This window comes from Salmo salar, chromosome ssa02 (assembly GCF_905237065.1).
Source record: "Salmo salar chromosome ssa02, Ssal_v3.1, whole genome shotgun sequence".
Lineage (NCBI taxonomy): Eukaryota > Metazoa > Chordata > Actinopteri > Salmoniformes > Salmonidae > Salmo > Salmo salar.
Window position 1 is genome coordinate 30,592,089 of NC_059443.1, and position 57,500 is coordinate 30,649,588.

The 57,500-nt window shown below is 44.1% G+C and overlaps 4 protein-coding genes across 22 annotated transcripts in view; 2 read left to right on the plus strand and 2 right to left on the minus strand.

Annotated features, from left to right (window-relative positions):
• The window catches only part of LOC106579570 (regulating synaptic membrane exocytosis protein 2), a 225,281-nt gene extending 208,005 nt beyond the window's left edge, over nucleotides 1–17,276 (minus strand). For all 14 annotated transcript variants that reach the window (XM_045701986.1, XM_045701962.1, XM_045701952.1 and 11 more), the window contains exons 1-2: nucleotides 17,025–17,276; nucleotides 16,207–16,385 (exon numbers count right to left, since the gene is read on the minus strand). In XM_045701986.1, the coding sequence (XP_045557942.1) occupies nucleotides 16,207–16,370 (164 nt within the window). In that variant the 5' untranslated portion in view covers nucleotides 16,371–16,385; nucleotides 17,025–17,276. The remainder of the gene's footprint in view (nucleotides 1–16,206; nucleotides 16,386–17,024) is intronic.
• Nucleotides 17,277–20,232: 2,956 nt separating this feature from the next.
• On the minus strand, nucleotides 20,233–33,562 carry LOC106579564 (DDB1- and CUL4-associated factor 13). Its single transcript, XM_014159598.2, has 11 exons — nucleotides 33,259–33,562; nucleotides 32,933–33,132; nucleotides 32,646–32,753; nucleotides 32,080–32,169; nucleotides 30,189–30,344; nucleotides 29,294–29,371; nucleotides 27,908–27,990; nucleotides 27,430–27,594; nucleotides 27,093–27,228; nucleotides 22,099–22,262; nucleotides 20,233–21,299 (listed from the first exon to the last, which is right to left on the minus strand). Exons 1-11 carry the CDS (start codon nucleotides 33,326–33,328, stop codon nucleotides 21,212–21,214), a joined length of 1,338 nt encoding a protein of 445 aa, XP_014015073.1. The 5' UTR covers nucleotides 33,329–33,562; the 3' UTR covers nucleotides 20,233–21,211.
• A 208-nt stretch (nucleotides 33,563–33,770) lies between these two features.
• LOC106579530 (zinc finger protein 384) lies at nucleotides 33,771–40,317 on the plus strand. 5 transcript variants are annotated; one of them, XM_014159545.2, is made up of 11 exons: nucleotides 33,771–33,950; nucleotides 34,694–34,758; nucleotides 34,888–35,080; nucleotides 35,167–35,286; nucleotides 35,400–35,566; nucleotides 35,755–35,849; nucleotides 36,708–36,932; nucleotides 37,431–37,598; nucleotides 38,224–38,302; nucleotides 38,433–38,591; nucleotides 38,767–40,317. In XM_014159545.2, exons 2-11 carry the CDS (start codon nucleotides 34,696–34,698, stop codon nucleotides 39,151–39,153), a joined length of 1,656 nt encoding a protein of 551 aa, XP_014015020.1. In that variant the 5' UTR covers nucleotides 33,771–33,950; nucleotides 34,694–34,695; the 3' UTR covers nucleotides 39,154–40,317. The 5 variants fall into 5 exon arrangements, with proteins under 5 accessions (XP_014015020.1, XP_014015034.1, XP_045558036.1 ...); XM_014159559.2 differs by having other exon boundaries at nucleotides 33,787–33,950; nucleotides 35,773–35,849; XM_014159554.2 differs by lacking the exon at nucleotides 33,771–33,950 and adding an exon at nucleotides 34,098–34,338.
• Nucleotides 40,244–48,421, plus strand: LOC106579516 (guanine nucleotide-binding protein-like 1). 2 transcript variants are annotated; one of them, XM_014159489.2, is made up of 13 exons: nucleotides 40,244–40,371; nucleotides 40,664–40,780; nucleotides 41,693–41,846; nucleotides 42,325–42,461; nucleotides 42,744–42,895; nucleotides 43,227–43,298; nucleotides 43,591–43,783; nucleotides 43,930–44,034; nucleotides 44,367–44,549; nucleotides 44,741–44,919; nucleotides 45,326–45,527; nucleotides 45,745–45,885; nucleotides 46,314–48,421. In XM_014159489.2, the coding sequence occupies exons 2-13, from the start codon at nucleotides 40,708–40,710 to the stop codon at nucleotides 46,580–46,582; spliced, it is 1,860 nt and encodes a 619-aa protein (XP_014014964.1). In that variant the 5' UTR covers nucleotides 40,244–40,371; nucleotides 40,664–40,707; the 3' UTR covers nucleotides 46,583–48,421. The 2 variants fall into 2 exon arrangements, with proteins under 2 accessions (XP_014014964.1, XP_014014982.1); XM_014159507.2 differs by lacking the exons at nucleotides 40,244–40,371; nucleotides 40,664–40,780 and adding an exon at nucleotides 41,143–41,388.
• The last annotated feature ends 9,079 nt before the right edge of the window (nucleotides 48,422–57,500 follow it).

Sequence of the window (57,500 nt, forward strand, 5' to 3'; positions counted from 1 at the left end):
CACAGCTCTATCACAGTTCTATAACAGTTCTATCACAGTTTTATCACAGCTCTATCACAGCTCTATCACAGCTCTATCACAGTTCTATAACAGTTCTATCACAGCTCTATCACAGCTCTATCACAGCTCTATAACAGTTCTATCACAGTTCTATCACAGCTCTATCACAGCTCTATCACAGTTCTATAACAGTTCTATAACAGTTCTATCACAGTTCTATCACAGCTCTATCACAGCTCTATCACAGCTCTATCACAGTTCTATCACAGTTCGATCACAGCTCTATCACAGCTCTATCACAGTTCTATCACAGCTCTATCACAGTTCTATCACAGCTCGATCAGAGTTTTATCACAGCTCTATCACAGCTCTATCACAGTTCTATAACAGTTCTATCACAGTTTTATCACAGTTTTATCACAGTTCTATCACAGCTCTATCACAGTTTTATCACAGCTCGGTCACAGCTCGATCACAGCTCTATCACAGCTCTATCACAGCTCTATCACAGTTCTATCACAGCTCTAGCACAGCTCTATCACAGTTCTATCATACACCCTTAACTCTCCTCAGGCTGGTCAAACCATTCCAAATAGGTCCCATGGTGTCAGTCCCTTCCAGTTCCATTGTATTGACATGTGATATGAAGCGTGTTAAGCCTGAGCCCAGTGGAAAGGGCCATTTGTCTGTGTCATGTTAACATGGAGATCCTAGCCTGGCCTGGTGGGTCATGTTAACATGGAGATCCTAGCCTGGCCTGGTGGGTCATGTTAACATGGAGATCCTAGCCTGGCCTGGTGGGTCATGTTAACATGGAGATCCTAGCCTGGCCTGGTGGGTCATGTTAACATGGAGATCCTAGCCTGGCCTGGTGGGTCATGTTAACATGGAGATCCTAGCCTGGCCTGGTGGGTCATGTTAACATGGAGATCCTAGCCTGGCCTGGTGGGTCATGTTAACATGGAGATCCTAGCCTGGCCTGGTGGGGCATGTTAACATGGAGATCCTAGCCTGGCCTGGTGGGTCATGTTAACATGGAGATCCTAGCCTGGCCTGGTGGGTCATGTTAACATGGAGATCCTAGCCTGGCCTGGTGGGGCATGTTAACATGGAGATCCTAGCCTGGCCTGATGGGTCATGTTAACATGGAGATCCTAGCCTGGCCTGGTGGGTCATGTTAACATGGAGATCCTAGCCTGGCCTGATGGGTCATGTTAACATGGAGATCCTAGCCTGGCCTGATGGGTCATGTTAACATCGAGACCCTAGCCTGGCCTGATGGGTCATGTTAACATGGAGATCCTAGCCTGGCCTGATGGGTCATGTTAACATGGAGATCCTAGCCTGGCCTGATGGGTCATGTTAACATGGAGACCCTAGCCTGGCCTGATGGGTCATGTTAACATGGAGATCCTAGCCTGGCCTGATGGGTCATGTTAACATGGAGATCCTAGCCTGGCCTGATGGGTCATGTTAACATGGAGATCCTAGCCTGGCCTGATGGGTCACGTTAACATGGAGACCCTAGCCTGGCCTGATGGGTCATGTTAACATGGACCCTAGCCTGGCCTGATGGGTCATGTTAACATGGAGACCCTAGTGCTTGAGGTGTCACTGCAGACCCGGGTTCGATCCCAGGCTGTGTCACAGCTGACTGTGAGACTCATGAGGCGGTGCACAATTGGCCCAGCGTCGTCCGGGTTTGGCAGGCCGGGATTTCCTTGTCCTATCGTGCTTTAGCAACTCCTTGTGGTGGGCTGGGTGCTCGCAAGCTGACTGTGGTCGCCAGCTGGGCGGTGTTTCCTCCAACACATTGGTGTGGCTGGCTTCCGGGTTAATCAAGCAGTGAGGCTTGGCAGGGTCGTGTTTCGGAGGAGGCATGGCTCTCGACATTTGCCTCTCCCGAGTCCATACGGGAGTTGCAGCAATGGGACAAGACTGTAACTACCAATTGGCTATCATTGGCTTTTTTTTAAAATGACAATCGCAGAGAAAGGGACAGGGCAACAACTCTTACAATTCCAACTATTGAATCCTGCAAGATACTGTTCTTATTTATACAACTACCAGAGATGTGGTAAAAAAAATGTGCCCGTGCTACAGACATCTATATTGGTCCGCTAATACTAGAAAAGTAAAGGCCCAGTGCTTAATATATATATAGTACCAGTCAAACGTTTGGACACACCTACTCATTCAAGGGTTTTTCTTTATTTTTATTATTTTCTACATTGTAGAATAATAGTGAAGACATCAAAACTATGAAATAACACATACGGAATCATGTAGTAACCAAAAAAGTGTTAAAGCAATCTAAATATATTTTATATTTGAGATTCTTCAAAGTAGCCAACCTTTGCCTTGATGACAGCTTTTCACACTCTTGGCATTCTCTCAACCAGCTTCATGAGGTAGTCACCTGGAATGCATTTCAATTAACAGGTGTGCCTTGTTAAAAGTGATTGGAATTTATTTCCTTCTTAATGCCTTTGAGCCAATCAGTTGTGTTGTGACAAGGTAGGGGTGGTATACAGAAGACAGCCCTATTTGGTAAAAGACCAAGTCGCTGCTGGTGCTTTGCTGAGGATGCTTAGCTGGTGATACTGTTGGTTATTTATTTAGAATTCAAGGCACACTTAACCAGCATGGCTACCACAGCATTCTGCAGAGATTCGCCATCCCATCTGGTTTGCGCTTAGTGAGACTATCGCTTGTTTTTCAACAGGATAATGTCCCGAAACACACTTCCAGGCTGTGTAAGGGCTATTTGACCAAGAAGGAGAGTGATGGAGTGCTGCATCAGATGACCTGACCTGAACCCAATTGAGATGGTTTGGGATGAGTTGGACCGCAGAGTGAAGGAAAAACAGCCAACAAGTGCTCAGCATATGTGGGAACTCCTTCAAGACTGTTGGAAAAGCATTCCAGGTGAAGCTGGTTGAGAGAATGCCAAGGGTGTGTCCAAACTTTTGACTGGTACTGTATATATTTTTTTCAAGTGGGCAACAGCAACCTCAGCACCCCTACTTTCCACAGCTATGGACCCAAGCCTGGCGTGATGGTGACCATGACTCAAACAGCTAATTCACCCCCAACCCCTCTCTTTCCCCCTCGCTCTCTGGTCTCCAACCACCTACTGAGACTCCACTAGTAGTTAATTTACCTTGGCCCGGCATGATCCTGTCTTCTATCTGTCTGACAGTCTATTTGCAGTCTCCAGAAACACATTCCCCATTAGTCTGCTATAATATAGATATGTGTTTGTACAGTTTGTCTGGGACAGTTTTTATGCCTGCCTGCCTGGGCTGCCACTGGATAGACGTGAATCTGTCCCTTCTATAGATAGTCCTGCGAACAGCATGAAGGTCCTCACTCTCTCTTTTTGTGCTATCAGCTACATGAACTTGTGCCATGTTCTACCATCAGACACCGCACCGCTTTTCAGCATCTCAGAATATACGTGTCCACACACACACACGTACACACTCACACACACACACACGTACAGACGCACACACTCACACACACTCACGCGTTTGCGTTCACACACATATGTGCACACACACACATACACACACACACACACACACACACAAACCAACTCAAGACGTCCTTGTTGTGCAGAACAGAGATGCCTTTTCCCTAACCTTTTGGAGTTCAGAAATCATAAAACGAGGCCTGAGGGAGTTTCACCACAGAGAAAAATGAAACAGGATTCTCTGACTCTGGATATCTACAATGACAGAACATTCTGGAATAATACAGGAATATCCCCACCACCTTCACACTACCTTTAAACACCATAGTTAGGAGGACCGTGGTGTATGTGGAACTGTTGATCAGAGGTGGGTGTACTGAGTAGAAGCTACAGTTCATGGCTGAAAATCCTCAAGCTCATGCTGCAGAAAAAGAACCCCCAACAAATAAATAATTGTTTGCAAGGAACTAGTGTCACCTTTGACTGAAAACTACAAGCCCAGATTAATAGGATATAGGTTCATATCCATACTTGTAGATGCTATTCCATCAAGCATATATACTGTATTCTCTCCTCAGCTGCTTGGTTCCTTTGGGTCAAAAAAGTGATGAACAGTACCTCCCTTTCTCTTTCACTCCCTCTTTCTTTCTCTTTCACTTTCTCATTTTCTTTATTTTTTCTGTCTCGTCTCCCTCTCTGTATCGTCCTCCCCTCTTTCCATCTCTCTCGCTGTCTTTTACTCTTTCTCTCTGATCTCTCTCTCTCTGTCTCCCTCTCTGTCTCTCTCTCTCTCTCTCTCTCTCTCTCTCTGGTCTCCCGCCTCTCTCTCTCTGGTTTCACCAGCCCCTCCTCGGTAGTGCTGACTGCCCGCTTTCCGGTCGCCCAGGCTGCCTTTTCCCAGCATGCTCTCTGTCAGAGGCTTATGTAACAGTGTTACGCCAGGAGCTGTGTGCTCTGCCTGGGCAGCACACTACATCCATACACTACAATAAACTATACTGCTACTACTGTTCCTACTAGGAATAGGCTCTGTTACTGTACACTGTAAATACTGTGCTCTGCCTGGGCAGCACACTACATCCCTAAACTACAATACACTATACTGCTACTACTGTTCCTACTAGGAATAGGCTCTGTTACTGTACACTGTAAATACTGTGCTCTGCAAATGCGATTAAAGCGTCTCGGTGAGAAACGTACATTTCCATCACATGTTTTCGTACTTAATCAACAAGGGCAACTCAATTGACAATCAGGAGAGAGGGGAGAATAAGTTGAAACTTGTGACTAACGCAGATCTATGTGTTTAATAAAGAACAAAGCTTTGGGAGACAATGGGCTCCTCCTGTCCCTGTCCCAGAGAAGCTAGCCGTGTGCTGTTTGAGATGAATGGGCCTGATGTCCTGTTCCTGTCATATCAGCAGCAGAACAGGCTGCAGATACCATCTCATACGTCAGTACTGAGCAGAGAGCTGCTCTCTCTCTCCCTCAGCCAGTCACTGACATTCGGCCAGCTAGCTCACAGAACGCAGGCCGTTTCACCTCTCATACAACAGAAACCACTACCAAACCACAACACAACCTCCCAACCATAGGTCTCTACTGTACACAACCACTACATAACCAATACACACCCACTATTCAACCAATGGTTTCAGCTGATACCATCTCCCACGTCAATGCTTCACTCCCTCAGCGTGCTACTGACACTAAGCAAGCTAGCAGGTAGCCTAGTGGTTAAGAGTGTTGGGCTGGTTTGAATCCCCGGGCTGACGAGGTGAAAAATCTTTTGATGTGCCCTTGAGCAAGGCACTTAACCCGAATAGCTCCTGTAAATCTCTCTGGATTAGAGCATCTGTTAAATGACTAAACGATATCATAACCACCATCGATAAAAGACAGTACTGTGCAGACGTCTTCATCAACCTGGCCAAGGCTTTCGCCTGGTTCACAAACTACTTCTCAGATAGAATTCAGTGTGTCAAATCGGAGGGCCTGTTGTCCGGACCTCTGGCAGTCTCTATGGGGGTGCCACAGGGTTCAATTCTCGGGCCGACTCTCTTCTCTGTATATATCAATAATGTCGCTCTTGCTGCGGGTGATTCTTTGATCCACCTCTACACAGACAACACCATTCTGTATACATCTGGCCCTTCTTTGGACACTGTGTTAACAAACCTCCAAATGAGCTTCAACGCCTCCAACTGCTCTTAAATGCTAGTACAACGAAATGCATGCTCTTCAACCGATCGCTGCACGCACCTGCCCGCCCGACTAGCATCTCTACTCTGGACGGTTCTGACTTAGAATATGTAGACAACTATAAATACCTAGGTGTCTGGCTAGACTGTAAACTCTCCTTCCAGACTCACATTAAGCATCTCCAATCCAAAGTTAAATCTAGAATCGGCTTCCTACTTCGCAACAAAGCATCCTTCACTCATGCTGCCAAACATACCCTCGTAAAATGGACTATTCTGCCGATTCTTGACTTCGGCGATGTCATTTACAAATTAGCTTCCAACACTCTACTCAGCAAATTGGATGCAGACTATCACGGTGCCATCTGTTTTGTCACCAAAGCCCCATATACTACCCACCACTGCAACCTGTATGCTCTCGTTGGCTGGTCCTCACTATATATTCTTCGCCAAACCCACTGGCTCCAGGTCATCTACAAGTCTTTGCTAGGTATAGCTCCGCCTTATCTCAGCTCACTGGTCCCCATAGCAACACCCACCCGTAGCACGCGCTCCAGCAGGTATATTTCACTGGTCTTCCCCAAAGCCAACACCTCCTTTGGCCGCCTTTCCTTCCAGTTCTCTGCTGCCAATGACTGGAACGAATGTTGAAGACTTATATCTCCTTCACTAACTTTAAGCATCAGCTGTCAGAGCAGCTTACCGATCGATGCAGCTGTACACAGCCCATCTGTAAATAGCCCATCCAACCAACTACCTACCTCATCCCCATATTTGTTTTTGTTTTTCTGCTCTTTTGTACACCAGAATTTCTACTTGCACATCCTCATCTGCACATATATCACTCCAGTGTAAATTGCTAAATTGTAATTACTTCGCCACAATTGGCCTATTTATTGCCTTACCTCCTTACTTAATTAGCGCATACTGTATACAGATTTTTCTATTGTGTCATTGACTGTACGTTTGTTTATCCCATGTGTAACTCTGTGTTGTTTATGTCGCACTGCTTTGCTTTATCTTAGCCAGGGCGCAGTTGTAAATGAGAACTTGTTCTCAACTGGCCTACCTGGTTAAATAAAGGTGAAATAAATTAAATAAAATGTTGCTAGTTCACGGAACAACACGGACTATAACACTTCTCAGTAGACCTTATATGTATGACATAAACTCAGCAAAAAAAGAAACATCCTCTCACTGTCAACTGTGTTTATTTTCAGCAAACTTAACATGTGTAAATATTTGTATGAACATAACAAGATTCAACAACTGAGACATAAACTGAACAAGTTCCACAGACATGTGACTAACAGAAATTGAATAATGTGTCTCTGAACAAAGGGGGGGTCAAAATCTAAAGTAACAGTCAGTATCTGGTGTGGCCACCAGTTGCATGAAGTACTGCAGTGCATCTCCTCCTCATGGACTGCACCAGATTTGCCAGTTCTTGCTGTGAGATGTTACCCCACTCTTCCACCAAGGCACCTGCAAGTTCCCGGACATTTCTGGGGGGAATGGCCCTAGCTCTCACCCTCCGATCCAACAGGTCCCAGACGTGCTCAATGGGATTGAGATCTGGGCTCTTCGCTGGCCATGGCAGAACACTGACATTCCTGTCTTGCAGGAAATCACGCAGTGTGGCTGGTGGCATTGTCATGCTGGAGGGTCATGTCAGGATGAGCCTGCAGGAAGGGTACCACATGAGGGAGAAGGATGTCTTCCCTGTAACGCACAGCGTTGAGATTGCTTGCAATGACAACAAGCTCAGTCTAATGATGCTGTGACACACCGCCCCAGACCATGACGGACCCTCCACCTCCAAATCGGTCCCGCTCCAGAGTACAGGCCTCAGTGTAACGCTCATTCCTTCGACAATAAACGCGAATCCGACCATCACCCCTGGTGAGACAAAACCGCAACTCGTCAGTGAAGAGCACTTTTTGCCAGTCCTGTCTGGTCCAGCGACGGTGGGTTTGTACCCATAGGCGACGGTGTTGCCGGTGATGTCTGGTGAGGACCTGCCTTACAACAGGCCTACAAGCCCTCAGTCCAGCCTCTCTCATCCTACTGCGGACAGTCTGAGCACTGATGGAGGGATTGTGCGTTCCTGGTGTAACTCGGGTAGTTGTTGTTGCCATCCTGTACCTGTCCCGCAGGTGTGATGTTCAGATGTACTGATCCTGTGCAGGTGTTGTTACACGTGGTCTGCCACTGCGAGGACGATCAGCTGTCCGTCCTGTCTCCCTGAGCGCTGTCTTAGGTGTCTCACAGTACGGACATTGCAATTTATTGCCCTGGCCACATCTGCAGTCCTCAAGCCTCCTTGCAGCATGCCTAAGTCACGTTTACGCAGATGAGCAGGGACCCTGCGCACCTTTCTTTTGGTGTTTTTCAGAATCAGTAGAAAGGCCTCTTTAGTGTCCTAAGTTTTAACTGTGATCTTAACTGCCTACCGTCTGTAAACTGTTAGTGTCTTAACGACCGTTCCACAGGTGCATGTTCATTAATTGTTTATGGTTCATTGAACAAGCATGGGAAACAGTGTTTAAACCCTTTACAATGAAGATCTGTGAAATTATTTGGATTTTTACGAATTATCTTTGAAAGACAGGGTACTGAAAAAGGGGTGTTTCTTTTTTTGCTGAGTTTATAAATTAACTGCATTATTCCAATAAGGACTGTATCAGATCAGGTCTAAAGAGACATGCACTGTGAATGTAACCACAAAGTTTGCTTTCAGTGTGTTAGGAAAGGTTTCAAATTCAACAGATACTCTGAAGCAAAGTGGCATTAAAGGGATGGAGAGAGACGGTGAGTGCCAAAGAGAAAGGCATTTCAGACTGAGACAGAATAAAATGTAGTGGGAGAGATAAGTGGAAATATTAACTGGTTATGACAAGCCACATTGCCATGTTTGGTCTAACTCTAACCAGACTACAGATCACAATCCTAGCCTCACAAAAACACATTGTTCCTTTAATTAACATTCTATATTCCTTTGGCGTGCATTCTGCTTTACAGAGTCAAGCACCCCTCCCCCAAATCCCCCTCTATCTATCCCCCCTCTCTCTATTTCCACCCCTTTCTCTCTCTCTCCCTCCCCTGGGGGTGTGGTGGGGGATGTGAGACTGTGCTGATGGGAGACTACTCTTCGCATGGTAAAGAGAGAGTGCGTGTCTACATTGTCCATTTGGATGCTTTGGAGTAATGCACATGCCTCTTCACCTCACAACCATATAGGTCTCTGCTGTACACAACCACTACACAACTTCTACACAACCACAACACAACCAATACACAACTATATAGGTCTCTGCTGTACACAACCACTACACAACTTCTACACAACCACAACACAACCATTACACAACCACTACACAATCACTACACAACCATAATGGTCTCTGCTGTACACAACCACTACACAACCATAGGTTTCTGCTGTCCTAAATGACTATACAACCACTACATAACCACAACACAACCACTACAACCATAGGCTTCTGCTGTACAGCAAGGGGAGGAGCCTCCTCTGGTTCCTGGAGCTGTGAGCTCATGCCCTCTGGGGACTCCATTACCCACAATGCAGCTAATGTGGCTCTCTGCCTCTATGAGATGAATGAACTGGGCTGGGGAAATCAATGACATTGCTATGCTAAAATGGTGAATGAAAAGAAAGCCAGTTCTTGGTCAAACCTCTTCCTAAGCCCTCCACCCCTCCTCACCCTCTTTACCTACCACACACACACACACACACACACACACACACACACACACACACACACACTTTGTGAGGAAGCACAGGGTTTTGCCAGCATGCTTTTTCCTAACATCGAGTTGTAACTCTGACATTACTGACCCATAGAATTGTCAGGACCTGTGTGTTGATGAGACATCTTCCTAGTAACATGAGGAGTATGTAGAGAAGCAGGAGCAAGAGAGGTAAAAGGTTGAGTCATGCAGGATGTCTAGGATAGTCTTAGAAGTCTATCATTATGGTCAACATACTGGCATTCATTAACAACTCTGGACAGACAGGGTACATGTCCCTCTGGAGTAAAGTCCCTCTGGAGTAAAATACAGTACATACATGGGGGTGGGGACCGAAGCATCCTCTATCGCCCTGCTCTTTAGACAAGATGGAGCAGAGGGTGTAGAACCCGGACAGGGCCATGGTGGCAGACGTCTTAGACCCAGAATAGCACTATCTGGGTGGGAATCCCTCACACGAGGCAGCTGCTGTAATTAGTGCTGTCAGTGGAGGCCCCTGGTGAGCACTGGGACACGCACAATGAGTCAGCCTACAAGACGAGGACCGGAGGAGGGGGGAGCGGCTGCAGAGACAGGGTCTCCTCCGCCGTGGGGGTTACCCCAACTAGGACTGCTGATCCTGGGCTGCGGATCTGTGGATCCTCCCTGTGGCCCTGGCTCTCTGCATCCCAGGGCGTTTGGGTGAGGAGGAGTCCCGGATCTGTCATTACTGTAACAGTCAGAGGTTCAGTGAAGCATGGGGAGCTGACCGGCTGCTGCAGCAGGCATACCGCTAGCTGGCTACAGTCTGTTTGATGGAGTGATCGATGCTGTGTTCATTGGAGTATGTGCACTGCCTTTAATCATTCCATATTGCGTCACATCACCTGGTATTGGTGCTGTTCGTTAACTAAACTCACAGTACATGGATGGATGTTTCTCTGAACAAATCAGAGCTCTAGAACACCTTATGGCTGCAATAGAGACTACATCTGATTGGAAACAAAAAGTGGAATAAGTCGAGCTACTGTATATTGTAAGGATAGGGATAGGCTAATATGGGGAAACAACCAATCGATATCAGAGGGACATAAAATTGACCAAGCACTAAAACCCTCAAACTCAAATCTGGACCTCAAAGCCAGTTCCACTCCAAAAATGATTTAGAACTGAGACAACAGGTGGATGCAATTAATGATCAGGTAGAACAGAAAACCAGCAGGCTCTGGACCTCGTGCGGTCAGAGTTGAATACCCTGTCACTTTAACTTGAACATTTGATTGGCTATTTAGTGTAACTGGTACATTATCTAATAATATCAAATGACGTAAGTGGATGTTTCTCTAAATTCATTTGAACACTGTTGGGATTTATAGCAGTTGTGATATGTAGTAATATATAGACAGATGAGGAACAACACACACATGCTAGTATGTAGAATTGGGAAAGACTGAATAATGACATGAGAGTCAGCAGTAGCAGCAGCAGTACTCTCCCTGCATTCCTCTGAATTGTCTGCCATTGTCTTGGTACCAGGATCAGGGACTTGGTAAACCCTACACACCTGGAGCCTTCTCTCTCTTTCTCTTTCTCTTTCTCCCTGTCTCTCCCTGTCTCTCTCTCTGTCTCTCTCTCTCCCTTTCTCTTTCTACCTGTCTCTCCCTGTCTCTCTCTGTCTCTCCCTGTCTCTCTAATTCTCTCTCTGTCTCTCTCTCTCTCTCCCTGTCTCTCTCTTACTCTCTCTCTCTCTCTCTCTCACGGTCTCACCCTGTCTCTCTAATTCTCTCATTCTCTCTCTGTCTCTCTCTCTCTCTCCCTGTCTCTCTCTTACTCTCTCTCTCTCTCTCTCTCACGGTCTCACCCTGTCTCTCTATATCTCTCGCTGTCTCTTTCTGTCACTCTCTGTTTCTCTCTCTGTCTCTATCTCAGGATTCCTTCTATTACATTACAGGTTGACTATCAAATGGCACCCTATTCCTTTTATAGTGCACTAGTTTTGGCCAAAGCCTTATTCTTTTCCCTATATAGTGCACTACTTGTGTCCATAGCAGAGCTTAGGCTCCAGTCTCATGTTAGGTGATACAGGATAAAAACACACCATGTCAAATAGCCCCTGAAACCTACATTGTTTTTAACAGGAGACATGTTTATCAAACTGAGCTGCTGTAGTCTGATACAGTGTGTTCACTCTGCTGACATCACTTGTTGACAAACAGCCCAGACTATAATACTAACATGAGTAACTGCTGTGAGGGTGACATATACCCTGTGTGCATCCCAGTTGGCACCCTTCCCTATATAGTGCACTACTTTTGATAGGAGCCCTGTGGACTATGAAGGGAATAATAGGGTGATATTTGGGACACAACCCTCCTTTATTCACCTCTGCTAATGAGAGAAGACTGGGCAACTGAGGCATTTAGAGGGAAGAGGGGGAGGAAGGAGAGGGAGAGAGAAGGGAGGGAGGAAGGGGGAGGCCACACAGGGAACATGACAGGGTGATCATACATCTGCATTTAGTCCCTTAGCTCCAGGGGCGGAAATCCCGGGGGGGGGGGACACACGACCCCCCATCCTGGGAAAAATATGATTTGTCCCCCCCCAATATATCACTGAAACATAACTATGTAATTTAAATAATATTAATAATACGCAATGAAAGCAATTGTGCTGATTATAGACACTTAATAGCTCGTTTTTAAGTTTCAAAAGATTGCGACCCCCCCACCCTTTGCCTCACAATGGTTTGATCCACTGCCAGTTCCTTAGTTGGCAAGGTAACAGAGGGGTGGTATCCACTGTCTGAAAGGCACTCAATGAACGTAACTGACGTGAGGTTAATCCAGTCAATCGCGCACACACACTAGCTGAATATGCAGAGCTAGCGGGCAAATATTAACTATTAAGCTAGCTAGTAATTATTCCATTTATGTGGCCTCGTCAAAGATGGAATCTTTGCTATCGTCAATTTATTCCAAGATCAGCATGCAGATGATGTAAGTTAGTGCTTCAAAGTCCCTGTGATAAGGTTAGCGATAAACTGAAGTCCAAACTGAACAGAACTACACTCTCTTCTACCATTGTCTTAAATAGATTTAATGGTCTCGTTGCAAAAGCTAAATTGTCGCAAGGAAACTTTTATTTATTTATTTTATTTCACCTTTATTTAACCCGGGTAGCAAAGATCATAGCAAACACCACTGAAACGGGAATTGGTGCTCGCTAGCTTTGCAAATTCAGCTATTGTTGGAAGCCAGCCAATATGAAACAAACTATTAAAATTACAAAAGGTTGCAGCAAATGTTGTGTAAATGGTGAATTCATACAGCTGTCAACTCTTGTCATTTTAATCCGTTTCACATTTGCTAGCTACCTTTTAGATCGAAGCCCAAATAGAATGATAAAAGATAAGATGATAGAAGCCCATCTCCTACTGTAAATAACCTACACACTGTGTGTGTGGTAGCAGCCAGCCAGGTAGAAAATGGCAGAAAAATAAAAGACGGACATCAGAGTATTTTTCAGTACACCAAAACGCAAAGTAAGAACCCTAGTAGCCTAATATCTCAAAGACTAGTTGATAAAATGTTCATAAGAAAGAAATGAAATTCTAATGGAAATGTTTCACAATGATGTCATTAGGCAGAGCAGGCAACAGATGGCACACAGACAGCAGAGACAGGGAGTCTCAGGTAAGTTTGTTGAGTCTTTGTTTGGCAACATTATGAAAGGTTCTCATTTTTTTTTACTTGTAAAATAGGAACATAATTGGAAAATGCCATGGATACCCCCACTCTCAACTTAAACTGGTGACTGAACTAAGATTTGTTAAAGGCAATGGTATTGCTGTTGTGATTAGTTGCGTAGTTTTGGGTACCGGTAGTTAGGAGTACAGCAAACACCTTATTTCTTTGGTTCCTCAATATACATTTACCATATTACAATGTAGGCTATGTGTTACAGCACTACTTTTGGTGTCCCCCTCAGGAATTGCTATTGAGAAAATGTAATGTAATTGTCCCCTCCAAAGTTGATATCAGATTTTCGCCCCTGCTTAGCTACACTCTTATCCAGAGGGACTTACTTACAATAAGTGCATTCACCTATTGTAGGTAAAACAACCACATATCATGATCATTTGAAGTAAAACTACTCTCTGCAAAATCAGTGCTAGTAAGACTATGGAATGCTACATACTTCTGCATTAGTCACATCCCAGCCCACCATCTCTACCTGTCGCAAGACCCACAGGTTGATGCTTATTTATAAAAAAAACCTCAGGCCTCATCCCCCCTATCTGAGATACCTACTGCAGCCCTCATCCTCAATCACATTCTGTTAAAGGTCCCCAAAGCACACACATCCCTGGGTCGCTCCTCTTTTCAGTTCACTGCATCTAGTGACTGGAACGAGCTGCAACAACCACTCAAACTGGACAGTTTTATCTCCATCTCTTCATTCAAAGACTCAATCATGGACACTCTTACTGACAGTTGTGGCTGCTTTGCGTGATGTATTGTTGTCTCTACCTTTCTTGCCCCTTTGTGCCCGATAATGTTAGTACCATGTTGTGTTGCTACCATGTTGTTGTCGTGTGGTGTTGCTACCATGTTGTTGTCATGTTGTGTTTCTACCATGCTGTGTTGTCATGTGTTGCTGCCTTGCTATGTTGTTGTCTTAGGTCTCTCTTTATGTAGTGCTGTGGTGTCTCTCTTGTGATGTGTGTTTTGTCCTATATTTTATTTTTAATTTTTAATCCCAGCCCCCATCCCAGCAGGAAGCCTTTTGCTTTTTGGTAGGTCGTCATTGGAAATAAGAATCTGTTCTTAACTGACTTGCCTAGTTAAATAAAGGTTCGTAAAACATTTTAAAAAAACACCCCAGTCTCTGTGTGTCTGAAAATAATGAACTTTAGAAACAGTGACTGAGTGACCATGCCACCTGTAAGGTAGACTAGCATCCCTGCTGCACACACTCAGTTAGTCGTGCTACGCTAGGCTCTGACATCACTGGCAGCCTGCATGGCTGTGAGGGACTAAAGCTGACAATCGCTTTACCGCCGAGAGAGAGAGAGAGAGAGACGGCAGAGAGAGGGCGAGAGATCGTGAGAGAGAGAAGACAAGAGAAAGAAAGGGAAAGAGAGACAGAAAGAGAGAAAGAGAGTGAGAGAGCGAGAGAGAGAGAGAGAGAGGAATACAAAAAGTACTCAACAATGGGAAAAACAGCCAGGGATGATTCACACGCAGGCAGCACCACAAACTGAGGTGGCCTGCCTTCCATTATCTTGGAGTCTGTGAGTCATACTTACCACAGTATTGCTCCACTAGGCGACTTCCTCCCCAGTCCCCATCAGAACAAACCCAACTGTTAATATTTACCCGATGATGGAAATCATCAGCTTTGAATGCCCCTGGAAAGCCTGACACATGACGTCACAGTCTCTGAAGGTACTTCAGACAAGCTGTGCATCACAAATGGTACTCTATTCCCTATAGAGCACACTACTTTTGAGCAGGGCCAATAGGTTAAAGTAATGCATTATAAAGGAAATAGTGTGCCATTTGGGACTAAGAAAAGGCCTGACATCTGGAATCCAAAAGGCTCTTTGGAAAAACCTGCATGTTGACCCTTGAACCACTGTGCAGATCCAAGAGGGAACTCCTCAGAACCAGCCTGTGATACAATATCTCCTCATATCTATTCAAATTCCAAAGACCTAAGGAGAGGAAAGTAGATAAAAAAAATACAGCAGTCTTAATATAATCCCAAAACCACAGTAAAATAGAGGACGTTTGAGACTTTTCCACAAAAAAATGAAGTAAGTTACAGTTTATGGAAACACAACCAGTTATGTTTCATGAGGATAATACAATATCTGCAGGAAGTGACAAGATAGCGATAACTGTGTTCAATATTTAGTATTACACTAAAAGCGTTGTCAAAAGCATGTCAATAATTTGGCACACAAAGCGTAGCCTATGAATAGCAATGAATGAGCCATCTACACGCGCGAGCGTCAGCGGCATAGGACTGTGCTGCTGCTCTATGCCTCGAACTGGACAGCGCCGTGGTGCTGAAATGCTCAGCGACATCTGATTCTGCACACACAAGAGAAGGAACGTTTCCGTTTTTAGAACACTGACAGATAGGCTAAAGTTGGAAATCATTATACAGGACATACCTAATTATTTATTCAAACGCCATTGTTTAATCATTGTTGTGTAATATGTACGTGATTGAAAAGGAAGTAGTATGATTTGACGCGAAGATGGCGCCCGTTGCTAACCCAACCCAAAGCCAACAAAGTGAGAAGGCCGCTTAATAGCCTAGGATTCAAATGCACTGCTAACTGTTGAAAGACAAAGGCTACTGAAGCATATTCAGTCGACTCAAAGATCCTTCTCCCTGCTCATATTATCCGAACATTCATTTGGAGAACAGACTAAATGCATAGCCAACATGCTGCCTTATTGTAAAAGCTATTTCTAGAGGCAATGATGTTCATAAATATATCTTCTCTCCACTCAGAACGATTAGCCCATTAGAACAGGCAACATGTGCAGGACTTAGGCTACCTAACCCTGAAATGTGACCTGCTCCAGCTCGCGACAACCAGTTACAACAGGGTTACCCCAACCCAGCACTCACTGCACGAGCACAGCTGACAGTCAGCGCGCGATGTCCCCACAATGATTCTCTCTCTCTCTCTTTCTCCACTCTCTCTCTCTCCACTCTCTCTCTCACACGTTTGAATGATAGCGAATCATAATGGCTTACTTTAGCATTGACTGTTCCTTCTCATCTTCCTTTTTCTGTCGGTCCATGACGCCCAGGATGATCTTCCTCTCATCCTCGGTGAGGTGGCTGAGGTCCGGCAGGTCGGGTAGGGCTCCAGCCGGCGGGGGAGCGTCTGGGCCCCGGGGTCCGAGTGGAGCTGACATCGCTACACACAATTGCTAAAAAAAAATAATAATAAAATATATATTTTTTAAAAGACCAACATTGAGTGATAGAATGGATAGACTTAATTTTAATAGAAAATTGCCTAATTTCAAAATCATATGGCTTCTCTCTAATATAAGGCTGAAATATTCCATTGGTGTGGTTCTTGTATTCATAATCATAACCACTAGCATAGGCTACCCTAACGCAAGACATTTCGGTTGGATTGTTCACATATATTCTGACGGATGCCGGTATATTTGGGCTTTAAGAATAAGACACAATATGTCAAATTTCCTTTTTACAAGGAATGCAGACATGCTTTCTATATAGCCTCAATTTCCACCCAATACACGAACCTTATCTGAATGGGATTCAGCGGTTCTGGTATAGCAGGCTGCTACAGCTCATAATAAATACAGAGAAATGAATCGGTGAGGAACACAAGAAACCTATCCAACAGAATTATCGCCTAATTCTCACACAAACTCCCCAATTCCAGTAGCCTATGAGACATATACTGGAGATGCTGGACAGAGGCCCTTTGGTTTTATAACCAAAATGTACGGTCTTCTGGAAACAAGAATTCCAAACACAATTATCCTATTCCATTCACGGATGGATTGTAGAGAAATATAGACTAGAGCTCTTGCCTTTTATTTTGCAATCATGTTAAATCCTGTCTAACCCATCGCGGTCATCCTTTAGAATGGGTTTGCTCGCATTTTGAAATAAAGACGTCGCCTCTTTCCTTGTTTGTTTGTTTTTCTTTCGAGTCCTTGCCCTACACTCTCTCTTTCTCGCTTTCCTCCAGGTTTATAATTCTTGGAGATTTCTTAAATGCACAAAAATGGATGCAATGAAAAAATCCTGATAGGAAGAGTAGGCGGAGCGATGGAGACGCGTAGAACAAAGCTGAGCGCGAGTGGCTTCATGAAAAAGGAAGGGGAGAGGGGCGATTGTCGACGTATTTTCGTTGACATCAGGCATTTGCAAAACACGGAATGGAAATCCTTTGCAGCTGGACCAGATTATAAAAACCATTTGCCTGATAAAGAGCATTTTCGGAAGAAAAGTGATGCGAAATGTACAGCGAAAGTTAAAATCTTCATCAGCACACAATAAAACTGGCACACTAGAAATGTGCATTTCAACACCATGTCGCTGTCCAGTTTGCTGTGTGGTGCAGCAGCATATTGTTGAGCAGCACAAATTCTCTTCCGATAGGATTGCCTCTCCAACTGGAGGTATGAATAAAGTTGTGTTATACAGCATTCCTATTCCTAATTTGGTAACACTTTAGACTACTTTTAACCATCCAGGTACAATAATAACAAATAAATAACATTTGTTCTAGAAAAAAGCTAGCACCAACACAATTCATGTCTATCATTGATTTATCAGCTGCTTCTTGTGACACTGCTTCTTAACTTTTTAGTCCCATCATGTCAAACACCTCTTATCCCCTCTCACCCCATCCCAAGGTCCAGACCTAACCCCTCACCCGAAGGCTCAGTCCCAATCCCTCATCGAGGTCCAGACCTAACCCCTCACCCGAAGGCTCAGTCCCAATCCCTCATCGAGGTCCAGACCTAACCCCTCACCTGAAGGCTCAGTCCCAATCCCTCATCGAGGTCCAGACCTAACCCCTCACCCAAAGGCTCAGTCCCAATCCCTCATTAAGGCCCAGCCCTAACCCCTCAACTGAAGGCCCAGCCCTAACCCCTCAACTGAAGGCCCAGCCCTAACCCCTCAACTGAAGGCCCAGCCCTAACCCCTCAACTGAAGGCCCAGCCCTAACCCCTCAACTGAAGGCCCAGCCCTAACCCCTCAACTGAAGGCACAGCCCTAACCCCTCAACTGAAGGCCCAGCGCTAACCCCTCAACTGAAGGCCCAGCCCTAACCCCTCAACTGAAGGCCCAGCCCTAACCCCTCAACTGAAGGCCCAGTCATAACCCCTCATCCGAAGGCCCAGTCCTAACACCCCCCCTTCCCAAACCGTGCTCATGATCCAGGTTTGATAGGATTATGAAATAAGGCATAAGCATCATAGCTAAATCCTGCCGTGATAAAGTGGATAGAACACTATACCTCAAAGACTAAGTCCATTAGCATCAATACACTGAGCCCAACACAAGCTCATCCACTTTGAGTCAGAATGCCAAGAAATCATTAAACACCAAAACACTGATAAAAGTGTGTTGAACTTGTTACCATAGCTACTGACTTAGTCCTCTTTGTATCTCGGGTGGTACATAAGGCTGCAACAATTTTCTGCCATCAGTCTCTGTCTTTGGCCACAGCTTGTGCTATCCCATTAGACCCATCACTTCAAGCTCAGCCACTACTATTCATCGCTTGGTAGTTTTTGGCCTGCCTCGCCTGCTCTTTCCAGTTGTTGTCCACCTGAAGGCAACTTTGGGGATACTTTCTAGTGGCATACTTAACACTTGTCACAGCCAACGAAACCTGCATCTATAGTAACCCCTATACAAGATCATGCACCTTGAGTCACAATGCTAAAAAATCCTTGGTAAAAAAAAATGAACCCAAAAACATTGGTAAAAGTCAGTCTAATTTTGTGTTTGACGGCCCTGCAACATACAGTTGAAGTCGGAAGTTTACATACACCTTAGCTAAAGTTATTTCAACTCAGTTTTTCACAATTCCTGACATTTAACCCTAGTAAAAATTCTGTTAGGATCACCACTTTATTTTAAGAATGTGAAATGTCAGAATAATAGTAGCGAATATGATTTATTTCAGCTTTTATTTCTTTCATCACATTCCCAGTGGGTCAGAAGTTTACATACACTCAATTAGTATTTGGTAGCATTGCCTTTAAATTGTTTAACTTGGGTCAAACGTTTCAGGTAGCCTTCCACAAGCTTCCCATAATAAGTTGGGTGAATTTTGGCCCATTCCTCCTGACAGAGCTGGTGTACCGGAGTCAGGTTTGTAGGCCTCCTTGCTCGCACACGCTTTTTCAGTTTTGCCCACAAATTAACTATAGGATTGAGGTCAGGGCTTTGTGATGGCCACTTCAATACCTTGACTTTGTTGTCCTTAAGCCATTTTGCCACAACTTTGGAAGGGTCATTGTCCATTTGGAAGACCCATTTGCGACCAAGCTTTAACTTCCTGATGTCTTGAGATGTTGCGTTCAATATATCCACATAATTTTCCTACCTATTTTGTGAAATGCGTGCTTCACAGTTGGGACGGTGTCCTTCGGCTTGCAAGCTTCCCCCTGGTGTTTATACTTGCACACTATTGTTTGTACAAATGAACTTAGCATCTTCAGGCGTTCATCCCAAGGATGAACCAGACTTGGTCTACAATTCTTTTTCTGAGGTCTAGGCTGATTTCTTTTGATTTTCCCGTGATGTCAAGCATTTTCTGGAATTTTCCAAGCTGTTTAAAGGCACAGTCAACTTAGTGTATGTAAACTTCTGACCCACTGGAATTGTGATGCAGTGAATTATCAATTAAATAATCTGACTAAACAATTGGTTGAAAAAATTACAAGCACAAAGTAGATGTGCTAACCAACTTGCCAAAACTATAGTTCGTTAACAAGAAATTTGTGGAGTGGTTGAAAAACGAGTTTTAATGACTCCAACCTAAGTGTAAGTAAACTTCCGACTTCAACTGTAGGTATATCAATTACAATACAGACCTAACAATTCAGAAATATATTACTAAAATATGCCAAACAAAACACAAATTATGCTAATCTGAGCACCTTGGATATTAATTGTATACTTATGTAATAAACAAGCGTTCAATTTATAGTTGAATCGATATGAGAATCAGTGAATTTGCCTACCAAACAATAGTATTCATATCAGACCCAAAAATATCATACCACATCTTTATTAGCAGTGTATCAATAAATACAAAAAACACTATCAATAGAACCAAACCTTAGCATCATGCAATCTTTAAGGTTACTGAATCAGTACATACAATAGCTGAAGGTATGTGGTGGTGTAGGGAGGCCAAACATTTTCAAGATAGTTTCCGAAATAAACGTTCTGGTGATATTTGACAGATGTTGTTCTTCTCGGTTACTAGTGTATTCTTATTTCAAAACAATAACATCCCAAAATTACTGTTCCAAAAATAGCATTCATGAAATCTTCATCTGGTGGTACAAAGTTTCACCATGACAGCTGGGACACTTATGTCAACAAACTTCACAATATTCACCCATATTTCTCTGTTTTAATAAGCCTTGGAGAGGTGGAATGAGTTCTTTCAGTCTTAGATAGGGTTGTGTTCAGGAGGGTTGTGTTCAGGAGGGTTGTGTTCAGGAGGGTTGTGTTCATGAGGGTTGTGTTCATGAGGGTGCAGCCTTTTGACCGTTGCACATTAGAATGTCATGAATATAACTGAAGGGATCCACAACATTGTCTGCAGGGTTGCAAAATTCTGGTATCTTTCCCAAGTGGCCAGGTTTGTCAGAAATCCCATTTGGAATATTCCTGGAACACAGGAGGCTGCTGAGGGGAGGACGGCTCATAATAATGGCCAGAACAGAGCAAATGGAATGACATCAAACGCATGGAAACTATGAATGATGCATTTGATACCATTCTGCTCCAGCTATTCCCGCGAGCCCGTCCTCCCCAATTCAGGTGCCACCAACCTCCTGTGTCCTGGAACCATGAAGGACTAAGCAGGAAATCCAAGTATCTGGAATTTCTGGAAACCAGAGAATTTTGGGAAACTTACCGACATTTTGCAACACTAGCTGTGAGTGTCTGAACGTGGCCCATGTGTGTGTAGAGGCAGAGTAGTCCTTTAGTCCTCCAACGCCACACGGTCACTGGCGTCCTATTTCACCACGGTGACCACATGTTTCTCTTTCTCCGTCACCACGGGCATGGAGCCAGGCTTGCTGTGCTTGCGTACGTTCCTCTCCCTGGGACACACAATGAGGCAGCAATGAATAACTCAAACATCAGGAACCAATTCATGAGCGTATTCACACAGAGAGAGAGAAACGTTAGAGTACACAAAGGAGTTGGTGCTAGGCAGGTGGACTGACGTCATAATGTAGAATACACTAATAATGACATCTGAAAAATACACAAAGAGCATGTAGGCTACACTGCCTTCAGTCACAGCTCCTAGGGACACGTGGATGACATATTACAATAATGTGTTACTATGTTTCAGGACCAAAAATCAACACTGACTCATATTTGATTAATCATCAACTGGTCATGATGGCACCATCACTTCCCCTTAGAGACTTTAGTGTATATGACCCAGCCACAAGGGACCATCCTGTCTTATCAGTCCTGTTACCCATTAGGGTAAGTGTGCCTTGGTAGGGCAGTCAGACCTATTCTGGCAGCCAGCTACGGCCTCAACCACTTCATGGAACTTCTGCCATAGTTGGACAGAGGCCAGGGTAGTTCTGAACCTACTGTGTTAACAGAGATGGACAGTTTCCTTTGTGGTGAGGCCACAGACCAGGTCAACCACCCGAAAACCTCCTCCCATCAACACAGAGACAAATAAGGTCCAAAACAACACTAACCTTACCAAGAACTTCACCAAGAAGCCAATTCTACTGATATACATACTGTAATTTATAGACTTCTGTGGTTTGACTGTTAAAAACAAGAGTATTGAGGATATGTGCAGGTAGAGTTGAGAACAGAAAGCCACTGTAGGGCAGACAGTAGTGGCATGGGTAAAGGAGGAGCACGTACTTCCTGCGGCGAGCCTCCTTCATGACACGCAGCTCCTTGCTCTGGCTGTAGATGGACTTGGGCAGGTGGCGGTGGCGCGAGATGCGGCGGATCTGAGGGTGGTGCTGGAACTTCTCCTTCAGCTTCTGGCTGTAGTTCACAGCTGCCTTTTCCCTAGGAGCCAGCTAGACCACGGGGGGGTGACAACAGAGAAAAAAATAAATAGTAGGTAGGAAGGAGAGGGAGAGAAAATAAAAGAACAAAGTGATTTTAATCTACTACTGAGGTCTACTTGGAGCCTCATTTATCAGTATACAGTAATTAATTACCAGTCCATAATGACAACATTTTCATGAGAAAACTGAAATCTAAATAAAATGGTTTAACTGTATGACTATGTCCCCTGGGACATTGAACCATGGGGGAAAAGCAGGGTTGAAAATGTTCAGCTTTGGATAGACAGTCATCTTTAACACTACTACTGCTCGCTCATCTTTGTGAGTTGGATATTATGACTGAACGATATAACTAAACATGGGGCCTAAGACGGTAAAATATTCGCTATTATCTATAGTATAGGGCTTTTTCCATATATAGACACACCCTATGCGTTTTAATAAAATTAACTATATATGCATTGAGCTTGTCTGATGCTTTAAGCTCACTGTTTGATGAAATAAGATTTTTTTAAATACTCAAGAGGGAGCCAGAGATCAGGATAACTAGAAGGGGAAAAAACCTGTCCCGACTGTCTTCCTCCCGTTCCTACTGGCTTTCGCAGATTCTGCAGTTACTCTCCTGAAGTTGCCAGTAATAGGCTATACGAGAAGTCGGAAAAATTGCTATTCCACATGAAAGTTATCTTACCATTTCTACCGATCTGATCTGTGATCCAGTTATGGTTTTCATATGAACATTTTTGTGGAACAGTTTCATTTCATTTATAATAACGTTTTCATATCTCAAAATCATTGTTATTTAGTTAATCAAAATGTAATCCAAATCTAAAATGAACCTTTTAAACCTAAAAAGTCTATTGCCAACTATGTAAAAATATCCTATAAAGCCGCAACGGATAAGAAGTAACCAGGTAGGCCTATTTTATGACGTTTCCACTAGGTCAGAGCATGACATTCTTTCCTTTCACGCTGAGTGGTTATTGAAAGGGAGAGAGCTCGAAAGATTTTTCAGATACATTGAGGAATTATTGTCATTCTCAATGGATGTAAAAACAGACTTAGTTTGCTTGCTGTTTGAGGTGAAGAAAAGATTACTGAGAAGCTCCACAGCTTGCGGTGGTGCATTAAGCCAATTAGAAATACTATCAGATCCCCAAATGGGCACATTTATATGCCTACATTTGCGAGCAGGTCAGGTAGCCTATAGGCCAACTTCAATGCGTAAATCAGTTGCACGTCCTTACTCAATATTGACAGGAGAACTCCAAACAAGACAATGACTAAATTGACAAAACTCGTAAATGGAATGAAATAAACCAAAACTTGTTTCTCACAAGTGTAGCCTAGGTTGTGCGCGCCGCAAACAATGTGTCCACTCCGACAATGAGAACGGTAAAAGACTGGAATAATAACACAACATCAGCTGTTCAGAGGAGAATGCATGAATCAGGCCTTCATGGTCGATTTGCTGCAAAGAAACCAATACTAAAGGACACCAATAAGAAGAAGAGACTTGCTTGGGCCAAGAAACACAAGCAATGGACATTAGAACGGTGGAAATCTGTCCTTTGGTCTGATGAGTCCAAATGTGAGATTTTTGTTTCCAACCACCGTGTCTTTGTGAGACGCAGAGTAGGTGAACGGATGATCTCTGCATGTGTGGTTCCCACATGAAGCATGGAGGAGGTGTGATGGTGCTTTGTTAGTGACACTGTCAGTGATTTATTTGGAATTCAAGGCACACTTAACCAGCATGGCTACCACAGCATTCTGCATCTCAACAGTTGATGTTGAGATGCGTCTGTTACTTGAACTCTAACATTTATTTGGGCTGAAATCTGATGTGCAGTTACTCTAATGACCTTATCCTCTGTGACAGAGGTAAATTCCACAAATTAACAGGTTTGCCTTGTTAAAAGTTAATTGAGATGCATTCCACGTGACTACCTGTTTGAGAAAATGAGTGTGGAAAGCAAGGTAAATGGTGGCTACTTTGAAGAATCTCAAATATATTTTGATTTCTTTTACACTTTTTTGGTTAATACATGATTCCATGTGGGTCATTTCATAGTTTTGATGTCTTCACTACTATTCTACAATGTAGAAAATAGTAAAACAAAGAAAAACCCTTAAATGAGTAGGTGTCAAAACTTGAGACTGGTACGGTATATTTACTACTGCTCAACTAAAAACAATATTGGTCGACTAACAGCCTAACGACCAGTCCTAGTACAGTAAGTAGTACATCAACAACCTTCACATTCCAATCTGAATGAATGGTCTGAGAGCAGGCTAGAGACAACCGTTCAACACACCCTCCCCATCTCCCTTCCTCTCCCTCATAAAAATCTGGAGCGTCTCTCACTCTCTCCGGCCATAGTTTCCGAGGATCTCTAAGTGGCCACTCTTCCAAGGCTTTTATTCTAATTATAATCAATTCAATTTGATAGGAGATTAGCTAATAGCTGCTGCTGATGTTGAGGTACACTGCTTCCCTTAGACCAGGCCAACAGCCTGTTAAATGTTATTTATGAAAACCTGAACATTTACAGTGAAAAAGGAGCAGAGCAACACTGACTCTGCAGAGTTCTCTATGGCCTCCACGCTCTTTCAATAGAAAATGAGTAGCAGGCTTAAGGTGTTATGTAGCTGTATGAGCCGTGTATCCAGAGATACAGTGAGCTCCAAAATTATTGGGACAGTGACAAATGTGTTGTTTTGGCTCTGTACTCCAGCACTTTGGTTTTGAAATGATACAATGACTGAGGTTAAAGTGCAGACTGTCAGCTTTAAATTTGAGGGTATTTTCATCCATATCTGGTGAACCGTTTAGAGATTACAGCACCCATTTAGGGGACCAAAAGTATTAGGGCAAATTCACTTACATGTGTATTAAAGTAGTCAAAAGTTTAGTATTTGGTCCCATATTCCTAGCACGCAATGGTTACATTAAACCTGTGACTCAACAAAATTGTTGGATGCATTTGCTGTGTGTTTTGGCCATGGTAGCTGTGTTTTGGCCATGGTAGCTGTGTGTTTTGGCCATGGTAGCATCCACAGTAACGTAGAAGTATTTAGAAACAGTTTATGCTTATTTACAATAAAAGTGATTCCAATATGACATAACTTATTTACCATTCATTTCTATTGAGTATAAAATACATCTGAAAGAACCAAAACAAACAGCAAAAGCATCCAACCAGTTTGCCGAGTCACAAGCTTAATATACGGGACCAGATACTCAACTTTTCACTACTTTCATACACATAAGTGAATTTGTACCAATACTTTTGGTCCTCGTAAAATGGGGGGGACTATGTACAAAAAGTGCAGTCATTTCTAAACGGTTCCCCTGATATGGAGTGAAAAGTGTTGGCGTACAAAGCCAAAAATGTGTTACTGCCCAATACTTTGAGCTCACTGTATGTATAGGCTATGTAGTCATGCTTCTCATGAGTGTCATGAGAATGTGTGATACGTACAGTAATTTGTGTGATTTCAAAAGGTGAATTTACAATATGTCAAAGGTCAATGTGGTCAATGTTACTCCAAGTAACATGAAAAATAGGATCACGGGACAAAAACGAATGACACCTGTATAGGTCACAGTGAGGTCAAAGGTAATCTCATAGAAAGGCATCAAAAGCCAAAAACCAGAGAGAGACACTGCAGTTGCAACAAACAGGCTGAAGACTTCCACTCTTCCTGAGATCTGACAGTTAGCCTTGATTCAGCATTTCTTTTTAATGAAAGACCCTTCCAGTCCAACTTGATGGTTAATGCTTCATTATTTCCAGAGTGGCCGTTCTTTAAGTGATTGGGCCTATTCAAACTGCTGATAGCAGCTGGGCTCGTCTGATCTGTTTAAGTGCAAAGCTACAGAATAAATCACCTCTTATACACTGACAGTAAAACAAGTGCCAAAAGTTGCCCAATTCTCCAGTGTTATGCTGCATTAAGGGAATAAGGAAGAGTGAAGGAGAAGGGGGATGGATATTGGAGATGGCACCGAAAAACGTCCATTCATCTCCCTTGCAATTCATCCTTGTAGGCTAAATGCTGGTTTTGGCATCAGATGAGAAAGGAGAAAGGCTAGACTGTGTAAGAATCTGTTTAAGATACACTAAACAGAACCTTACATTTCAGGTGTAAATAATGCCTTGAACATATGGAGTTAGAGTTTTAAGAAAGCAAAATAGATATAAATGCCAAAGTGTGCAAAAAGAAATTCCAATATTTGGGATGGGCGATGCTAACGTTAGCCTGCTGTAACACCTCTAAGTAATTCAAGTCACTATTTGCCCATACATATATTTTAGTGAACTATCCCTTTAAATCCACTCTATAGTGCCACATTTCCCACACTGACTGACTGGTCAGACTTTGTCTATTGGTAATCAAGAGTTCCAAATAGCTCCAGTCTGTCACTAACCCTGCTCTGATGTCCCTATTGGTCCATTGTACTTATTGAAGGTGATTCTGTTCCAAGTCAGTCAGCATCCATCAGAGCCCTTGGCAGTGCCACTGCTGTTGCTGCTGGCAACCTGGCCTCTCTCTCTCTCTCTCTCCCTCACCATGCGGCGCGTACCATGGTGGGCATCAGGCCATGGCAGGTTGAGGAATCCAGAAAACTCGCAAAACGGAAGGCCAAAATCAGAGCTCCAACAAATGCATCAGAATATTAGCATATGTGCCCATCAGTTATTGGTAAGCACTAAAAATGTATCTGGGATTCATCTTTCTTTCATGATATTACTTTTGATACCCGACACCTGCAGGTTGCAGGACGTGAGTACACTACTTCTAAAAGGAGAGGAAGAGGACTGTCTGTCTCACCAATCCCAACTTCTCTGCAGAGTTGGCCTTCCACAGTCTGATGTTCATCTCATCTGAAGCACTCAGGATGTACTTGTTGTCTGATGACCACTTTATGGAGATGACGTGCTGCATGCGCTTGGTGTGGTACACCTCCCTGTGAAGTCACACACACACAACCACACACACTGAACACAATGTTGCTGACGCACACACAATGAACACAATGTTGCTGTACAAAAATAAATACATCAAAGCTGATGATAAACACACACGGAGAAGTAGGATTCAGAACAACAACCATGGAGTAGGCAGCAATCTGCTGGAACCCAGTGTCTGAACCCCCGGCACCACTAACCTGCTGTGGCCACTGTCTTTGGGGAAGATGCGGATGGTCTTGTCAAAGCTGGCCGAGACAAACTCCTTGCCAGTTGGAGAGTAGTCTACATCCAGCACGGCTGAGACATGGTCCATGTGGACGGTGAAAGGCTTGTCCAGGTACCTCATATCATATGTATACAGACTGTAGGGGGAGGAAACGCATGCTGTTGGTTAATAAATACAGAGATGACATGTTAACACACACCACCATGCTTCTCTCATGCATGGTGCAAGGCCAGTAAATACAAATACTCGTGAGACATGCTGTTATTGTAAAATAAGTGTAAATGTACATTAGAAATAATAATTCAATGACCCCCCCCCAAACAATTGCATGAACAAAAACATTATTAGCATCGAAAATACACAAACTTCTCTCCAGGAATGAATGAGGCCTATGTGATGTAGTGAACATGTTGTAAACTCAACACATCATGTTGAATTGCATCACTCACTTGTAATCTTCATTAGAGCAGGTGAAGTTATACGCTTCCATGGGATTCCAGCACAAAGTGTTGCTCCTCATATTCATGATTACCTGTATTGGAAATCACACATTCATACTTCAATACACTAACCATTAGACACAATCCAGTAATGAGAGGACAGTATGGAATGGGAAATGGGTTTAGTAAAGGGCAGAGTCATGGGCAGTAGGGCGATATGGGCATTTTTTTGCCCATATCGTCCAGCCCTACTGCCCATGACACTGCTCTTTACTAAACTATTTGCAATTTTTCTACCAAATATTGAGATTGCGATTTTACATCAAAGCATTTGGTTATACTGTTGGAAATCATAGAAATAGAATGATCATTCAAATGTTATGGTTGGAATACAGTGGCTACTTGGAATGCAGTTTTGTTTGGCATGACAACGAGGAAAAGGTAAGGGAGGAGATGGTTGTGACAGAGTAAGAACTGGTCAGCGTTTCCCATGGCCAGCAGCATACCACCCTGCATCCCACTGCTGCCTTGCCTCTGACCTGACTCCCTGTGGTCACTAAAGATTCCATGGCACTTAACGTAAGAGATGGGGTGTTAACCCCGGTGTCCTGAATTCCTAATCTGGCTACCTAAATGGCCTCTTCCTCTCCCCTGTAGCTATTCTCCAGGTCATTGCTGTAAATGAGAATGTGTTCAGTCAACTTACCTGGTTAAATAAATTAAATGGGACCCTAATTAGATTTAAATAGATAGGTACATTCAGACAAAGATTTTACAATATTATTAGCCTTTTCCTCTCTGATTACGAACAAGCCATTTCACAAACGATGATATACTCCACCATTGGTACTGTCCAATATTACAGCAAATGATTGCTAGTAAGATTTGCACTCAGTGGAATTAGCAATGCTTATCGCTTGCTAGCTAAAACAAATTAGGCACATTTTCAGCTAACTAGTGTTTTGCAGAGAGCAAGTTACACAGACTAATAGTATAATAAAGAAAACATGTGAATTTATATTAAGAAGCAAAGTGGAAATCTGTTGACTGCATGCTGTTTGGTCAATGCATGCCGTGAATCTGGAGCACGAGGAACTGCCTGCTTGAGTGACAGGGGCCGGGGCTTTGTGTGTGTGTAGGATTGGGAAGCGGCCAAAAGAGGAGAGAAGGACAACTCTGTCAACTAGAGGAATATATCAAACGGTTTTAAAAACAGGCATTACAGACAGGTGGCTAAGTGGCAGTTCAAAATATTGCAGCCTCTTGCGATATGGATATTGCGCATGTCAATTTCGATTAAAATGTGATTACTTGTGCAGTTCTAATGGGTGGCATCCTAAACAGCAGTAGTGCACTAAATAGGGTGTCATTTGGGATGCAAACGTAGAAATGTACCTTTTTAAGAGGTGTCGCTTCCCTCATGTCATACAGCACAATACTTCTGTCAGAGGCACAACTTGCTAGAAGTTCAGTCTGAGGAGAAAAGCAGGAAGGTCAACTAAACTTTTTTTTTTTAATCATACAATTCTGTGTTTTATACAACCTTTGACCTACATAGTCCTGATTTGGGTATAGCCTCCATTATTCTGGTGTATGGAGGCTATAGCCAAAGATATCTATAACTAACAAGATAGCTCATCTGTGTCATTTACAGTTTGAGCAAACAAAGCATAGGTGGGCAAAACAAGCAAGGAGGTAGGCAAAGCCAAGCACGAGCTAGCAAGATCCTATTGGCGCGTTGTAGCATGTATTTGCATATTTCCGTTAGGGAACGCCTCCTCTGTGAAGTGTGTGCGCACAAACTCAATTTGACCTTGCACTCGTTCTAAACAACGCATTTTTCGCCCAGTTTGGCAAAGCGTCAAGTCTATAAATATTAGTACACTGTGTTCGTAACAGATTCTAGTTTTGGGAACAGAAAAATGTATTGTTCCAACAATGAGAATTTGCAGAATGTCGGCCCAGTTTCACCTAGTTCCACCTTCTCCCACCACCCGCGACTGGACTTCCTCTCACTACTATACATGTTGGTGGTGAGAAAACATTCTAAACGGATACTTCAGCTTTATAGCCTCTGTGACGTGTCTGGGTTACGCCTTCTGTCGGTGCTATAGCAACGTCAGGGCCCGTATTCACCAAGAGTCTCAGAGCAGAAGTGCTAATCTAGGACCAGTTTTGCCTTTCAGATTATAATTAACAAGATGATATGGACATGGAGGACCTGATCCTAGATCAGCAATCATACTCAGACACTTTCTGCTACAATCCACACAGGGAAAGGGTTGATTACCTCTACAGGGTTGAAGCGGACGCAGCTGAAACTGTCCACGCCCCAGGAGAAGGAGCGGATGGGGCTGCTGCGCTGCTCATCCCAGATATCCACCTGCTGGCCACACGTCACAAACACACCCTCCTTCTGGTGGTGGTCGATGCAGGTGAACACAGACTGGAAGGAACAAACATCCTCAATCATCATCACAGACTAGAGGGAATACATTACAACAACCATCATCATCATCATCATCATCACCACCCTGACTGTAGGGAATATCTCCAAACCCATAAATCTTATCATGGGCTTAACCTCTCTTGGGTAGGGGGCAGTATTTTCACGGCCGGATGAAAAACGTACCCAAATTAAACGGCCTACTACTCGGGCCCAGGAACTAGAATATGCATATTATTAGTAGATTTGGATAGAAAACACTTCGAAGTTTCTAAAACTGTTTCAATGATGTCTGTGAGTATAACAGATCTCATACGGCAGGCAAAAACCTGAGAAAAATCTAACCAGGAAGTGGGAAATCTGGTTCTTGTAGTCTTTTCAAGTCATTGCCAATCTAACACACAGTGACTTAGGGTTCATTTTGCACTTCCTAAGGCTTCCACTAGATGTCAACAGTCTTTAGAAAGTTGTTTGAGGCGTCTATGGTGAACAGAGAGCGAACAAAGGAAGTTGGAAGTTGTTGACTCAGGAAACCACATGACTTCATTGGCGCGCATTCACATGAGGGGTAGCTGTGTTCCAAAACGTTTTTCAAGACATTGGAATCGTCCGGTTGGAATATTATTGAAGTTCTAAGTTAAAAAGGACCTAAAGATTGATGCTATACAACGTTTGACATGTTTGAACGAACGTAAATATAACTTTTTTTGACTTTTCGTTGTGACATTTTGGCCGCGCTTCCTACACTTGGAGTAGCTTACTGAACGCGCAAACAACAAGGAGATATTTGGACATAAATTTTGTTTTGTTCGATAAAGTCCATAATTTATTGTGGACCTGGGATTCCTGGAAGTGCCTTATGATGAAGATCAAAGGTAAGCGAATATTTCTAATGCCATTTATGATTTTAGATGACTCCAAAATGGCGGGTACCTGTATTGCTTGATGTCTTTTTCTGAGCGCAGTACTCAGATTATTGTAACGTGTGCTTTCCCCGTGAAGCTTTTTTGAAATCTGTCACAGCGGTTACATAAAGGAGATGTTCATCTATAATTATTTGAATAACAGTTTAATATTTTATCAACGTTTATGATGAGTATTTTTGTAAATTGTTGTGCTGATTCACCGGCAGTATTGGAGGCAAAATATTTTCTGAACATCACGCGCCAATGTAAAATGCTGTTTTTGGATATAAATATCAACTTGATCGAACAAATAATGCATGTATTGTGTAACATGATGTCCTAGGAGTGTCATCTGATGAAGATCGTCAAAGGTTAGTGCATAATTTTAGCTAGTTTTTGTGACGCCTGTCCTTGCTAGGAAAATGGCTGTGTGGTTTTTCTTGTATTGGAACTGTCCTAACATAATCTAACTTTATGCTTTCGCTGTAAAGCCTTTTTGAAAATCGGACAACGTGGTTACATTAAGGAGACGCATCTTTAAAATGGTGTAAAATAGTCGTATGTTTGAGAACTTTGAATTATGACATTTTGTGGTTTTGAATTTGGCGCTCTGATTTTTCACTGGCTGTTGAATAGTGTGAACCGTGGGTGGGACGCTAGCGCTAGCATCCCACCTCCCCAAGAGAGGTTAAAGCCACAATCTTTAATGATGGGTCCACTCCATGGTATGCACATTTTACAGTGTTCCTTAAAGAATTCAGATAGGTTTGGCCAGAGATACACTCAGATATTAATTGAGCAGAATAATGACAGAGACAGCTCCTCCATACCTTTCCAAGAATAGTATTGAGAGGTTCCTCTTCCTCTCCGTAGCCAGGAGTCTCCATCTTCCACTGTTTTATAGTCTTGTCATCACCAACCTGTTATTCAGAAACACAAGCATGTTTACTTTCACAGAGGTTTGAGGTTGATTCATAATGAAGTTGTGTCACAAGACTGCAATTCAGCACAGGGCAACCATTCTGTGAGATAAACCCAGGGGTGTATTAATTTAGTCTGTTGTAAAACATTTTGCAATGGAAACTGTTTACTCCAAATGGAAAACATTTTGCAACAAAAACAAGACTTTCTATTAGAGCAATTCAGATAGGTCCCTCGTAGTTTCATTCTGTTTACTTCCGTTTGGTACCTCGAGTACACAGTTTCCGTTGCAACAGACCAAGCATTTTGCAACGGAATCCCACTAATGAACACACCCCTGGTCTGGTTAGTATTCACTAGACAGGAAATGGAAGCCAGAATGGGGGGGGTACTATGTGAACTTGTCCATTGCACAACGTTGAGTGACAGTGTGCCCTAGTGAATACAACCCTGGATAGTGAAACAGATACCATACCGTAAAGAAGGAGGTGCCACAGAAGCGGACGACCATCCCCCTGACAAAGCCTTCATGGGCCTGGAGTGTACGAACACACTCCCGTTTGGTTAGATTCCACACCTTCAGCTGAGAAACAAATCAGTTAGTCTTACAGTATAAACAGGTCATTTAGATCCACAGACTTGTCATCATATATGTTTGACCATTCCATAGTTAGACATGTAGCCTATAATTCTTGGATTTGCAATCAACTCATATTTAACCAGGCCATTGTTAACTCTAAGTTCAGTTAGCTAGTTAATTACCTCTCCATCGCAGGAACCGGACAGCATTGTGGAGAGGCTCTTGGGGTGCTTGGCCATGCAGTTCACCCCATCCCTGTGGCCGTCCAGAGAAGCCAGGAACGGCTTGGCGAACACGCGCTCCAACTTGGTGGCATTCAGGGCACGGGTGTATTCTCTTGGCACCTCGAACGGATGGAGGGACGGGTCGTAATTTCTTGGTACTGTAGGTTACATACACTGTTAGAAGAAGTTGTTTTGCCAGTACTGATTGAGCTAGCTATAGCTCTCTACAGTGGATTGAACTGTGTTAGCTAATGTGCACTAGCTGGCTAACTATCTGCACTTACCACGCTGGATATCCAACTTCGTCTCACGGACATAGTCGTCCGGATTCCTGGAGAGAACTTTAACTTTCATTGCGTGAACGTGTATAAAGCTTTATACTTCTTCCACCAAAAATGTAACACGCTAAAATGATTCGTACGGCCATGTGTTTACGTGTGACCTCACATACCGGATGTTGAGGGCAATATCCGCCCTTATTTGACGGAAGTGTGTTTGTTGATTGCGCTTACAGCGAACACAGACAGAACATTGAGTTACCAAAGATCTTTGGCGACACCATGTGGACAGATTGTCACTGTACTTTGGGCTCCAGAGATCTTTCTAGATTAGACTTCTTGTGGGACATTTCAACTTTTTTATGGTTATTACCTTGCAGTAAAATACGCAGAAGGAGAAAATGCCATTGACTTGCGTTTTATACATTTAATAGCAAAGCGATAGTACCAATTTGAAGCTTCAAAAATTAGACCTCATTCGACGGAAATGACATCACCACACATTCAGAGACCTTCGAGTTGAATCGACCTTCTTCGAAGGAAGTGCAACGCAGACAAGCGACTCCATGAGAAAGAAAAAATAGAAAAAAAGGAGAAAAAAAACTCGTTGAATTTGTAAAATCGGAAAGATTTGAACAGTTTTTGAACTGTACCGGGCTACGGGGATTCCGTGAAGGGAGAAAGCGCTGTTAGCGCGGGTAAATGCTGTTATTTGTCTTCATAATCATAGTATTTCTCTTTCAATTTGAGCGACTTGCACCCGACGAGTATCTTCTCTGTTTGCACAGCTGGAAGTCTGTGCGAGATTTTTTTTATTTTTTTTATTCCCTCTCACCTTCAGTTTTTTTTTCCTCGAATTTTTCCGTGTGTTTTGCTCTTTCTATTTCCACAGGCATCGAAGAGAGCGAGAGTCAGGACATTCCTCTCGTGCTTTTATTAGAGCGTCTAGCAAGGAATTGAAATGCACTTGCAGCTTAGAAAATTGCTAACATAGCAACCTAGACAGCGTATATGTTCGAATTATTGCTTAGCTACATTGTATCACCACCCATCACCAAATGAATTACTTTGAAGGGGAAAACCCATGTAATGGCAAGCTAGCACGGTCCTCCTTCCTATGCTACCACATTCCACCCTAGGCAGCTGAATTACCTAGCTAGTCTTTAACAAGTCATATCATTGTGTAACCCGGGGCATAATTATTGTAATGTATGTCCAAATATTGAAGTTATCTAACCAAATAAAGTACCAACATAGCTACCATTTGTTTCATTAGCTAGGTACCGTATGTGAAGTTACATTTAAATGACTTAAAGTTATTGTCGCCGGTCTCCAAAGGTGTCAGTCGGATGTGCAACAATGTAGCCAATTTTATTTCAATTGATGAGTGATTAGCTGTTTGGCCTAGTGGTGATATGGCGGTGTTACTCTTTCATTGCAGAAATGATGGAGGATTCCCATTTTAACTCGCAGTACTTCTGGTCCCCTGTGCCTGTACAAGGACAGGTAAGTTTAGTGAAAAATGTCAGTTTAAAATGTTAAAGTATATTGCAAGTGACACCTTTTGATTGTAGTAATTACTCTTTTTGGAGTTTGGAATTTTGTAACAAGGATTTCTCTCTCTTTCTCTGTCAGATTGAGAACGCCATGTTCCTGAAGCAACTGAAGGACCAGGAGAAGAACACTTTGTTCCCCTCCTCTCATTACCAGACGACCGTGCTCACTGTCCCCAAGCAGGACGGAGAGGGCCAAGGGGGTCACCTACACCCCCCTCACACCCAGAACATCACTGTGGTGCCCGTACCTTCCACTGGTATCATGACAGCAGGTGTGTGTGTCAACTGTTAGTGTAGTATTTATCACACTTTTGCATTGTCTGTTTTGTATCTTATTTACATTCTCCTCTCTCTGCAGCGGGTCTGGTCATCACTACCCCTCAAGGCACACAGCTGGTCTCTCCTGCCTCTTCCTCTCAGTCCTTCGTCTCTGGACATCCCACCACCACCATGATCGTCTCTACACTGCACACTCCAGGTAACACACACTCACTCACACACACGATTGTCTCCACCCTCCTTTATCCTAACACTGAAAAATACACACTTCACTTACGTACTGTCAAACTCGGACCCACATCTTTCACTTAGACAAGAAACAGGAAGGTGGAACCCCCCAGGTGATCGTCATGCCGACACCTTCGAAGCGAGGCAGGAAGAAGAAGTCGACACTGGGGAGGGGGCGGCCTGTCGGTGGTCACACCCTCTCTGCCGGAAATGAGGCGTTGATTCTGGCTCATCTGGTGTCGGGAGGGCAGGTGAGACAGTTATCATAGTAACTCCATAGTAACCAAAATAAAACCTATTCCCTCTAAAACAATTCCAGACTAAGCTCAGGCTATTGATTTTCAGACTAAGCAACAAAAACAGCGCAAATGTAGACTTTTACAACAGTGTGGTTTTTTAATATGATGGACGTGATTCTAATGTTTGTGACATTTGATAGGTGGTTATGTCTTCACAGCATTATACAACTGACCCGTACGACCTCGCCAACGAAGACGAGAACCACGGCGGGAAAGACTGCAACAAGACCTACAGGTATGGACCTACGGCATCACAGAAGGGCCAAAAAGCACCTGCTGTGCTGTGCATCCCCATAGGAATGTAAAGCTGTGGAATGCTTGCACACCCGTATGTCTGTATGTTGTAGATGAGAGTCAGGACAGAGAGGTTAGACAGGCTGTGGATGAACACTAGGTGCTGCTGGGCATGGGCATTTCTCTCTTTCTCTCTCACAAACCACAGAACGTCTCCACTGCATGCTGTGGCAGCACACACACCCGCTTCAGTATTTCACTATGTGTATGTACCTGCGCTCTGGATCACAATGTGTGTTTGCTCAGCAACATGGACACACATTCTCTGCCTCCCTCATGCATCCGCCCCACACACGCGCATCCCTGCACACATTGGACACGCACTCCTTCGCCTACTTCTGTCCTCCTTTTTTTCTCTTTCTATCTCTCCTTCATACAATGTTTCCCTACTTTTCAAGCTATCTGTTTGTCTTTCTATTTCTTGCTTCAGCAGAATCTGCTATTTTTCCAGCCGTTTTCACTGATTTCACCCTCTTTCTCTCTTCCCCCCTCCCTCTCTGTCTGTCTCTGCTTTTTTCACATCCCTCGTTCATTTCATCTGCTCCCTTGTTTTTTGCTTTCTATCCTGTTCTTTTCTCTTGCTCTCTCCCTTTGTTTTCCCCGCTTGCTGTCTCATGCTTCACCTTCCTTCCACTATCTTCCTCCCCCTTGCCCATCTCTCATGTCCCTGTCTCTTTGTCCTTGCTTTTTGTATTTTCATCTCTCTGTTTCTCACCTGCTCCTGCCCTCATTTCCTTCATGTCTTCCCATTCTCCCGCTCGTCCTCCCTGCCTCCCTTGTCTGTCTCTCTGTCCCGTAGGTGCCGGATGTGTGCGGTGACCTTCTTCAGTAAGTCAGACATGCAGATCCACTCCAAGTCTCACACAGAGGCCAAGCCCCACAAGTGTCCCCACTGCTCCAAGTCATTCGCCAACTCCAGCTACCTGGCCCAGCACATCCGCATCCACAGCGGGGCCAAGCCCTACACCTGCTCCTACTGCCAGAAGTCCTTTAGACAGCTCAGTCACTTACAGCAGCACACACGGTACTGCTCACAGCAGCTCCACCTGACCTGCTCTACCCTACTAGCCTGCCCCCCTCCCCTCTATTGGCTGCTTGCACTGTGTGTGTCTGTGTGTGTGTGGATGTCTGTGTGTGTGTGTGTGTGTGTGTGTGTGGATGTCTGTGTGTGTGTGTGTGTGGATGTCTGTGAAAAGGCAAGACGCAGGCCATGTGTGTGAGTCCGCACGATTGTGTGTAGTCTCTACTTCGAGTCCCTCTGTCTCTTGTCTGTCTGTTTGGTGTCCTTACCTCTTCACTGCTGCTTCTCTAGTGTGTGCACATACACACACGATCACTTTGAAAATAATTTGGGTCAGAGTGGAATACTGTTAAGTTTTAGAGAAACGTAATTTTTTAGAAGTCAGGCACTGAGTAATAGAGGGAGTTTAAGTGTGATTTTCCTATCAATCAAGGTTTAAAGAACAGCAACACTGTTCTCCTGTTCTCCCTTCCTCCCTCTATCTTCTCTTCTTGCTTCCAGAAACCACACAGAGTCCAAGCCCCACAAGTGTCCCCACTGCACTAAGTCCTTTGCCAACTCCAGCTATCTGGCCCAGCACATCCGCATCCACACAGGGGTGAAACCGTACACCTGCTCTTTCTGTCAGAAGTCCTTTAGACAGCTCAGTCATCTACAGCAGCACAACAGGTGAGGGTGATGTACTACTTACCTGGGGGGCCTTTCAATAGTATTTTCTCTGTGGGGGCCTTTCAATAGTATTTTCTCTGTGGGGGGGGCCTTTCAATAGTATTTTCTCTGTGGGGGGGGGGCCTTTCAATAGTATTTTCTCTGTGGGGGGGGCCTTTCAATAGTATTTTCTCTGTGGGGGGCCTTTCAATAGTATTTTCTCTGTGGGGGGGCCTTTCAATAGTATTTTCTCTGTGGGGGGCCTTTCAATAGTATTTTCTCTGTGGGGGGGCCTTTCAATAGTATTTTCTCTGTGGGGGGGCCTTTCAATAGTATTTTCTCTGTGGGGGGGCCTTTCAATAGTATTTTCTCTGTGGGGGGCCTTTCAATAGTATTTTCTCTGTGGGGGGGCCTTTCAATAGTATTTTCTCTGTGGGGGGGCCTTTCAATAGTCTAGTCTCTGTGGGGGGGCCTTTCAATAGTCTAGTCTCTGTGGGGGGGGGGCGGCATCGCAATAGTCTAGTCTCTGGGGGGCATCGCAATAGTCTACAGTGGTTTCATCTCACTCATCTGTAATGGTGTGGATCACAGGATAGCTGAAAGGAGAATATGGAGGGCCATTTACATTTCTCCCATGCTTCTGTAGGATCCACACAGGAGACAGGCCTTATAAGTGTGTTCATCTGGGCTGTGAGAAATCCTTCACACAACTCTCCAACCTACAGGTGACTACTATCCCTTTTCTTAGTTTTTTTATTCCCAGTGGTGAAAGCTCAGTAACACTGACCCTTAGTAGTTACAGCCTTACAAATACCCATTTGAAGATGAGTCCTGAACGGTCCTGTTCTGTTCCAGTCCCACAGACGGCAGCACAACAAGGACAAACCCTTCAAGTGCACCAACTGTAACCGTGGTTACACGGACGCGGCCAGTCTGGAAGTCCACCTGTCCACTCACACGGTCAAACACGCCAAGCTCTACTCCTGTGGCCTCTGCAACCGCACATACACCTCTGTAAGAGAAACACCACTTTTAAGGCACCCAGCATGTAGTAGTCGCAGACCTTTAACTTTCAACAGACATTTTCACAGCCTTCAGACAGTGTGCATGTATAGTGCATGTCTGTGCATAGTGTGTGTTGGTGCACACTTGTCATCTCTCGCTCTAACCCTCTGTATTCTATTCTCAGGAGACGTACCTGGTGAAACACTTACAGAAACACAACTCGGACCCGCTCACTGCAGCGGCAGTCGCTGCTACACAGCACTCTCAGCAGAACCAACAGAACCAAAGCCATACCCAGAACCAGGGAGGTTCTCAAGGCCGAGGAGAGGACACCGATAGTGGGGCAGGCCGAGCCGGAGGACAAGGTGGAGATCATGGACAAGGACAAAACCAGGGTAGCTACTCTCAGGCAGAGACGGCATCCTGCCCCTTTGACCTGCACCAGTATAAGACCGTCGCTGCAGGGGACATCCAGTTCAAAACAGTCAGCGTGGCGGACCTAGCGACCCACAAGGACCTCTGTCTCACCGTGGCTACCTCCACCATTCAGGTGGAGCACCTAAACTCATAGGGGTGGGAGGGAAGAGTGGTAGAGACTGAGAGAAACTGGAGGAGGCCTATGGACAGACTGGATAAAAGCAATAGAGGGGATATAGGAAGATGTGACTGCCTGAAAGGTGGGTAATGGAAGAGGAAGTCGAGATGTTCGAACAGAGATGGACTTTTTGTACTTTTTTGTACTCGTTTCTCACTTTTATTTCATTTTGCCAATGTTGAGTTTGTGTTTTTGTACTCTTTTATAATGAATGGCTAGTGTATCCTGTTGGTAAAGGAGTGTTTCTCTGTCCGTCACTGCAATGGTGTGGAAGAGAGACGAAAAAATGACAGATCAATGAGTGAAGAGATGTTTTCTCTTTTTTTTATCCTTGTACTCCATACGAACACAACTTTGATTGTGGTCACGTCTGAAGTGTATAACTAAAACTAACAGAGAATTGTTAAGGTACGTTTTTCTACTTTCCCACAGATACTATCAGGTTTTGACTACATCATTGTCATGATGGTTACTGTAATCTACCTTGTAAAATGTGCTCACAAATCTTTTTTCACAGAAAAAAGGGAAGTAGGCTCTGTTTTGAAAAAAGCCCTGCAAAAGTATATATTGAAATGCATACCAGTGTATATGTGTGTGCTTGTTAAAAATAAATGTATAATCTATACTATATTACAATTTGATATTTAGCCTCAGTCCACAAGCCAATCATAGAGTCCTGTTTACCTCACATGACCCTGTAAGAACTGGGAAGTGAATGTGATCAGCTGGTACTTGTTCTATGTAATCCTTGTCATATTTATTTTGTGTCCTAAGAATATCATTGTTATCCAAATATATTCTGACTATACTTCCACTACTGTTATACTAAAGTGTATGACCTTTACAGACTGATACATATGAAAATACAGTGTTTTCCCTTATCAAACAAATACCTCACTGAAATCCAACAATTTGCCTTCCTGTAACACATTGTGCACTTGCAGTAATGATAAAGATTAACGTTTGAAGATCGCCTATGTTGGAAAGGGTGAGATGCTGCTGTTTAATTATTGTAACCACAGAGGTATTAGTTTGAATGTCACATTTGAATATGACTGCTGTAGACGCAAATTTGCCCCGATGCATGTAAGGACTTGGCAGTGTCGATTGCCTCTGTCGAGTAAACGCTTGATTCATTGATCTGCTGTAGTGTGATGTGTCACGCAAATAACACGTGTCGTGAACAACATTAGCGTGAGTAATAATAGTGGAATCGGAGGTTTACTATACCATTCTTTAAATGTTTTTTTTTCTATACATATTAACTTGCCATGTCTAATCAGACAAGGATTCAAAAGCATGACATTGACTTTGTTTAAAAAATAAGTAAATATAAACTGTAAAATAACATGTATTACCATTGAATGGTTTTTCAACTTAGTCAACATTTTTTCTGCAGTGCCGGATGGCGTCGGGTGGGTGAAAAGTGTAGGAGTCGAGAAACTTCATGATAGTAAATAACGACGTTACTGTATTTCTGCCTTAGCTACCAGAAACCCACACTACGAAACTGTAATTTGTCATTCAAACATGCCTCGGAAAAAGCCATTCAGCACCAAACAGAAGAAGAAACAGATGCAAGTGAAACGGGAAAGAAAGAGAGGTAACGTGGGCTGCAATGACAGAAAGTGTGCGTGCCGAAAATGCTAACGTTAGCTAGCTTTTAATTTTACAAACTTGTAACGTTACGTGGAGAGTTGAGTAACTTGGCTAGTTAGCTGTCTGCTTTCAGGAACAACAATACTATGTCATGTTGCCCGATATATTTCTACGAATTAGGTACAATTAAAGAATAGGGACGTCATTTTTTTGCCATAACGTGCATATCTTGTGTATTTGGGTCTTTCCAGCAAACGTTAGCTACTTTGCTTGCTAGCTAGTACCTTGCTTGCTAGCTAAGGAGGTGACGACGTTACAGAGCTAGCATGTGTGTGACCTTATCGCTCAATTGTATTACTGGCGTCATTGATGGGGCTGAAGTGGAAAAGTATTGATGCACAGAAATCAGCATCACTGTACTACACTGGTATTGTTTTCACTTTGTGTAAGCTCTACTGCGCAGACTCGCTATCAAATGATGTAATAGGAAAGCTAAGCTATCCCAAATTGAGTGTATAACGAAAGGTGTTGGAGATCACATACCTACACTCTACAGCTAGTAATGAAAATAGATTTGTTATGAAAACATCCACTGTCGATTTATTACATAAGGTTAGTATTGAGACGATTACTAAATGTATAGATAGCTATGTGTTATGCAATGTAGATAGCATATATGTAAAAGTATGTGCACTCGATTCTAAAGTAGAACGTTGTGGAATGTGGTCTTTGTTTGGTACCAAGTGCTGACGTAGAGGCTAGTTTTCATTCTGTCCTCTGTATGTTTGTGTCCCAAATAGCGCCCTATCCCCTATATATAGTGCACAACAAAAAGTTGTGCCCTATATAGGGAATATGGTGCCATTTGGGAAGGGTTCAATGTAAGCCTCTGATTATGATGACCTCTCCTCCTCAGGTGAGCCAGGTTCAGGGCCCAGCAGCCGTAATGCCAGCGTGGAGCGGGGGATGGACAGGGAGAGGCAGTCAGACACCTCAGATAGTGAAACCACAGATGTCAGGAGGATAAACCAGCAGCCCGGCATCAGGGAGGGCAGATACGATCCCAATAGGTGAGTTACCAATACATTAGCATAGGTAATGCTTAGCTCTGGCCCAGGGGATTACATGTGGCTTACTGATGTAGACGCTGAGCAAGCCACACGTAACACCCGGGACCAGAGCTAAGGTAATACTGTACATCACCTGCAATGAAACCAAACACGGGTGTGTTATTGCTGGGCTTGAACAAAAGGGTTAATGGAAAAGATTAATTAGAGCTATGTCTGTAGATATTAAAAGTAAGAGGCCGAAAGAGCCTAAATAATTAAATGAGAACATGTTACTGTAGGAATCCGGAACCATGAGCAAACAACTTTGACAGAGGTCAGTGGTAAATTACAAAAACTGCTGTTGTCAGAACAAACACCCACGTCACACACACCTGATATTCATGACTCTGCACACAGATGCTTTTGTGTCCTTCACACACTCACCCTGCCCAATTTCCCCCTTCTACACACAGCTATACTCATCTCTTTGTCCATTCAGGTTCCGTCTGCACTTTGAGAAGGAGAGCAGAGAGGAGGTGGAGAGGAGGAAGAAGCTTGCCAGAGAGAAGGTTCTGGACCAGATGTTAGACAAAGACCTGGAGGTTGACATCAGCGACATATACCCCACAGAAAAAGGTCAGCGCTCCTTGACCCTGAGCCTCACAACAACCTCTTAATGCTGTTAAATAAAGGTTGTCTCAAATGGCACCCTATTCTTTATTTAGTACACTCATTTTGACCTAAGCTATATGTGCTCTGGTCGAAGTAGTACACTATAGGGTGTGATTTGGTACGTAACCTGTACCCTGAGCCTCTCAATGCTGTTAAATAAAGACCCACTCTAGTGGGAGTTTTGACATGGTCTTTTCACTTTGTGTCAATGCTTGACGTATCTGTGCCACTGACCTCCAATCTCAGGTCTTGAGTTTCCGCGGCGACCTCCGTGGAACTATGGGATGAATCGTGAGGAGCTGCTGAGGAAAGAAGAGAAGTCATACCGGGAATATCTGAATGACCTGCACTCCAGAAACCCACCTGGATCCCTCAGCCACTTTGAGCACAACCTGGAGGTGAGGAAACGATATATTCAGAACCCTTTATACACCCTTTATAAATGCTCTTCAGGGCGGTGGTAGCCTTGAGGTTAGTGACCGGCTAGTTACGGGGGGTGTATTGTGTCAGCAGAAAGGTCCATTTTGATGCATAAATAAAGAGCTATTAATTCTACAATATTCTATAAACTTGAATGAATCCTTTAAAAAACACCTCTTTCTCTGACACTGAGCAAAATCTAGGGTAGGCAAAACCTTCATATACTCTTCATATAACTTTACACTTTCCCTTCATCTCTCCCCCTCTTCATCTCTCCCCTCTTCATCTCTCCCCCTCTCTTTCTGTCAGACGTGGAGACAGTTGTGGAGAGTGTTGGAGATGTCCGATGTGATCCTGCTCATCGTGGACATCAGGCACCCGGTGGGTAATCTCTTTAAAACTCCTACCGTCATTATCTGCTACTAGTCATGTACCATAGTATCACTATCAACTTACTACTGTCACCATGATAATGTAATTAATAGACACTATTATGATGTCATTATGCTTTGAACCATATGGTGAAATGCATACATAGAGTATCCACCAGGTGGAGCCACAGACAGGGTAAGTTATACATGGTCAGTACCAGTCTATAAGTCCTTTGCCAGACCGAGCATGCATGTCTTAATGAATGTGTTCTGAGTGTTCCTGGTGGGTCTCTCCCATGTAGGTGCTGCAGTTTCCCCCGGCGCTGTACCACTACATCACTGGGGAGCTGCAGAAGCAGGTGGTGGTGGTGCTGAACAAAGCTGACCTGTGTCCCCCTCCCCTGGTGCTGGCCTGGACACACTACCTCCAGACACAGTTCCCCCACCTCCACTGTGTCTGCTTCACATCACACCCCGGCCAGCCATACAGCACAGGTGGGTGGGAGTGAGGGTGGTTGTACTGGAGTGAAAGTGCCACACAAGACGAGAGACAATGATGAGAGCTGATTAGTGATGTTGAACTGTGTACTTGATCACCAGGATAACCTTTGCACTGTCTGTATCTGTCTCTGTGACTCTAGTGCTTCAGAAGAAGAGGATGAGAAAAAAGGGTACATGTGGGTGGGGACATGCTGGAGGCCCCACCCACATCCTGAAGGCGTGTCAGGAAATCACAGCAGGAAAAGGTGAAAGGGACACACCCACCTGGGTGGCTTAATACCTATTTCACACATGTATTGCTAACCATGCAAGTCTGTAATGACTTGATGCTTTGGCCAGATACTTTCCATAGCATAGCTAATTACTGTTGAATGGAGGATTGATGTCGTCATACAAAGATGTGTGGGTGCATGGTTGTAAGGGTATATCATAGAAGAACCAACACTGAATGGAAGTAGTCTTAAAATAGGCTGAAGACAAGTAAGGCTGCTTCCCGATTCTCCACTTTTTCCCAGAAGTGTGCAGAATGATTGGCTGTAGGGAGTGTTCACCATTGTTACCCCCCACCCCCTTGTAGTGGACCTGTCCAGCTGGGAGAAGAAGATCCAGAGAGATGCGGTTGCTATGGGACCGGAGGGAGAACAGTCAGAGGAGGGGGTGGACTCTGTGCTAGTGGAGCACCAGAGTGATGTTGCCATGGAGATGAGCAGCCCCTCCCAGGAGCTGTATAAAGATGGTGTGCTCACGCTGGGCTGTATAGGTGAGCGGCCATGTTGGAAGCTTGCTTTCCTACCTCCAAATCAATAATCTGTCGTGACTGATTAGTAACTTGATAAATGAAGTTATGCTTGTGTACCTCAAGGCTTTGTTCCCCCACCAACCCCCTCTGGCATTCAGAAATGTCTACTACAAAGGGGATATGAATATACGTGCCTCTCCCTCCCTCCCTAGGCTTCCCTAACGTGGGGAAGTCATCAGTATTGAACAGTCTGGTAGGTAGGAAGGTGGTGAGTGTGTCTCGAACCCCCGGCCACACCAAATACTTCCAGACCTACTACCTCACACCCACTGTCAAACTGTGTGACTGCCCTGGACTGGTCTTCCCTTCACTAGTCAACAAACAACTACAGGTAACTGAGAGGAGGGAGTGAGTAGGGTGTAAGTGTGTATGTATGTATGTGTGTGCACAATGTCCTCCCATTCCCTTAGAATCCCAGGTCTAATCACTTTTTGGTGACAGCCTGTGAAGGAAATGTCTTGGAGAATAGAAGAATAAATGATATTCCCTCTGGCCATTTGAAGGCTGTAGCACTGTACCAATCCATACCACTTTTAAGTCTCAACTACTGCGGAGAGCTTTGTGTATAAAAGCAATCATTACCCGTCAACCCTTTTCAAACTGTTTCTCAACTGTTTTGTTTTCCCTCCTATCTTTCTCATCATGCTTTACTCTTTCTAAACACTTTTCCTCCATTCTTTTGTATCTACGCCTCTTCCTCCATCTCCCCCTCCTCTTCTCTGCCCCTTTCTCCCTAGATCCTAGCTGGTATCTACCCAGTGTCTCAGCTGCAGGAGCCCTACAGTTCTGTGGGTTATCTGTGTGAGCGGACCCCCTTCCTGTCGGTGCTCAAGCTCCGGCACCCCAGCGTGGAGGGCCCACAGCATGCACCCAAGGGGGGGGAGAAGGAGAGGGAGCAGGGGCCCGAGCACAGCTGGACAGCCTGGGACGTGTGTGAGGGTAAGGACCACCTCCAGTCTGGCTCTAGAACCTCTGGTCTGGTTCTAAACTGTTGAAACATGCCCTCTTGTCTGGATGTCAGGGAGACATTTGGGAAATTCTCAGGAACAGTTGAAATTATAATACAATAACAATTTATCGATTTTAGTTTTCTCTCCCTACGTCTCTTTCTTGTTCTCTCTCTTCCCTCTTCTCTCTCTTTCTGTCTGTCTCACAGCCTGGGCAGAGAGGAGGGGTTATAAGACAGCGAAGGCAGCTCGTAACGACGTGTATCGGGCGGCTAACAGTCTGCTGCGGCTGGCCGTTGACGGCAGGCTGTGTCTGTGCCTCAGACCACCTGCATACAACGATCAGAGAGGTCAGTACACAGGTCATACAACGATCAGAGAGGTCAGTACACAGGTCATACAACGATCAGAGAGGTCAGTACACAGGTCATACAACGATCAGAGAGGTCAGTACACAGGTCATACAACGATCAGAGAGGTCAGTACACAGGTCATACAACGATCAGAGAGGTCATAGACCGGAGATGACAAACAGTGAGGCATCAGGCATATCACTATATCACTACTGTACAGACAACCAGAGACTCATATTTAAAAGGGCAGACAGACACGCAGGGGAAGGTCAAATCCCAGCAGGGGAGCTACTGCGCACAGCTGATGTTCATCTGGCTTCTGTCCTTTAAACTGATGACTGGGGCTTTGTACAAACAAAACATGAAGAAAAGGCTTTATTTGATTGATTGATTAATTATTCAACTAATGGATTTGCGCTATACAGAGCAGTGGGAGTCCCACCCAGACCTGGCAGAGATCATCGCTCTACAGGGACGGAGGGAAGAGGAGGGGGCAGGAGAGAGGGATGAGGAGGAGGAGGAGGGAGAGTCCAGCTCTGAGCCGGAGGAGGAGAGGGATAGGGACGCTGATGATGATGAGGATGGTGATGATGAAGATGAAGGGTTTGGACACCCGGCAGTGAAGGAGAGGAAGGGGCCAACGAGCCTCACAGTCAACATGTTCGATGTCCTCCGGGAAAACGAGTGCGAGTGAGGGACAAGGGAAGAAATAATGAATTTAAAAAACAAAGTGCTTGATCTCTCCCTCTACACTCACTGCACCTTCATTCCATTTTCCTTTGCTTGACTTGCATTCCTTTAACATTCTGACTCAACTCTTCTTTCTCCCCAACCCCTCCCCCTCCCAGAGGTTACTAAAAGCACTCTGATATTGTATAAAACATTTTCAATTCTCCATGCTGTGCCTCTGCTCTGCTTGTACACCCATGCAGCTGTACTTAGACTGCATTTAGACAGGCAGCCCAATTCTGATATTTTTTTCTACTAATTGTTCTTTTGACTAATCACATCCTATCTTTATCACAGCTGATTGGTCAAAAGGCCAATTGGTGAAGGAAAGATCAGAATTGGGCTGCCTGTCTAAACTATTGTAGGATTACATTTGGTTTGGTTTTTATCATTTTCCTGCATGTAGGATTTTACTATTATTATTTCCCTTAAAGCTGGTAGGGGCATTGTGGTATATTAATCATTGATTGGTTTTCAATCTGTTTATTGATAAGTGGCCTCACAGCTGAGATGCCAAAGGTCAGATAAGGTCATTAGACCCTAGAAATGGAATGGCTTGAACTGTGACAGGGTTATGGATTCCACCTCATGTTGACGGTCACACAGTCTAAACGGGGATTAGACAGTGATAATGATGTCATCCACATGGGACTACTATTTGGCTGCCAGTGCAGATTTATGACATCACTGTCTAATCCTGGTTGATTTCACTGATTTCACTGATAGTACTTCGGTAGGGTGGGGATGTGTGGAATTCAGCATTCCATGCTGCTTTCAGTGGTAATAATCATTGTTGAACCCATTTTATATGGTTCTACCCAATTCAGTGTTATATTTGAGTGTCTACTAGGGGCAGTGTTCTTCAGTCCTGGTGCAGGAGACTCACAGTATTGGACTGAAACAAAAGCCTACACACCTTGTGGGTCCCCAGGACCAGGCTTGAAAACATCTGATTTAAGTTTAAAGACCTGTTGTTGTGGACTATATATGTAGTGTTTGAACTACTACAGAAGAAAACTGTCAGAATTTGCTGTTACAGAGAGCCACTCAAGTGCAGCACTGTATCATGCAACGCTGACTGACTGACTCACTTGAGAGAGAGTTTGGCCACCAAAAAGCACTCTGATGATCTGAGATAGTATCACATGGTTCCATAGCAGCCAATATCGACCAATACAGTAACGGTCCTGTTAATGATCCTAAATTATGCCAGCTATGCAAACCAGCTGAGTAGCTAGAATTTAGAATGAGAGTCTAAATACTGGAAGAATGGAACAACATTACTGTTGGTCAAACCTCCGTCTCTATCTCTCTATGGCTCTGTTCTAATGTTACAGTCTGTCAGGGCTGGATTATAGTGTGCTGTTGCCTACTGTTGTACCTCATTGTTCCTGTTCTACTGTATTACATGTCACTCTGAGGGAACACTACTGCACAGTGCTGTGTTACCATGTAACAACATGCACTGTTCTGCTCTATACCAATGGCACACTAAGGCCATTCCTTTTTCCTGTCTGTGTGACTGATCAGGAAAAACTCTGGGCTGTAGTGTGTCTAAGCAACAACTAGGGACCCAGCAGTGTTTTTCCTACCCACGTGACCAGGAAAAACTCCTGTGCATAATACACACCACTCTGGTTTCCGATATGGAGATAGATGTGTTCATGCTCTTTGTTTCAGTGATTAAAACAGACTTGTACGTGAGTGTTTAGATTGTGTATTTGCTGCATTCTTTATTTCATTCCTGGTATGCTCAAATGACAATGAACTGGACTGCTCTCTGCAATAAAGATAATCCATGGAACAAGGTCTGTCTGTCTTTTAACGACAGGCTCTTTCTTCACATAGGATTTACTTTAGCAATCCTATAAGCGGCAATCTGAGATTGGTATATACATTTTTGGACTTTTAAATAAATTATTAATAGTCATTGATTCTTGATGAATATAATGTATTAATGCCTAATGAGATTATTTCAACTGTTTTACCCCATCCCTTAACAAGCAAGTGTCCACATACTTTTGGCCATGTAGTGTATTATTGTACCATGATATTACACCATCGGGATTCGGTATAGAATGTGTGGTAACACATCCTGACTCATGCACTCTCTAATTGTCCAAATTGTCAATGGTCAGATCGTCTTTAGGATTGATATTTATATTCATCTCAGAGGAAATAGATTATAAATTGTCATTACTCAACATTACATGTTGTTGCAAGGATTACCAACTTGATTCAGCCGCAGGATGAATTTTAAATAATTACAAATAATTTGTAGATGACAAATTGACCCTAAGAAGCCCAAACATATATTTCACTAAAACATCATTTCAAACCTTGCTTACAGTTGTATACGATCACACGTGTATCTCTCTGTTATGCATGGGAATACTGGGGAACAGACTTCCAAAAATGTAAATCACTTGGAGCTGATTTCCTGGTGTTTTTACAATCCTTCATGTTCAACGATGAAAATAAATAATAATAATTCTGAGAGAACTTGGGGGGCCAAATTCGGCCACCAGCTGGGGGACCCTATGTAGGCTATCATGTTGAAGCAGACAGTCATCTTCTGAATCATCCTCCACACTCTCATCATAGACGCCCATACCGTCTCTCTTGGCAGTGACTGCATCCCAAATGGCACCCTATTCCCTATATAGTAGTGCACTATACAGTTTGTGTATCTGAGTGCATTGGTTATCTATTTCATCACTGTTCATTTCATCCCTCCAGTGGGTTAATACCACAGATGATCTGGAATGATTTCTGAACCATCTGATCGACACCCCAAACTATTCACCGCCTGATTACCAGGGAACTACAACCTGTATGGTAGCAATTATACCGTCACATAGAAAAGCAGCCTTGAGATTTACTAGTGCATGACACCATAAATATAAAAACTGTTAATTAAATTCTGGTGTGTCAAAAGAATTTACTGCCAGCAGTATGTGTTGGTCGCGCCAGTAATGCCCATGTGGTTTGAGTTAGAGTTCAGCTTTTCAGTGAGGCTCACTGTGGAACTCTTTTCTCATGATGTAATCAGTGCCTTAAACCCCTTTCCCTTCCTATCCTGACACACACACACACACACACACACACACACACACACACACACACACACACTGACAATTACAGACATCGACACACATACACACTTCCTACCCTGGCACAAACTTCCTCTACATGTGCCCCCTCAACTAGCCTAATGCCTAATGTGTGTGAGACCAGATGGTAAAGAATAGGTTTCGTATGAGAGGCGGAAAATTAACAAACCACAGAAACGGCGTTAAGCCTGGTAGACACTGTCCCGAGTGGACACACACACGTGTGAAGCTGAGAGTACAGGTGTTATAATGGGCCCTTATTATGGCTACTTACTGGGGAAACAGAATAGAGAGGACCCCATAAGCCCAAACACAACACCCAAAGTTAACCTCATTACTACAGCACTTACTTATTCCCTAGGCTAGCATTGAGAGGAAGTGTCTTGTGAACAAGATTTCCACAACACCAACTGTGGGACCAAAATACCCAGCTGGCATGTACACCTGTATGGTCACTAGAGGGCTTTCAAGCCTTGCAGCACCGTTGATGTCTGGAGTTGTTACTGGTCAGGTTCTGCTGGCCTATTGTGCACAGGGTTCTCATTGGTGGTGTTAATAGTATGTATGTGCAGTATGTGCTACATGATATCACACACATGACTGGTTTTTATCACCTTTACACAGGTGTGTCATGGACTATTGAGTATCTCGCCTTCTCTCACACACACACACACACACACACACACACACACACACATACACACACACATACACACACACACACACACACACACACACACACACACACACACACACACACACACACACACACACGGACGGACGGACGTCTTTGTGGGGGTCAGGGCAGCCTCAGCCGGCAGATTGGGTGTCCTGATCTCCCTGTCTCAGGCTTGTTTCACTAGAGCAACACACTAGACCCAAACAGAGCACCCGGGGAGATGAGAGAAGACTAGGAAGCCACCTTACCACTGGGTCTACTGGGTGGGGCCGATCGTCACTGCTGTTCTGGTTGACCTGGTGCTCAGGTAGGTCTCTCGCTGTGCATCAAGATATTATTTATCCTCATTGTCATCTTAATGATGTTATTCCTGTCTTGTGTTTGTTTTTCCCCTGAAACATTTTGCAAAAGCTCGAACTGTGAGTAAAAATAGCAATCGATCATACCCACCAGGCTGGTGCAAAACATTTCTTATGGTCTCTGGATGTGGTTTGCTAAGGGACAGAGCACTCCCAGAAAATAACTAAGAGGACTTGAGATGAAGGGGAGGACACGAGTAAAGAAAGCCACTTTAGACTAGACTGTGCTATAATGAAATGCTGAATCTCATGGGCTTCCTCTACTCATCTTCTCTCCTTCGCTTTTACTAATCTGAAAACACAAAGTAAGGGGAAGAAAAACGGTGGAGGTCTACTGGGAGTATGTCCAGTTCTTTCATGAAGGAGAGGCCATGGCAATGAAGCCTGTTACTATGCTCTACTATTGACATACAGCCTCTGTGAGAGAGAAAGCATATCGTGTCACAAACTGGGCTGCTCAGTAACAGTCAGTCTCTGTTGTCCTGGAGGGTCTCATAACCAGGTACACACACCCAGCCCCAGTTCCTCTGTGAGGAAAAAACAACAGTCATAAAGAAGTAGCAACTATTTACTACACTGCTGGGACTACTTTACTATATATCAAACTATCAACAGTTGGCGGACTGATCTAGTATCATTATGACAACATTAGGTAAACTAGTCCATACATGTCCCAACTGTCATGTTTTATGAAGTTACGCAAAAATAGCCCTTTCCCTACATATTTCTTTCACAATATGTCAGCTGAGCTGTTTGCCTTAATGACCTGCGCTTGCGTGTGAAAACGGTTGGCACTGTTTGACAGAGGGCTTTTAGCTTGGGTGAGGAGCATCACTCTAGGAATACAAACTCATTGTCATTAAAGGGACTGAGATGTAGATGATGCTGAACTAATCATACATCGTCATGTCTGTCTGGCTGCATGAAGCCTACTGTTATTTGTATGTGTAATTCCTCTTGTTTTCAGTCTATGAGGTTCTGTATACTGTATGTGTCTCTGAGTGTGTGTCCATGCTTGAATGGGTCCCCTTCAGTCATCGACTGCAGGCGGCGTGTGTGTTTGTCTGTGCCCCTGTTTGTGAGTTGGAGCCCATGTGTCAATAGGTATTTTTAGTGCCGCCTCTCACTGCATTACAATGGCACTCCTTCGCACCCCTTTGGACCTCCCCCACCCACCATGTCTACCCTCCACCCCTCCGCCATAACATTCCCTCTCACTGGGAGAGACTATAGAGCTAGCCAGCAACAGTCAGTGTGTAACTTTAAAAAGGAGAGTGATAGTTTAGAAAAGAGAGGAGCAGAGACAGACGATAGGGGATTGGAGGACTCCAGTAACCATGGTGATAGTAGAACCCGCATGCAAGAGTGCACACGTTTAGGTTTTTGCCCTAGCACTACACAGCTGATTCAAATAAAAGTTTGATTATTTGTTCATTCATAGATATGTGCTTCTAGATTGTTGAGTCTAACCATGTTTGCACACAGAGAGACAAGACTGTATGTGTCTGTGTTTGAGAGACTACAGTCCATTCAGAAAGTATTCAGATCACTTAACTTTTTCCACATTTTGTTACGTTACAGCCTTATTCTAAAATGGATTAAATAGTTTTTTCCCCTCAAACTACACACACTATAAAAATGTTGCTAATTTATATCAAATAAAAACCTTAAATATCACATTTACATAAATATTCAGACCCTTTACTCAGTACTTTGTTGATGCACTTTTGGCACCGATCACAGCCTCGAGTCTTCTTGGGTATGACACTACAAGCTTGGCACCCCTGTATTTGGGGAGTTTCTGTCACATGAGTTGACGCTGGAGAGACGAAGCAGGTACGGGGAGTCAAACATTTAATAAGGAACGAGACAGGAACAGTGTCAGCATACAAAAAAACAAAGACAAAAAACACTCAATGCAGCAGCGGGGAACAGAGCTGGGGAACTGACAAATATAGGGGAGGTAATAAACAGGTGATGAGTGAGTCCAGGTGAGTCCAATATAGCTGATGCGCGTGACGAGGGAAGGCAGGTGTGCGTAATAGATGATAGGAGTGAGTGATGCAGGGCAGCCTGGCGCCCTCAAGCGCCAGAGGGGGGAAGAGCGGGTGCAGACGTGACAGTTTCTCCCATTCTTCTATGTAGATCCTGTCAAGCTCTCTCAGGTTGGATGAGGAGCGTCGCTGCACAGCTATTTTCAGGTCTCTCCAGAGATGTTCGATCGGGTTTAATTCGGGGCTCTGGCTGGGCCACTCAAGGACATTTAGAAACTTGTCCCAAAGCCACTCCTGCGGTGTCTTGGCTGTGAGCTTAGGGTCATTGTCCTGTTGGAAGGAGAAGTCTTGGTGGTTCCAAACTTCTTCCATTTAAGAATGATGGAGGCCACTGTGTTCTTGGGGACCTTCAATGCTGTAGAGGTAACCTTCCCCAGATCTGTGCCTCGACACAATCCTGTCTTGAAGCTCTACGGACAATTCCTTTGACCTCATGGCTTGGTTTTTGCTCTGACATGCACTGTCAACTGTGGGACCTTATATAGACAGGTGTGAGCCTTTCCAAATAATGTCCAATCAATGGAATTTACCACAGGTGGACTCCAATCAAGTTGTAGAAACATCTCAAGGATGATCAATGGAAACAGGATGCACCTGAGCTCAATTTCGAGACTCTTAGCAAAGGGTCTGAATACTTATGTAAATAAGGTATTTCTTTTTTTAAGTTTTAATACATTTGCAAAAATGTCTAAAAAACAGTTTTTGCTTTTCCATTATGGGGTACTGTGTGTAGATTGCTGTGGATTTTTTTAGTTTTTTATCCATTCCAGAATAAGGCTGCAACGTAACAAAATGTGGAAAAATTGAAGGGGTCTGAATACTTTCCGAAGGCACTGTATGTGGTTGAGAGATTTCCCTGAGCTACTGTTAGTGTTGGAGAGAGGAGTGGTAGTAGGATGGTAATGCCTTGACTGACAGAGTGAATGAAAGAAGGTGTAATTGGACAAGACAATGGTTCCATGACTAGACAAAGTGAATTAGGGCACATCCAATGGGGCTAAAAGAGGAAGTCCCTAAGCGCTATAGTTAGAAACTTTAGAGAGAGGAGAAGAAAGGGGAAACATTTTCATTCACAGGCTGAGCAGGACAGGAGTGGAGAGGGGAGGGAGGGAGAGAGAGATTAGGGGGGAAGAAAAAACTAAGCGTAACCCTAGAGGGGTTGGAGTGACAGTTTGAACAGGGGGCAACAGTTGTGGGAGAGCCGCCCGCCCAAATGCCATAGCGACTGCAGCAGGCCCCCTCTGCTGCAGGGTGTGTATGTGTCATGTGTGCGTGTGTCGGTGTGTCGGTGTGTGTGTGCGTTGGTGTGTGTGTGTGTGCTACTAGTCTGTGTGTGTGTGTGGTGGATGAAGGATAGCGGGGGATTTCTGAGAGGAGTAAAGGAACCCGACACCAAAAATAAGTCTGCCCCCCCCCCATCCACCACCCCCACCCAGTCCCCAGGTGGAAGAGGAGACACAAGTGCAGGCTATGGCAGGGTACAGCTGAGAGGGTCCCCAGAGACCTCCTGCTGTGTGAGGGGTCATCTGGAACACTCTCCTCTGACCCCACCACCATTATGCCCCATCAACAAACATCATGTCCACCCTCTAGCACACAACCATCTGGTCTCCACAGCACAACCCTCTGGTCTCCACAGCACAACCCTCTGGTCTCCACAGCACAACCCTCTGGTCTCCACAGCACAACCCTCTGGTCTCCACAGCACAACCCTCTGGTCTCCACAGCACAACCCTCTGGTCTCCACAGCACAACCCTCTGGTCTCCACAGCACAACCCTCTGGTCTCCACAGCACAAACCTCTGGTCTCCACAGCACAAACCTCTGGTCTCCACAGCACAAACCTTTGAGTTGGATCACGTTCAATGGCTACAAACACAGATGAAATAACTGAGATAGTTGTAAAATACACACTGATCAATCCATGTATCCGTTATTGAGCAGAGTATTTCACATAATGGCTGTCGCACCTCTTCGGAGACAGAAACATTGATTTGCTCGCAGTTAGACACTATGCTGCTAAAATGGTATTTTATTACAGTACATGAGCTATCAATCACCTCTTTAACCACTAGGACTGTAAATGTCCATTTAACTCGATCTTCTAAAGCCACTGAGTTTTCTGGCTCATTTGTTTGCTTGTAAAACAAAGCTCCCCCCTACACACACTGAGACACTGACACACACACACACACTGACTGACTGACTAATTGACTGGGTGTAAAACTTGGGTCGGGGAATGTGCCAGGTCACAGAAAGAACTGTGAGGAGAGTGAGAGGAGCTGACCACCGCAGATTTTTTACACTGAACATCCAAAGGAGATCTCCTCAGGGGCTGTGCCACACACCCTGACCCCCACCTAGGAACCTTCCCCTGGGGCAGACATTGACCAAATGACCCCTGACACCTCCACGACTCCCACAGCCTCTCCAGGGACCAATCTTAAACAACCCACCCCGAGGCCTAGGATATTGATACTGACAGACAGACAACTCACACTAAACAGACACATGTGCATGCATAATGCATACCCACACACATGTTGTTACGCTCGTTGTTGGAAGGATCGGACCAAGGTGCAGCGTGGTAGGCGTACATCTTTCTTTATTAGATGACACCGAAAAAACCCAACAAATACAAAGCGAAACGCACAATTCTGTAGGGCTGGAAAGTAACAGTACAAAAAAAAGGCTGCCTAAGTATGATCCCCAATCAGAGACAACGATAGACAGCTGCCTCTGATTGGGAACCATACCTGGCCAACACAGAAATAGAAAACATAGATTGCCCACCCTAGTCACACCCTGACCTAACCAAATAGAGAATAAAAGGGATCTCTAAGGTCAGGGCGTGACACATGTATGCTCAGACACACAGTCAGTAAACATGCTGCATATTGAAATAAGTGCTAAGTGTTCTCTGTCCATTTCAGAGGTGACATCGAAGAACTGAGAGTGGAAAGCCCATGAAAGGAGAAAGGGAGGGAGGGAGGGAGGGAGGGAGGGAGGGAGAGAGAGAGAGAGAGAGAGAGAGAGAGAGAGAGAGAGAGAGAGAGAGAGAGAGAGAGAGAGAGAGAGAGAGAGAGAGAGAGAGAGAGAGAGAGAGAGAGAGAGAGAGAGAGAGAGAGAGAGAGAGAGAGAGAGAGAGAGAGAGAGAGAGAGAGAGAGAGAGAGAGAGAGAGAGAGAAGGGGGGTAGTGTCACTGTACAGTCTGTGCTTTCAACAGCCATTGAGATTTTGAGAAATTCTATTGATTCTGAGAGACATTGAGAAAGAGAGACACATAGATTATAATATTTTAGAGGGTAGAATGCTCGGCATTCTGGAACTGATCTGTGTTGTCAGAATCCTGCACCAGTCCACAGCTGTCATATCACCACAGGGGCTGGTTCAGAGGATGTATGTGTGTGTCTTGCCTCTTGAATTCCTTTGAGAGAGTCACTTTCATTTTTAATTAAAATTTTTCAGCTGAAGTCAAAGAGGCGATAAATTGATAGCATAAATTTGGAATGAGTCGAATAACAGGCGATGCATCACTGTCAACACAGAAGAACTAGACTGAATACTTAAAGAAACTTGGGATGGAAGGTTAAATTACAGAGACAGATTCATTTCTCATAATCAACTTTTTCTCTAAAATCTCAAGGCTATCTTTCAACTAACAAAGAGTTAGGCGCATTAATAAAGAGTAGGGAAAACCTCCCCTTTATAACCCATTTTCTATGCTCTCTCTGTCTCTCTCTCTCTGCACTTCTTTCTCTACTCAATCTTCATACCTTTTTTCCTCTCTCCTTCTAACTGACTCCTCATCCATTCTACAACTTGAACTTTTCTTCTCCCTTTCTCTCTCTCCCTATTTCTTTCTTTCTTTCTTTCTTTCTGTCTTTCATGCTCTCTTACTCTCTCTCCCTCCCTCCCTCCTTTAGTGAATTCCTCACAGGATCAGACCTGCTTTTTATGCTTCACTAGGTTTCACTCAAAGTAGCGAGAGAGGAGGGAGAAAGTGAGGAGAGAGAAGAAGAGGGGTGGAGAGTGACACCACACAAAAATTGCTGGTTAAGGGGCAGCATTTGTAAGTTTTAAACAACAGCAAATGGACAAAAAAATATTTTGTAAAATGGAGAGAAATAATGTCAGAAAGGAGGGAGGAAGTAAAGAGAGACAGAGGGAAAGAAGGCCAGAAGAATAATGGTAAAAAAGGTCATAACATTTGGAGGGGTATTTGCAGTTGCTCGGGCAACCAACAAAGCCTTGCCAGTCAGGGGAAAACCCAGAAAAGAGAGTGAAAGCGAGAGGGAGAGGCAATGGCCTACACAAAGGATAGCAGCTGAAGTATTTCTCAGTAAGAATGAGAAAGAGCTTCTGATAGAAATGGGAGAATATAATTTTTTATATTTTTTACTTTACTATCCCTATGGTGAACTTTTTGTATGAATACGCTCGAGGAGCGGACAGTATTTAATATCTGATGACTGTCAAACATTGATTTGAAGGTTTTCATCACCTTCATACATTTGGAAAATATGGGTTAAACATTACCTCAGAGTTTACTATAGTTTAACTGTTACGTTGACCTACTCATTCGCCATTCGTCTTGGGGAAAAGAACATCAAAAACACTTTTGTGGCCACAGACAGTTGCGGCAAAAGCTGCAAGTACGTCTATGAAACAACCCTAG

Excerpts from the sequence above, each read along its gene's own strand:
- LOC106579516 (XM_014159489.2), top strand. The coding sequence starts at position 40,708 with ATGCCTCGGAAAAAGCCATTCAGCACCAAACAGAAGAAGAAACAGATG. Across the intron at positions 44,920-45,325 it reads TAGTCAACAAACAACTACAG|ATCCTAGCTGGTATCTACCC; the intron begins GTAACTGAGAGG and ends CTTTCTCCCTAG. Across the intron at positions 45,528-45,744 it reads AGCCTGGGACGTGTGTGAGG|CCTGGGCAGAGAGGAGGGGT; the intron begins GTAAGGACCACC and ends TCTGTCTCACAG.
- LOC106579530 (XM_014159545.2), top strand. The coding sequence starts at position 34,696 with ATGATGGAGGATTCCCATTTTAACTCGCAGTACTTCTGGTCCCCTGTG. Across the intron at positions 35,081-35,166 it reads CACTGGTATCATGACAGCAG|CGGGTCTGGTCATCACTACC; the intron begins GTGTGTGTGTCA and ends CTCTCTCTGCAG. Across the intron at positions 35,287-35,399 it reads CTCTACACTGCACACTCCAG|ACAAGAAACAGGAAGGTGGA; the intron begins GTAACACACACT and ends TCTTTCACTTAG.
- LOC106579564 (XM_014159598.2), bottom strand. The coding sequence starts at position 33,328 with ATGAAAGTTAAAGTTCTCTCCAGGAATCCGGACGACTATGTCCGTGAG. Across the intron at positions 32,754-32,932 it reads CCGGTTCCTGCGATGGAGAG|CTGAAGGTGTGGAATCTAAC; the intron begins GTAATTAACTAG and ends TTTGTTTCTCAG. Across the intron at positions 27,595-27,907 it reads TGCTCTAATGAAGATTACAA|TCTGTATACATATGATATGA; the intron begins GTGAGTGATGCA and ends CTCCCCCTACAG.